The sequence below is a fragment of the Lycium barbarum genome, chromosome 9, assembly GCF_019175385.1.
Source record: "Lycium barbarum isolate Lr01 chromosome 9, ASM1917538v2, whole genome shotgun sequence".
Taxonomy (NCBI): domain Eukaryota; kingdom Viridiplantae; phylum Streptophyta; class Magnoliopsida; order Solanales; family Solanaceae; genus Lycium; species Lycium barbarum.
The window spans coordinates 27,580,453-27,649,424 of record NC_083345.1 but is presented as its reverse complement, the minus strand read 5'-3'; the positions used below and the strand labels follow the sequence as shown (position 1 = coordinate 27,649,424).

Here is a 68,972-nt window from a genome sequence, read left to right as displayed (position 1 = left end):
TTCCTTGTACGTTCGGGGACAAACGGTGTTTTAATTGATAGCTGATGTAATGACCCTCCCGGTTATTATGGAAAATCTAGGATCACCCTACCAAATAGAACCTCTCCAAGGGTAGAACAAGCTAATAGAAACTCGAATGTATAAGTCTAAGAACTGAAAACTTGACTTATGCGGGATTATTGTTTGATTTTGTTGAGTCTATTGGGAGGTGACGTCGGAAATTAGACCTCCATTGGAAATTTCGAGGTCACGGGTGAGTCTGCATGATGTTTTTACATTAATGTGCATGTTTGGTTTTTTTTTTGTAAGGGCTCGGATGAAATGTTGCATGGTAGAGTGAAAAACTGTGAAAATTAGCAAGTCTACTGGCTCAGTGGTACCGCTGCGGTAGGGCCACTGTAGCGGCGGCCCCTCTTGCCACCGCGGTCATCAAGGAAATAGGATGTCCACTATGGCGGGCAGAGGCCGTTGCAGCGGGACCAGGCTCGCCACAGCGGAGGGACAGTTTTGGTGTAGTCCTCTATGGCAGCCACTTACCCGCTATAGCGGGACTGCTGCAGCGACGGTTGGACTGCCACAGTGGTCGGTGGGGACAGAATCTCAGTTTATAAACACTTAGCTCCGAATTATTTATTCATAAAACTCCAAAACAGTTCCCAACAAGTACCTATGGCGAAATTCTAAGCTAGGGTAAGAATATCCGTGAGAGGTAAGTTTCAACCATTCCATCCATCGGTACACTTTCATCTCTATGATTATCATCCCCTTTATGGGTCTACAATAGCGAATTGGGAATAGTAACCCTAGAACTTAATAGACTTTTAATAGTTGGTGGGTTATGATTGTTATTCTGTGTTTATCATCTAATGGCTTGGTTATCACTTTCTAATCAAGAATTGAACCATTAGAGACATGAACTAAGTGAATTGAGACTTAGGGCTTCATAAATATGGTAGTTTGACCATGTAAACTGCTTATAAGAGATAATTTGATTAAATAGCCTTGTTAACTGATAGTTAGTAGTTGTTAAGGCCAATGTTAGGTTGATTTACACCTACAAATCATTCACCCATTAGAATGGGGAAAAAGGGAAGGGTGTTCATTGAATTAATTTTGTGACTAGATTGATTGTGACTTATTTGACATCTTAATTGCTAGACTTTGAGCATTTCGAGGCATTACGGAAGGGAAAGGTTATGGCAGAGTAATCTGCATTGTTCCAGCTCTGCAGCTGAGGTAGGTTACGGCCTACTTGAGTTAGACTTTGATTAGTTGATTATATGCGTTGTGAAATTGATAGAAGAAAACATGTCTAGTCTTCAAGCATAATATGTGTGGTAGAAATTCCTATCTACTATTGATTGAGTGATTATGTGGGCTTAGTGCCACTATTTGGTATGTTGGGACCTACAGGTTGATGATGTCGTGGTGAGAAGTTAATATAATCTTCCTGGTGAAATTGAGGTACACAATGATAAATCATTTGACCGGGAGTGAGGATGTGGCCTAGTTGTGAGCTCGAGTCCGAGGAGTGAATCCGGAACGAGTAGTACATGGACACCATGGATCCCTGCAGGTCATCACTATTGGGCAATGACACCAATTAGCATGTGTGTACATGAGTGGTTAGTGATTGAGTATTGAGAATGTTGTAAGTGGACTTATTTCTGTTGTTTGCTTCCGTTGACTTGATTTTTGATATCATTAGGTGACTTGATTGTAAATATCATTGGTCGGGCTATCTGATTATGTGATGTTGACTGGTCTGTCTATTTTATTGATTTTATTATTCATGCCTGATACAAATCTTAGTCGGACTATGATATCTACCGGTACATAGTATTTGTACTGATACTACCTTGCTGCATTGTTTTGAGTGCAGATTGTGATTTAGAGACTGCTACCCGACCTCATATTTAGCGTTGAGGCCATTTGCTGGCAGATTAAGGGTGAGCTTTTATCCATGCCAGGCCGCTCGAAGATCTTTTTTTTTTCCTAATGTCTATTTCCATTCCAGACATTGATAGTTATTTATTTCAGACAGTATATATTCCTTAGACATGTTTTGGATTAGAGTCCTTGTGCGGTGACTTTCGGATTTTGGGGTTTATAATAGTTAGGACTTGCGATTTTACGTTATTATTTTATGGCATGACTATTTATTGCTTTATCTTATGTTTAACTGTTATGAATTGGTTAACTAAAAATGGATTGGAAGAGTAGATGGTTAGGTGTATTGGTTCGCCCACTAGGAGTTAGTGTGGATGTCAGTCATGGTAGGTTGGGTCGTGACAATATTGATTTTCTCAGTGGTTTGGAGGAATTTGGAACTGAAAGTGCTTGACCACTTCCGTTTGAAACTGGTTTTTAAATGGAATGGGATTTGATGATGTATTTTTAGAAGGTGAAGGAAGGAGTTTTATGATTGAGATAGCTTGAGAGGTGGACTCATTGTTAAACATGTTTAATCTTGGCCAAGTTTTTGAGAGGAAGAAGAGGCATTTGAATTTGTGAATGTTACGCTAACAAAGTGAACAGAGAAGAAAGGTTTAGAAAGAGAGAGTGACACAAACAGTAGCCTTAAATATTTGAGACAAGGAACCGACTCTGATTAGTTAATATCTGAGGTTTCTTACAAACCGGGTCGGTCCAGGAAAGATGTAATAATTGGGTTGGGCGAGAAGATTTTTAATGACAAGACATGTTAGCAGTTTAACACACAAATATAGGCATTGGAAAGACTACTAACCTGAGTGACAAGAACCAGGTTCCTTGACAGTTTTTTTTTAAAGCAGCAAGAAACTCGGAAGTATGCAATGTCTTCAATACTTATGCAGTCCTAAGAGTGGTATGACAGTATGTTGTTCTTTGGTCACTGTCATTTAGAATGTGAAAATCTTCTTCTGATCATGCTATCTTTTCTTGAGTAGCAGATAATTTCAATATCATACGAAGGCGCTTTTCATTTTTTTTTATAAACGACACACCCTTTCCTTAGAGTTCCTTGAGTGAGGTGACATTTTTCATTTTTCGAAAGGACTTTGAGCAAAGATACGACTATCCTTTCCACATTCAAGTCTTCTAGCTGACTTACTAACTCCGTTTGGGAACCCGCATTCGATTGGGTCCCTTAGAGTGAGAAGTAGTGTGAATTGAGCTTTCTTCTTTTTAATTTAGACAACTCTTCCTTTTCCTTCCACAGACCACATTCCTTCTCTCTTGACTTTTGTTTGGCAGTACCTTTCCCTCTACATGATGTATTCAACAGTTCTTTGATGTGGTTATTTAGAAAAGGATTTTCTTTAGTAACTTCCTCAACTTGCTCTTGTAGATCTATAATACCAACGACCATATCATCCCTTTCTTGATCTCGAGTGGTCTTACTACCCTTCATTTTGAGAAGATCAAGCTTTTTACTAATTTTGTCGACTCCATCATGTGCACCTTTGAAAGCATCCTAGATCTCCTTTGCTATTTCACAAGAGGAAACCTGATTGTACTCTCTTGATCCAGTAACTTTGAAGAACAATCTTGTTGGTTTCTTGATCTTTTTGCAGAGTAAAGACATTCAGCTCGAGGAGATGAGAACCCTAATAGATCATGTCCCACAGATCTGTATCTTTACCAGTGATGAAGTCTTGCATTCTAACTTTCCACCATTCATAATGTTCAGCGCTGAAGCTCAGTGGTCTTGAGTTAGATTCTCTCTTCTTTTGGTTTAGTGAGCTAGCCATGAAGAGATCCTTTCTAGATGCTAACCTTTTAGAAAGAATCTGCTCTTATACCAATTGTTGTTGGCTATACGTCCACAAAATAATGTATGAGGGACCAGGTTGTGTAGTAGTTTCCTTATACTGTGCAGTAAGTAAAGAAGACACGATTTTACCGTGGAAAACTCCTTGCTTAAGGAATTAAAAACCAGGACCTACCCCAGTAGGATTTCAACTCCACTATACCAAGCAACTTCAGGTTACAACTCTATCGTAAGCTAGGAACTAATTCCCATAATCCCTCATTCTTACAATAATGCTTATGTGACCTAGGAACTAACTCCCGTAGTCCCTCAACCTTTGCAACACACTGATTGCAAACACCTCCACTTGACTAACTCTAGCCAAGGAAACTAATACACCTAGAATAACTCTAGCTTAGTGTACCACTCAAAGTTCTTGTGAAGACACTATTCCAACAAGTAACCTTTGAGAATTCAACTAATACAACTAAGCTAACTCGAGCCTAGTGTACCACTCAAGAGCTTGTGGAAGCAACCTTGAGAATTTAGAACACCTACAAACAACTTCCTTTTTGGGAAGAGCAGGTTTACAGTTTAAGCACAAGTAAACAAAGACTCACAACAACCTAAAGGGTATAGATAATATCTTATGTCTGGATTAGGTGTTACAGTTCGCTTTTACTCTAGATAAGGCATAAAAGTTACTAGGAGATTGTTGGTGCTCTAATTGGATTCTAGTATGTTTAGAGTCGCCACCTAATTTATTTATGGAAAACTAGGAAAACCAGGATAACCGAGTTTAAAGAATTTTTTCAAAATAAGAGGAAAAAAGTCTTTGGACTAAAGTTCGAGGTAAGGGTTCTGGTGATCCCCTAGGGAAGGTTTTACGCACCCTAGTATTAAAGATCCATAAAATACGGTTGACCTACGAGTTTCAATGTGTGATTAACTGTACTTATTTGCTTAAAAGTATTTCATCTTCCCCAAAAAATATCATTTTTCGTTCATATCATAATTTCAAGAACAAATTCGGCAAAAAGTCCCCTTATAAAAAAGGGCTTTGGTTTAGAAAATCCGCGTAAGTGTTCAACTTACTTTGTTGCCGAACTAGGACACACCCGGGATTTCTCCCCAGTAAAGTCGCTACTATTATAGTCCTAACAATATGAGTTTAGTTCTTACAGATTTTTATAAGAAAATATGGAGTATCCTCCTATATATACATATAATTATATATAAGTAAATACAACTTTGCTCAAGTCCAATTCCTTTTATTTGAAGCTCGTAATGTCATCCATATTCTAAGTCCAAACCATCTCAATCTTAAATTGGCCCAACAAGTTTATCTCCTTTTTTGTCCAAAATCAGTACTGGGCTTTCAGGCCCTAAACTAACCTTTATTTTTTTTCTCAGAAATCCGTTAAGGTCCAGATCCAGTTCTCAAAATTGGCCCGATTAGTTCAAGTAACAAAAACTGGTTTTTGATACACGACCAATTACACATTTTTATCAAACCATTCCTTTAAACCAACTCTGAAAAAACGTACTTATCCAGTGATAAATCACAGGCTTGAGGCCCAAAAATCTATTGCTTAACTCTTAAAGAAAGATTCCGCCTTGCTCAATTTTATACTTAACCCAAATCCCGCTTTTCATTCTTGTGCTTAACCTTATCTTTAAAACGGTTTTTTAGACCCAAAACTTATTGTTAAATTCCCAGTTTTATGAAAAATGATTATCATCCGAGTTTTCTTAAAAAAAAAAATCATTTGGAAGCCTTCCTAAATAGTACGTGTTTTTCCTAGTCCTACATGCATAAGGATTTCAATATTTTACATGAGTATTTATACACACATGATATACAACTGGATTTAAAAAGAAAGGAACCCACCAACCTCCATTTTTACCCATGGATGGCCTTCATTGTACTTGCTTCCCTTATTATTTCTTAGACTCGATCAATCAATGAGAGTTGGGCCTCAGGCCCAACAGGTTTCAAATGGAAGAAAGTGCCCCAAGTGGCCTTGGTATGTTTTTTTTTCACATGCAACACAACAAGGAAAAAGGAGAAAGGAGAAAGGAGCGGTTAGTATGTCTCTATACTTGCTCATTAAATTAAAGGATAAATCCTTATGATTTTCATAAATAAATAAATAAATAAAAAAGCTAAGCACAGATGTATTCACATGAGAAAATGAGTAAACAAGAAGGAAAGAAGAAATATAAAAGTGTCAAGCAATTAGATGACATAGATAAAACTCAAGAAAGACCAAATATAACCCCTTAAAAATAAAGCCTATGTGGGCAGTGATGTAGTTTTCAAGTAACCAAAGACTAGCCCAATTTAGTGAAAATACACAAGACAAAGGCAAGCCCAAATGTAGCATAAAGAACATAGAACAAGCCCAAATGGATGTGACACTCGTTTGTACAAAACTTAACAAATTCTAAACCTTATACCAGTGGTATACCATATTTATACTGAATATACAAGTTCTTATACACTAAAGATGTATAGGGACTATATAAACATGGTCTACTTTAGGTATAACCCTGGTATATTTAACCATAAAGACCCAACAATTAAACTTAAAAAAAAAAAAAAACCTTGTTCCATTTAGTCTTTCCTACACCTTTTTTTAACACTTTCCATTAAGGACATAGGGACATATTGGAAAGAAGCCAGAGAAAAGGAAAAAGAAAATGCAGTGTATATAAGCAGTTTAAGGAGTTCAATAGACAAAAAAAACACAGTGAAGTATTATTTCAGAAGAAAAACCAAACATCTCTGTGCCATTTTAAGAACTTCAAAATGTTTTATCATGAATTCTACACATGGACCTACTTGTTTAAACATCTAAAGGGTCCCATGAGGTGTGTTTTTGCATAGAGGAACCCCCAGTGGACTGAAAAAAGGATGACTAAGCTGAGTTTGACTGGAAACTCTAAGCCTCGTCCACTCTCTTTCTGTCCCTGGGTAAGTCACACCTATGGGCCAAACACACCCTAAGTGACAACCTCTTTTCCAACAACATTCATACCTACATAAGACCTTAAACTAGTTAAGTAAGGTGATTAAATGCAAGAGGAAGTAGACAAGTTCTAAACAAGTATCCAGTGTACAAAGAGAGTAGCAAAACATAGACAGTTTGACACAGGGCAGTCAAATATTTAGGTGTACAAAACTAGCAAAGAAGTGTGTCTAAAACCATAGCTGAAAAACCTGCACCAAAAGCTTGAAGCTCACAAGACAGTCTCAATAGAGTCAAGAGACAAACATAAGAGTGGACATGGTTTCACTCAAGGGTTCAATCAAACAGACTAAGCATATTTTTTTTTAGCAACTGATCAATTTTCATCAGACCATTATCACACTAAACAGAACTAGATTAATAAGTCTTGAACCTAAATCAAACCAAACCAACACTTAGTCATACTTATATCAAGTTAACTAAACATGACCTGTAAGGATTATAGAGGATTAGTGATTCATTAACTATCCTTAATGCCACATTGACCTGAACTCAACTAATACACATATTTTATTTAGATCACTGGTTGCTTAGTGCACAACTAAGCTTAAATAGGACCAATAATGCTTAAGTACGATCTCAACTTGCATTAACAACAAAGTAAACTAATCTAACATGATAAGAAAAATAATCCAGCCACTAAGCATCCATCAAACCAGACCAGAAGCTAAACAACGAACATAGATGGACATGTTTTAAGAATACTTAAATATCCCTAAACTAAGCAAACTTAAGCAACTAGTAATTAAGCAAAGATCAGCAATTAACACTTAAAGTAATGATTTAAACTAACCATTATACATAAGCAGTAAGATAAACAAGAATAAATAAAAAGGAAGGAAAATTACCTTTTGCGAGTGCAGCCCTTGTCGAGGTTTGAACTTGGAAGATTTGCTTCCTCAACCTCCCAAATGCTCAAGTCACACCAACAAGAATAAAGAAAAATAAATTTAAAAGTTTGAACTTAACTCGAAAATTTAAAGTTTCAAAGCAAAATGTGCCAAAACTTAAGTATTTCGAGCTTTTTTGGGTGAATCTCCTATTGTTCGCCTCTTTCAATCTATCAATTTAGGTCCATTTATATAGAACCCTAAAACAAACCCCAAACCCTAGTTTTCGGTATGGGATAAATCTAAAAAAATGGGATTTCCTTCTCACATATCCATGTTGTAGGGTCGAGATTAAATCAAAATAAACATCAATGGTCAGATTTCACCCAACAAAACCCTATTCCAAAAGTTCTTCAAGAACCAATCATAATACGGTACTCAAAATCGAAAACAAACAAGAGTAATTAAAGAAAATATAGTGTTGACCGTTAATTCATAGAAAAGTAAAGAAAAAAGTAAAACACAGAGGTTTATACCGTGTTTGGAGGTGGAGTTAGGTGAGAAGGAGTGAAAAAATTAATGCTTGCTCGATCTGGTTATACCAGACCCTGAAAAAGCATCATGCTCCTGAAACTTTGCCAAAAATGGAAATGGTGACGAGGAGAGAGGAAGGGAAAGGGGTGGCAGCACCTAGGGTTTCATATGAAACCCCTGGGTTGAAAACAAATAACCCCTAAAGGGGTCTGTTTGGCTGAAGACTCGCCCCTATATACTTGTATTACAATGGGCCGGGTCTAGCCTTGTATTGGGCTGGACTCGGCCAAATTAAAATGAAAATAAAGGGGCAGCCCATTTGATATACATGTATACCTGATATACACATGTGTTTATGTATACACATGTGTATATCTGCGTATGTATGTATATAGAGGGTCACATATGCAACAAGTAGCTAGATTTAAATAATGTCCCTCAGTTGGATATTTAAATTAGGACTATATTTAAAATAATTGGCCAAATTAAAAACTAATTTTGTAAAAGTGACCCTAATTGGCTAACAATTGATTATTTCAATAACAACTATTTAATGGGCATTTTTTAGAATTAATCACAATTAAAAACTTAATTAATTATGATAAAACTCTAATTAATTGATTAAACAAGAATATAAGGGGTAAAAATGGTTAATTTATGTAATTAACCAGATTCCTTGCTTTAAACAGAGTAAAATATTTTGCAAATTGACATTTTAACAATTTAGACAATTAAGTGAATAATTGTGGTAAATTATTTCTCTCTTGGTTAAATTTAGCAAAAGTATTATAATTGTGAAAATAGGTAAATTAATTCCCAAACGATTTATAATATTATACAAAGTATTTTATCAAACAAGATTGGTAAAATATTATGTAAATAATTTTATAAAATTACTACATACTGTCACACCCCATTTTTACCCGAAGGTTAGTTAAAGTTAGAAGTATGACGTATTGGAGATTCCCGTTTTTATTTGTTTTAAGGAGTCGCCACCTAATTATTTATGGTGAATTAGGACACCTAAAGTTTATTAAAATTATGTTTAAAGTTTAACTCTGTTTAAGGTCTGCGAAACTTAAGATTTTAGGTAAGGGTTCAATTAGTCTAAAGGGAAGGTATTAGGCATCCTTTAAGACCCATTAACAATGATTAACCGACCGGACTTGCAACTAATTAGGCTAAGTGTAAATAATAGTATTATAAAATATTTAAGAAAATATCTTTAAAGTATTGCTAAAGTTTTAGATAGAAGTAAAATGTTATTTAAAGTAAGAAAGCTTGTAGAAAAAATAATGATTTAATAAAAAAGAGTTTAATTATAAATAAACCAAAAGAAACAGAATGGGTGATGTTCATACGTATTCTGAATATGAATTACGCCAACTAGCAAATTAAAATGTATTTTTTAAAGTTATGGGAAGATTAATATTAACGTTTTAGCAAATATGTATTTCAAGTGTTCTAAGATAAAAAGAGTAAATCTTGATTCTTTTAGCTTGATGTGATCGTGCTAATTTGAAAAATCGGTCATTCAAATAAATGTTATGGATACTATAAATAGTTTGGAACATAAATAGAAGTGAATATAGTTTGTGGAATTAACTACCCATTATTAAGCTTCACTAATTTGCTAACGTTCATCTAAGTCAGGAAAATAAAGTAATATAAAATGTTAGTCACGCCAAACATATAAACAAAATGTCGAAAAAATGAAAATGAGATGACAAAGATGGTATAAAAGGTGAAAAAGCCATTTTGACTTTCACGAGAGATCGAGATTTTCCGTGATTTTCGGCTCAAGTAAGATTGGGCGTAGATATGCAAACTCCATAAGCGGTATCGTTGAGTTTCGAAGCGAAACTCTTCGGCTCCGGTTGTACATGCGAAACAAAGAAAATAATAGAAGATTAGAGTAACGATATGATTCCTTTCATAAAAAAGGATAAGTAAACAAAGTAGAGTAGCACTATCATTCAATTCACAACCCATAAATTCAAGAAAGTCACTACAAACATACATGAATAAGGACCTTAAAGACCTGAACGATTAATCAAATTTCGTACTAAAATCTACATGTGAATAAATAAAGCAACACGCTCAAAACAGGAACTCTTAACAACGAAGCAGTTAATTATTTCTAACAAAAGAAAACTTAGCCTGCAGGACCAGTAACTATTTTTTTAAACCAGAAGTTCTTAGCTGTCGCATGGCGTGTAGTAGTTGGGGAGGTTACTTTGGTAACCAAACCTGTTGCTGATGCATTGGCTGCTGGTAGAGGATGTAGTTGACATGGGAATCACGGAGTTATGTAAGGAGAAAGGGTGGAAGTACATCCTGGTCACTTTATATAATTAACATGGGGCGTCATAGGCTTATGGTTTATAGTTATGGCTCATCTGTATTAACTTAAGATTGATAGATAGTCAGTAGTTTCATATGCCCGCTTTATCTAATTCCTAGAAGTTACATTGTATTTAATTACAACATATAATTAGTAGTTGTTCATAGTTGCAGGATTATTTGAAAGGAAAAGTCATCAAAAAAAGATGGGCAGCTAACTACTTGAAAATAACACAAGTCCAAGGTTCCATTCTTTGAAGAAAAATGACTGAAATTCAATTGTTCTTTAGAGTTTTGATGCTAAAAACGATACGAGGAAACCAAAGGCAGACATTTTAGCTTCTACTCTGTGCTGGTCCAAAACCCAAGCACTTGACCTTGTGTTTAGTGCATGTAAATAAGCAAGATTATAGTACTAATATATTTATTCGGTACTCATGCTCTAAAGGCTGAAATAGATTCAAATACAACTAAAGGCAGCTAATTATCTCAGAGATTTCAAAATAATGAGGCTGTGCTAGAAATAGAGGCCAACGTAAAATTAAACTATCCCATCTCCATACTTTGAACATGACTTTATCCTAGCTATTATAACTCAAACAAGAAGTTGTATAACTACAGCCATATATATACTATAGTTGAAAGAAAATTCGACTTATTCATGCTTTTTTCATAACTTAAGCAAGGAACGAAAATGGCAGGGAACAACTGTGTGATATATGCATCCTATGGAGATAAAATGGAACTAGAAACTACAGCGCGAATCCATGAGATACGTTAACATTCGGTCACAACCAAAAATCCAGTAGCATGGTTTATATACTAACATCATATACTTTGTTGTAAAATAGTCTTGACTCTCATTTGCATTTGAACATGTTCAGAAATTAAGTTTTAACGGACTACAAGACTTAAAAGATACTCCTTTTAAAGTGACCGTAAGGAAAGAACATGCATTCTTAGTATTATGCAGACAACAATACTGGGTAAAATTATGAAAGCCACAAACAGAACTTCACACGTATGCCTAAAAGAAAAATAGGAAAAGAAAGTCTAACTCACTGTAAAGGTTTTAGTGTCTCAAGTAATGCATAAAGACTGACTTCCGGACTACATTAAACTGTCGTGATCTTCGACAAATATTACTATGATTAAAGGAATACCCGAAATAGGAATTTTAATACAAATATTTATAGTCACACTTCAATAAAAACATGATTTCCATATCAGCCAAACAATAACTTTAAAGAGACTAAAAAGAAACAACAACATCAACTGAGGCACAGATTTAAATCACAAAATGGAAATAGCAGGACATTAGGCCATGATTTTTCCAAACGAACAAGATCTTGACAGAACCATAAATCAAAATAGCATCGAATTTTTACCTGTTCGTGGTGCAGTGAAATGGGACGTCGAGGTCTCGAATCTTCTCTCGTATTGACAAATTCGAAACTCGAGTTAAAATTAAAGTACCTCCCGTAGTTAAAATTCTTGCCGAGCAACGACGGAAGTAAATCGAATCGTCAAGAATTTAACTCTTCGCCACAAATCTCATAATTCAATAAAGAGTATTTTTCTGACTTTAAAGGTTCAAGATCAGATTTAAAAAAAAGGGAACTCAAGACTTCGATAGAAATTCTTATGTATCACCAATCCGTGTCCCTTTTAAGGTGTAAACTTATGTTCTTGTAAGGAGATTTTTCTTGGGTTTTTCAATCTGTTTTTTTTTTTCGTGCTCTTTTCTAAAGCCAAGTTGATTTTGACTCCCCAAAAATCCCTAAAAAAACTGAATCCCCCCGTTTTTGTTCATCCCCCATCCCCTTTTTATAGAACAAATATGAGGACAAATAGGAGTGGGAGAGATAGGAGTGAGAGACATGGAGAAGTGGAAGGAGCGTGGGTGAGTGGAGAGGAACGTGAGGCGTGGGGGACAAGGGGAAGTGGAGAGGAGCGGGTAACGTGGGTGAGGATGAAAGAGAGAGGGGGGCGGCTAGGGTTGAGGATAAGAGAGAGAGATGAAGGAAAGAGGCGGAAGAAGATAGAAGAAAAGGGTTAGGGGATTAGGGTTAAGATAAGGGGGTTGGGCCGGGTAGGAGTTAATTGGGCTGGTCCGTTTTGGGCTGGCCTATTAATTTAAATATGGGCTGATAATGTGGGTTGAGTATTAAAGATGTGGGCTAATTATTTGGTTGAAAATTGTTGATCCTTTATTCCTCTATTAATGTGTAGAAGAATAAAGATTTTGCAAAATGTTGTCTTGTAATAATTTTAACGAGTCCAGACCCGAAAAATGAAACAATGATAAACTGTTTAAAATTTATGATAAAGTAATGCTCATAATGTTGAAAAATAAAAGTAGCAAAAATAATAGTAGTGAAAATAAAGTGTTTAGCTCGTCAATAAATTTAGACGCTCGAGTGAATAAAATGAAATAAAGGAGGGACAAAATTGGGTGTCAACACATACTTCACTCTGTTTAAAATTCAAGGACCATGGGTAATTAAAACAAATTATGAGAGGTCAAAAATTAGGTTCTTCGGTTTGTAGATGACTTTGTTCTTAAGAGCACTTGAGAAACTTATGTCGGCAAATTCTGCACGATTTAGATTAGGTTTTTCAAGTCTACTTAATATTATATATATATATATATATATATATATATATATATATATATATATATATATATATATATAGTGGGAGCATATGGGATGGATAGAGACTACTTATTCATTTTGACCTAAAGCATGGGCCAACTCACAGCTGCACTTGTGTGCAGCAAGTGGCTGGGCTTTACAGCTGTTCTCTACTAACGATGCAAGGTGCAAGGTGCACAAAGAGCAAATTACAGACCAGGTCTCTATCTGGTTCTGAAACAATTTGATAATCATCAAAACACGAATGCACTTAGAACTATCAATGCTTAAGATTGGTTTTTCTGTGGAGTAGGTCTAACAGATCATGAGGATGGCTGACACAATGTCGTACCGGATATCTCATGCGGGCAGGGAGTTTGGAAATATTATTCCATCGCAAGGCCTCCATTAAGGTGACACTCTATCACCTTATTTATTTATTTATTTATTTATTTATTATTGTGGCTGAGGGTCTTTCGGCATTATTGAGATTTTATACACAACGTGGTAGTTTGCGTGGTGTAAAGGTTGCATCGTATTGCCCTCTTATTTCTCATCTCTTTTTCTCAAATGATGCATTTTTTTTTTTTTAAGGTAGTTGATAATGAAGCAAATACTAATAAGCACTGCCTTATGATCTATCAGCAAGCATTGGGCCAGTAGGTGAATTTTCATAAATTGGAGTTTTTTTTAGTAGAAACACTGATGGTGTAGTAAAGGATTCAATTGCTTCTATTCTAAATGTACCGATGGTAGATCATCCTAGTTAATATCTTGGGCTGCCAGTTATTGTGGGTCGTAACAAGAAACATTTTTTCAGTTATGTAGTGGTTAAGGTTCGCTCGAAGCTTCAGAGTTGGAAATAAGCAATCCAGTCAAGAGCAGGGAAAGAAATTTTACTGAAAACAGTTGTACAAGCAATCCCAAACTATCGTATGTCCCTTTTTGCATTGCCTATTGATATATTGTTATTGAACGCGCTATGAATGACTTTTGGTGGTGCAGTGGAGGTAGTGAGGGATCTGGAATTAAATGGATTTCATGGGAGTGTCCCAATAAGCATAAAAATGAACGTGGTCTGGGATTTAGAAGTCTTCAACATACAAATACGGCATTGCTAGCCAAAACAGGCTGGATGATTTTGACACAACCATCTTCTTTTGTAAGTAGCGTCCTTAGAGCTAAGTATTGTTGCAGCTTAAACTTTCTTAATGCGGTGAGGGATCAAATCCTAGCTTTATCTGGCGGTCTCTCTATGCGGCAAAATATCTTATTCAGGACGGATGTGTATTGAAAATGGGCTTGATACACGGATTTACTATGACCCACGGCTACTAACAGGCCAATCTATGTTTATTCAAAGTGCTCCAGATGATGAGTCCATGAATCTTTGTGTTGCAGACTTGATAGATAATGATATAAGAAAATGGAAGCTATATCTTTTGGAAACCCTCTTTACTATACTAAATTGTATCAAAGCCATTCCCCTGGGATTTACGTCTCGGAATGATCGTTAGAAGTGGAGGCTAAATAGACAAGGAACGATGTGGAGGCTAGATAGACAAGGAAGATATACCGTTAAGAGCGGGTATTTGGTGCTACAAGAAAATAATATCCCTTGTTCAGATGGCGATATTTGGAAGAAAATCTGGAAGCTAAAAATGCCACCAAAGATCTTAAATTTTGCATAGCGGGCATCGAAAGGAGTATTACCGACAGGTTATAACTTACTTGCTCAAAAGGTCCTTTAGCAAAATGTTTGCCCTGCATGCCTTCATGAAGCCGAAACCATCTTTCATTGTCTAGTAAAGTGTAATAAAGCAAAGCAGGTCTAGCTTAAGTCTTCTTTGGGCTGACAACCCGTGGGAAACTCATTAATGAACTGGTTTACGACACTAGTACATGATGTGAAACGTGATCAGCTTCATGAGGCTATCATGCTCCTCTGAGAGATATGGAATGCTCGCAACAACCTGATCTGGAATGATAAAAATACATGGCCAGACACTGTCATACATAGAGCCAGTCGCTTCCGGCAAGAAGGGACTGTGACACGTATTAGTGGTAATATTTACTCTGTATCTGAACCTGATTTTATTGTAAAATGGTTTCATCCTGATTCGGGTATTCTGAAATGCAACATTGATGCTTCGTGTGATAAACTCTGGAAGGGCAGGGGCCGGTATGTTAATCCGTGATACTCATGGAAATTTTGTTAGAGGATTTAGCTTATCATTGGAAGCTTCATATGATGCGCTAATGCCTGAAATCCTAACAGTCCGTGAAGCTTTGAGCTAGTTGAAGAACAACTACTGCACATCTCCGATTGCTGTTGAGATGGATTGTCTCTTGGCGAAGCAAGCATTGGAAAAACCTGAGAGCGACAATTCTTATTTTGATATTATTGTGCAAGATTGTAAAGCACTCATGTGTGACTTTACATCTATATCTTTGTCTTTTAATTTGTTAAACAATCCGCGAATCAGTGTGCCCATATGTTAGCCCGGGCTGCAGGTTCTATGTTTGATGCTATGGAGTGGATTGTGCATCCCCATCTTTGATTCATGAGGTACTCATTTACGATTTGAGTAACGATTGAGCTTATTGCTTCTTCTCAAAAAAAAAAAAAAAAAAAGGACTATTAATTGTTAACTCTAAAAAATTTACTCAACAAGATCACTTTTAAGGTAATTAGATATAGATTTTATAATATACTTTAATTGATAACTTGATAAAAAGAGTAAAATGGAGTGACGGTGTAGAAAAAATCTTTACATTGGTTATGCATATAATTTAAGTCTTTTGGTTAAAATAAGAAGTTCTTGTGATATTACCTTTCCCATTTTGCGCAGATAGAACTTTTTGGAAGTAATTTTTTTTTCTTTTTCCATTTGAGTAAGAATATCCTTAACTTCAAAGGTTTCTCTTACAAACGTAATTTTTCCTCTAATTGAAAACCAATTGGTAAATATGCTAACAATAAAATTTGAAATTTGATACACTTTACCGAATACTGAATTATTGGTAACAAATAAAACGGACAAAATAACAAATTTAAAACCACGAAAAATGAAATGTTGCCAACATACGAGAAAGATGTTATTGGACATCACTGTAGAATAGGACCAGAAATCATTTTTTTATTTTTTATTTTGAAAAATAAGTAGGATCAACTTGACTTTTCGAAATGCAACTAATTAAAGAGGTGAGCAAAATTTTGTTCGGTGAAAGGAAGTATATAGAAGATCTTCAATTTCCTCTCGGTCACTCCTTGAAAGGCTAGTCACTATTTAAAAGTAATTGTGCTTACCTTTTACGACTCGATTTTGTTAAATTACTAAGTTTATATCCAGTATATATCTTTTTTCTATATCGAGAAATCAACCATTATCATTGTCCTTTAGGGCAAAGTGAGCCGAGTAACCCAATTACGTACCAAAATTATTAAGGGCAAAGGTTCAAGTATATCCCTTAACTTTGCAATTTAAAGTAGATATATCTTCATTAAAAAAGTAATGCCTATATACTCTTGCCCTTATACAAATTGTGCAAATATACCGTTTTCGTTGACAGTTTTTTTTTTAAATTATTTAGCTTATTTTTTAATTAAAAAATATCACGTGACTTTAGAAAAATAAGCCTATCCATTCTTTTTTGGTAGACTTATATTTTTAAAGCCACGCGGTAATTTATTTTCTAGTTAGTGGATTGTCTGGTTCGTTTAAAAAAATATTTCTCTGCTGTAGTAAAATAAGTCTACCCATTTTTTAAAACGAACCAGACTGACATCAAAAGAAAATTATCACGTTACTTTAAGATAATAAGTCTACTAAAAAAATAGACTTATTTTTATAAAGCCACGTGATATTTCTTTAACTAAAAAACTATTAAATGATTAAAAAAGAAAAATCCACCTGTGAAAATGTATATTTGTGTCATTTGTGTAATGACAGGAGTATATATGCATCATTTTTTTTAATAATAGGTATATCTGCTCTAAATTGAGTAGTAATATTTGCATCTTTTCCCTATTATTAATTATCTAACATTTATCTGTACTGTTAGTCTATTATTGAGAAGGTAGCCTATTCCTTTAGGAGCAATTTTCATTTCTAACACCGTGGAGTAAATAAAAGATTTCTAACAAAACTTACATTAAATACCGTAGAAAAAACTATAGTTTGACTCTAGCTTAAGGAGGAAAGCAGTTTTTTTTTTTTTTTAATATTTGATGATAAGGCTTCTAAAAAAAACTGTCTCTGTTACTTTTCGATGGTGTTATAAGAACCTATATTATCAGTTAATGTTGTAAGCTATCAATAAAAGAAGAGATGCTAACAGTACTGTTCAAGATATTAGTTTATGAGGATAACTATGGAGGGCAGTTGAATACTGAGATATTAAAGGGCTTAATTGCTTTCCAGCAACTCAATAGTGAGTTTAACGTGAACAACAGTGTCGTTCACACCATGATATATACACACCTAGTCTTCTAGTTGAATCATTCGTGTTAATTCATAGTCATTCACCAAACATTGTCATCACTTTAGCATAAAGTAAAAAGAAAAGAAAAAACCCACAACATGCAGTGATGTTAATTGACCTGACCACCCGGAGTTAAAATTTACAGTTTATGCGTTTTGCAACCAAATTCATAATCATCATAGTTATTAGGTTCACAATTCAATATTTATATATATGTAATGAATTTTCTAATCCCAATAAAAAAATTAAATATAAATTATTTAATTTATGTGAACCCGTATCTAATATTCTCCATCCGCCCCTAATTTAGGTAGGGTTTCGTGTTGTGGAAAACTTGGATTAGATCTCAATTTTTAGGTCAATCTCTACTAGTTAATGGACCATGTCAACTTATACGACGTCGGCTTTGATTTTGACTTCTCCAATATGGCGGTTTGATTTTTTGAAATCTTAAGAGGAGCTAAAGGACTAAAGTATTAAAAAATTGGCAATGACAAAATATGGAATAAGACTTACAGGCTCGGTTTTGTTCCTAATGGCTAGTGCTTAATATCTACTACTAGTAGTATAAAATAAAAATAAGACTAGTGGCACTTGATCAGTTGATCCCTTCCACAATTTGTTAATTTCCCCTGTGATACTATTATTAACTCTGTTAATAACATGAATGTAGTTACTAATGGACAAGTCTACACGCGATTCCTGTTTTTTTGGTAAGTCATCTACACGGTTACTAATCGTTATGAATTCATCTCGGGAGATTAGGAACCCAGAGATAAATTCATGATTTGAAGTTTATTATTTTTTATTTTTTTTTGAGTTACTGAGTTTCGAATTAATAATATACATTTATTAAATGATTTTTTTAAGATAAATAAAAAATTTGAACTAAATCTACTGAATTATGTCAAACCCGTACCTTTTACTGTACCTCCGCCTCCATACGGACCCATGAACCCATAATCTAGTGATCTTGAAATTCAATTCATTTTGTTCGAGATGTTTTAATTAAGTACCTGAATCCAATTCTCTTAGTCCGATCCAGGCACATGTCAAATTGAAATAACTAATACGAATTCACATTAAATTCCTTTAACATGCAATTTTTTCCTATCATGAAGGTGCATGAACGCTAAAAACAATTAAAAAAAAGGTACCATAATGCAAACAATTCAGATAGGCCTTCTAAAATTGCTATAAAAAATCTTGTCTAAATAGGGTATTTTTCTTTTCCTTTAACAGGTACTGTGTACATAATTTCCTTTTTCGTTCTTGATAGGTGACTAGACAAAATCATTTAGTAGTAGTATTTACTATCTTCAATTTCCTCTGAAAAAAGGTCGTGATGCGTATGCACTCAATAGCCGTATAAGTAGATCGAGATGCAAAAAAAATAAAATATATATATATATAAAATGAAGCAGACATGCCCTATACAACAAATTCAGACATTCCCTATACAACAAATTAACTCTCGCTCATGAGTAACTGAATAAGGATAAAGAAAATTTAGTTTTGAGTTTTTGAATTAAACAATTCATTGAAGTAGGTTGTACGATTACTAAAGGTATTGTTTCAAAGACACAACGACAACACATACATGAATATTGATAATTGTGCATTGAATCTGTCATTGATATAGTGAGAATAATTAGGCAATCTTAGCAGTTAATTAGGGTTGCAAGTACATGGGCATGACCCATCCATAAAATTATTTAAAATTAATTAGCATTAGTCCATAGACAATAATCAACCTTTTTGCTAGTTCCTTCTTCTTGAAGCATCAACGAAGACCAAAAAAGGCTAAACATACGAAGATGCAGGAACAAACCTATTTGCCAAAAGACGGAAAGAAAAGAAAAGAAATGAGTTTTCTGCTTTTAATATCTTTTAAACCTTTTTCAGAACCATTTGGTGACAAAAATAAGAACCATATCAAAAATATGATTTTTAATCAATCGATTATGATCATTTAATTCCAAATGAATCGAAATCTAACAATACGAACCATGTGAATTCTTTTCCGTTATTTTAGACTATTTCATCCGAATAACTTTATTCACATTTTATGTGACACTATATATATTCTTGGAGTTAATTATTTTTTATCTTGAATAATAATTTTTTCAATATTAGGTGCCATATTTTCTTTCCATATGTTAAGAGTTCACATCGGATATGAGATATGTAATTGCTCTCCTTACTTGAATTTGAACAATCCTCACCCTAAAAGCTAGCTTTGGGATTGAGTTAGGTCCAATATTTATTTTTTGATTTGTTGCATTTGAGTAGGTCTCACATCGATGCTACTATGTGCTGATGTGGGTTTATTTCCCATCTCAGTAGCTAGCTTTTGGTGTGGTTCTCTCTGGGTTACAATGGCGGAGCTAGAAATTTTGTCAAGGTTGTTCGAATTCATATAATCTATATATTAAGGGTGTTCAATATGTAATATATGTCTGTAATACGTAATAATTATATGTCTACACGGTATATTTTTTCGGCGAAGAGTGTTTGGTTGAACACCCTTACCGGACTGTGGCTCTGCCACAGCCACTGCTGGGTTATAACTTATAATGATGAATATATTACTATTGTTGTTATTAATGGTTGTTTCAATTTTAAGCATAAACGAATTAATAATTTATCGCCAAAATCAAAATCCCAAGAATTAGATGTCTTAATACTCGTACCCCAATACCCTTCAAATAAAAAAGGTATACTTCTTATATGCTTTAATATTCAAAATTTAAATTTAAAATGGAGGGGTGAGAGCGAGGCCGTCACGTTGGGGGTTAATCATCGCATGAGTCCACGTGGAGAACTAATAATCGTGGATCCCACCGCTGACGTGGTTAAAAAAAAAAAAGAAGAGATTTATGGTATAGAGGGTTTTGTATTAGATAATTAGGGAGAGCAATTAACGTTTGATAAAGAGAGAAAGAAAGAAAGAGCGGAGCAGAAAGAAAGAAGACTTATAATAACGCGAGAAACAAGGCGCGGAGTGGCCGTCCAAAATCAAGCACGCCCCTGAGACACAACAAGAAAGAGAAAGAAAAACTTTGCCATTTTTTTCCTTCTTCTTCTTCTTTCCTTCTTCGTCTTCCCCCTTTAGGGCACAAAAATATCAAATATTTGTAAAACTTCATACATATATATATATATATATGTTCAAAGCAGCAAACAAGGTAGATCACTATAATTACAATTTAGTTCGTCTACTAAACTATCATTTAATTAAATAGATCCATCCCTGCTGCTTTGAATCAATCAATCACCGATCACATTTTCTGTATGTTATCCGGTTGAGCTAAGGAGATCTATCAATCTAGAAGGTTCTTCCTGGATCTGTGGAACGACGACGTATTGGTATTGGTATGATAGAGGTATTACAGGTTTAAGGGAAATCTGTTAAGGGAAAAGAAGGATGAAATGGACAACATTGTTTAAAGACTTCAAAGAAAAAGTCGGGTTCCCAGCACAGTCACCTTCTTCAGCTACAACATCATCACCTTCATCACCAACCTCTTCTCCTTTTCGTGATAGCAATAATGCTTCTTTTCCCATCCATGACTTCACCTACTCCCCTTCCAGGTATTCCTTTTATCATTCTTTTTTTTTCTTTACTCATATTTTTTGCCTACTTCTCATTTTCCATGTGCTCAATTGGACGACTTCAAGATCTTTGTTTACTTAGATGCTCCTACTTTTAAATGCACTCCGTTGAAATGAGCTTGTTAATCTTAACCTGTCAATGACCTTACCCCAAAAATAAAAAAAAATGAAAAAAAAATAAGAAAGATAAACTCTAGCCTTGGTGGATAGAGTTACCTGGTACATGTTGGCGCCAGAGGCCCAGCCAGTATTCGAAGCTTGTGGGTTCGGGGTTCTAATTCTTTAAAGTTGCTGGCTTCTAAATTACTAATTTGTACATATTTGGCAAAAAATTTAATACAAATATATGGTTCGGACAAAAGCTACGGCCGAACCCAGTAGCTCAAAGGGCTAGCTCTGCCCCTGGTTGTTGCTGGTCGGAGGTGACAGGTATCCCGTAGAATTAGTCAAGGTGCATGCAAGCTTGGCCTGAACACCATAGTTATCAAAAATTAAAGTTAAATATGTACTTTCTGCATTTTATTTTATGAGTACTTTCTGTGTTTGACTAGGCACAAAATTCAATAATACAGTCAGGCTTCTCTAGAACAGTCATTCTATAATAACATTTCACTACTTAACTGGTCAATGATCAGAACTATTTTCCATTGCATTTCATTTGTAATGAGGATGGTAACAGTTTGTCTTTATAGCCGAGCCCCACTAGTTTGGATTGAGGCTTAGTTTTTGTTAAACAGTAAGCCTTTTATTCGAGCGAAGGGTTCCAAGTGCCAAATGAAGCTGCTGCTTGAAAGTTGGCTGGCTTGTTTGTAGTTAACTTATCTAATCCACTTTATCGTCCTGCCTATCCATAGGACACTAATGCGATTCGATGAAGGAGTTTTAACTTGAATTTATTGATGAGCGATAAATAAGAACAGACAACATTTTTTTTTCTTCCCCCAAATCAAGCAAAACTACATCAAGTGCATGCACTCTTCAATGATTTTTGTTCCATCAAAATCGTTGAAAAAATTGTTCTATGGTTACTGATAAAAAAGGCTTGATGACTGTTCAGGAGTCAATCTTTAATGGTCTCTACCTTCTCTTTGCCTTTGAAATCATTTAAATCTGCAAGAGTGGGGGAAAATATTAGAGAACTGCCTACCAGAGAGTGGAAATTAAGATGAAATTGGTGTATGCCTTTTCTCTTCATTCGTAAGGAAACGGTGTATGATTGATGAGTTTACATGGTATTAGTTGTGCTGTTGGCTTTACCTTTATTAATAGATTTCCCTGGCAGCATTTGTCACTGTTGCTTACCAATAATTGAAAGAGTCTTAATTTACTAATAGGAAACCAATGTGGTAAAATACCAGAGCTTGATGTCAAACTAAAGTGAAATTGGGAGTTATCATCCTTACAACTTGAATTTGTAGGTGTCACTGGATTTCTAACTCTTTGTACGTGTCGGTGAATCAAATGATAGTACGGAACCAAGTGGATCTATAAAATTAAATTATTGACATTACGACCAGATGTATGGGTATGATTATATGGTGCATTTTTGAAACCCGCAAGGGCGGCTCAGTTGGTTGAGCATGTGGCTTCCATAATGGAGGTCTCAGGTTCGAAACCCCCTGCCTACAACAACAGGGCATTTGCCTTCTGGGTCGAGCTTGTCACACGGGTCTTGCCTTGTGCGGGTTATCTCTTCTGTGTGGTTTGCGCTGCGGGTTCCCTTGTCATCAAAAAATATATGGTGCATTATTAAGAACATTTGCTAAGTTTCAAGGGTTTTGTAGTTGAATGGTTCCGCCATCATGTCTGTCCTTGAATATTATTTTGTATATGAAGTAGTAAATTGGACATTTGTTGAGCGTTTGCCTGTTCCTAGTTGCACTACTTAGTGAAAAGAAGTGGTATAATTACTATCACAGAGAGTAACCCTCAGGGGTTGGCCTGGTGACAATTGACTTGAGCCTTGGGGTGCTCCCTTTCAAGGTCTCAAGTTCGAAACCCACTGGGTGCAAACAATTTTTGAGGGCCATCGGACTGGGTAAAACCTGAATTAACCGTGGTGCACTTGCGGGAAACTCCTTGCCGAGGGCCTGTGCACCCCCGGGATTAGTCGGGGCTCTAAGAGACCCGGACACCCGGTGCTTAATCAAAAAAAAAAATTACTATCACAGAGAGTAAATTTTGCAAATAACAAAGTACGTTAGTACTATATTACTTCTATCTCCTTAGAGGTGGATTGATCTTTGCTGTAACTATCTTGTCACTACACCAATGACTTCTTTCAGCTAATATGTTTAACCTGTTGTAAGTGACTCCAATCATGTGGACTTTTTTTTTTTTCAATATTGTACTATGATTTTGCAGGTCAACTTTACGTGAATTTTTCATATGAAATAAGCTCCTGTTGAATAATGTTTAAGGAGTTTAAGATCTAACCTTCCATTACCCCCTTTTTTTTCCTGTTATTAAAAACAGTGACAAACATGAACTGGAGTTGGACTTTAAGAGATATTGGGAAGAGTTCCGCTCCTCAAGCTCGGAAAAGGTTAATTTCATATATATATGAAACAAAGTAATGCCTGCTCTATTCGTCAAAGTTGTTAATGGGTCGTTTCTTTTCTTTGTTTCAGGAGAAGGAAAAGGCCTTGAACTTGACTGTTGATGTTTTCTGTAGATTAGTGAAGCAACAGGCTAATGTAGCACAGTTGATTACTATGTATGGAAGCTGTCGTTATAGCTGTTTGTGCAAATTGTTTTTGACTTTCTTTTTCCACTCTATGCACCTCAATCTGCACTGCTGTTAACGCCTCTCTTTCTCTCACACTAAAAAAAAAAAATGAAATTTAAAGCTGCCCATGGTTAAGTAATTATTTAGTCTACCCCGTCAAATGCACTGAGACACTGATGATATTTTTTTATGCTTTATTCTGTTGTCAGCATATAGTTGTTAACCTGTACTTTGTTCCCTTTTACAGGTTAGTAGAGACACACATATTTTCCTTTGTTGTTGGAAGAGCTTTTGTAACAGATATTGAAAAGTTGAAACTTAGTAGCAAAATAAGATCTTTGGAAGTTGAAAGAGTGTTAAACTTTTTCTCTGAAGTTACCAAGGTTGTTTACTTTTCCGTTTATATCCGAAATTCATGTTTCCTTTTGAGCTTATTCCTAGTTTGATTTATTTATCTATGGATGTATGTTTTGATTATATTAAGCAGGATGGCATCCGGCCTGGAGCAAATCTGTTGTATGCGATTGAGGTCCTTGTCTCTGGTGTATGTCTCTTGAGTTCTTAATATTTTGATTACTCTCTTAGTTCATGCTATTGAATTTTCATAGTATTTAGACTTTAGCTAATTTGTTTCTTTAAATGTCATTGGAGTATGTTAATATCTTCATCAAATTGGCAAATATTAAATATAGATATACTTTTATCAAAGATAGTAAAGTTGTGACTCGGCATTGCAGTCTAAATTTCAGTCTTATATGGATTATGTTGCTCGGGACTCTTCAAAATCCTTGCCACACCCGTGTCGACACGACATGGGTGTGGTGTGGGTGTGGGTGTGAGATCCACACCGGATTTGGTCAACGTCTCTTGAGTGCTTTGACTACATATATGACCGAGAAGTATAGATTGATTGGGTATGTGGTTTGCTTTTGGATTTGTCATATATATAGTATGAGAATGTTTTGCTATTACACAAGATGTCCTATGAATAAAATATTAGGTGTTTATAAGAAATTAAATTTTATTAGTTTTAGTTCAGAAGCTTTAATTAATTGAGATATATACTTTATATGCCGTAATATAGCGTATCCAAACACCTGTATTTGCACTCGGATCCATACCCTCAAATCCTAAAATTTATTTGATGAAGAATCCAACCTTTAGATCCGCACCCGAGTCCTAGCAACTTAGGGATGAAGTGTTGCTTAAGGTTCATGAGAGGATAGAGAAGAAACCTAGTTCTTTGATGTAAATCAAACTTTCCCAATTGTAACAAGTATATATGTATCTACAGCTCGTCGACAAACAATCTCTCCTTGATTCTGGAATCTTGTGCTGTCTCATTCATATTCTCAACTCTCTTCTGGGTCCTAATGAGGGATATCTGAGACAAAAAGTTAGTAATGATGAGGAGCTGGTACTGACAGAGGAAAATCAGGATAACGTGGAATCGAGCCGCCGGCTTGAGGTACCTTCTTTGGATTTTCTTTCTTCATTATAAGTTTTTGAATTTTTCCGGTCTGTGCTGTTCAACACAATTAGTTCAGAGACTCAGAGCTTTTCTGTATGGTACATTTGTATTATGTTGTCAGGAGTTTTGATTTGTTTGAGGATAATCAAAGCTTCTTGAAACCAAATTTCAATATAGTCACTTAATTTGCTTAATTATATGAAATTTTTAGAGGTTAGATATTATCATCCATGCAGGTTGAGGGAAGTGTGGTACATATTATGAAGGCATTGGCCGCCCACCCTTCTGCTGCACAAAGTCTGATAGAAGACAACTCCCTCATGTTACTTTTTCAAATGGTTGCGGATGGTTCTTTAGTTGCTTTTTCTCAGTATAAGGAAGGCCTCGTGCCACTGCATACCATTCAGCTGCACAGACATGCTATGCAGGTAAAGCTTATCTTTGCAGCTGTACAAGAGATTCACAATGCCGAAGCAGTGGGAGTAATTCCTTCTCAATTATATGATGAAATGAAATTTCAGCTATTAACCCTCTTTCTGTTCTGTATTGTTTTCTCTCCAGATACTTGGTCTTCTTCTGGGTAATGACAACGGTAGCACTGCCAAGTATATTCGGAAGCATCATTTGGTATGCCTTTCTAACTTGTTCTCTAGCTAATAATGTGTTTAAATAGATCACTGTAATCTTGTAGAGTTCTTTTTATTACCTTTTGGTCCTTTCCAAAAGTGGACAGTTTTTTTTTTTTTTTTTGCTTAGGCTTAAAGCAACTTCTGTGTCCTGCTTTCCAGAGCATAAGATCATCTAATTGATCTATACTATCTCTGAAGGTGGTATGCAGATTTCAAGAGCATTTACAAGTTTTTGCCAGACTCTAGGAAAGCTGTTTTATAATTGATGAAATGATGTTTAATTGATTTGTTGTTCAAAATTTGAGGCGTACATGAAATATGGAAAGACATATCCAAAGTGAACCTCAGCGTGTTGCTAAAAATCTCTTGTTGTGAATTTGGTGTTTGTTCTCTGTTGAAAGGTTAATGCGGACCATTTTCTCAGTATGATGGATAAGAGTTTGGTTCAACCTTTTTATATCTTTACATTGATGAGTATGTTGTGTTTCTCCGCAAGGGTTTTTCCTCTCTTACGTGCGGATAAATTCTAGTCTCTCCTCAAGATGCCTGGGCCCCGTGCAACAAATTTTCATACGGAGAAGTCCTTATTAGGAATTCTTTACCCTTAGGTGCTTGGCTTAATCAGCATATGTAACCATCACATTTGGGAATCTTTTCTCTACTTATGTTCTTGAACGAAAAAATGCTTGTAGTGATAGCTTCTTAAGAAACTACTTTGGGCATCCTTTACTGAAGTCCTTTCTTGAGTGCTTTTGAGATTCAAGAAAAGCTAACCCAGCATTATACTGAAGGCTATATAACTGATAACAAGTGGGTTAAAATTCAGAAGTTCTTGTATCGTCTGCATTTCCTTCAGGAAGCTTTGAGATACTCTTGTTTAACTTGTCAAGAGATCTAAAGCCTTTGCACGCTTAAACTTTCTGTGGGGTTTATGTCAGAGGGTAACATGCACAATGTTGGTTGATGATGCTTTTATTTGAAACATTGTTGTCCAGGGCCTGTTGGGTGCACTAACTTGGATATCTTATTACCATTATTCAGTGTGAAGTCTCTTTTTCTTTTGTTTTTTCTGAATTTAGTAATTAAGGAGTCACTTTGAGCTTGTTCAGCACTCGAAATACTCTAAATAACTTACTTGAGCAGTGTGCCTCCTTTACATTCTTTTTGATTCAGGAATTAGTTTCTTTTTTCCTGGTAACTTGTTGAACGTATTTTACCATTTGTAAAATGGATGTTGGAATATTATGGAGAAGTTGGTGTATACATCATTATCTGTTTCGTTGTTTAAAGGGCTATTAGAATTTAGCACTGCACTGTTTGTACTTAGAAATTTGATACTTTTTGCTCTTCTTTGCTGATGCTCATCATCTTTGGTGCCCCAGATAAAAGTTCTACTCTTGGCTGTTAAGGATTTTAACCCTGATTGTGGAGATTCTGCCTATACGATGAGCATTGTGGACTTGCTTCTTGAGTGTGTTGAATTGTCGTATAGGCCAGGTAACTCTCTTGCTTTCTTCTTGTAGGCAATGTCCTCGTGTGATTATTGAGGGCTTGAAACTTCCACTTAGACTGTTGGGCCACCGTTCTGTGATTCTGTAGACTGTTGCAGACTATACTTTCGGAAAATAATCCGTTGTGATACTTATCCGTTTATAGCCTTATTTTTTGCCCCTGTTTGTTGCTGATTCTAGAAAACTTTGACTTGTAGAGGCTGGTGGTATCAGACTTAGGGAGGATATCCATAATGCTCACGGTTATCAGTTCTTGGTTCAATTTGCTTTAATTCTTGCAAAGGGTCAAGATGGTCACAATTCCCATTTTAAGTTCCTAGCTGATCAAGGAGTTACTTCAGATTCTCCGCATTTGGCTAATCATGTGGGTAAAAGCGATTTGGAGGAAAAAGGAGGGGAAGCTTCATCACAAGATGTGTCCCCTACACTTTCTAGGTTACTTGATGTACTTGTTAATCTTGCTCAAACTGGCCCTTCTGCCGCATCTGGCTTAAAAGCTTCAAAAGTTTCTCATGTTAAGCCTAGTGGGCATGGCAGAAGTCGTACGTCATCATCTGACAGGATCGTTGATGATGTCTGGGATAAGGATAATGACAAAGTTAAAGACCTGGAAGCTGTTCAGATGTTGCAAGACATTTTTCTGAAGGCTGATAGCAGGATGCTGCAGGGTGAAGTACTCAACAGGATGTTTAAAATATTCTCAAGCCATCTTGACAATTACAAGCTTTGTCAGCAGTTACGGACTGTGCCTCTATTGATCCTTAACATGGCTGGCTTTCCACCATCCTTGCGGGAGATAATTTTGAAGATACTTGAATATGCAGTGACTGTTGTAAATTGCATACCTGAGCAAGAGTTGCTTTCACTTTGTTGTTTGTTGCAGCAACCAATAACACCCGATTTGAAGCATACAATTTTGTCTTTCTTTGTAAAGCTCTTATCCTTCGATCGACAATACAAGAAAGTTCTAAGGGAAGTTGGTGTATTGGAGGTTCTGCTGGAGGATCTGAAACAGCACAAGTTTCTTTGTGGTTCGGAGCAGCATGCCAATGACCCCAATCATTTAGAGAGGAAATCGAGTTCGAGTTCAAGCAGCTTTAAGAAACACTTAGACAGTAAGAATGCTATACTTTCTTCACCGAAGCTAGCGGAATCCGATTCAGGGACGTTCCGTCTTTTTGAAGTTGAAGACACAGTAGGAGTTGCCTGGGACTGTATGGTCTCATTGTTGAAGAAAGCAGAAGTAAATCAAGCATCATTCCGATCAGCTAGTGGGTTGACTATTATACTCCCTCTCTTGGCATCTGACATTCATCGTCCAGGTGTCCTTAGGGTGCTGTCATGCTTAATTATTGAGGATGTTGCACAGGTGAATGCTTAAATTTTTATGTTATAAATTAATCACCAAAAGTGCTCTTATATGGCATTTATGAAATACTAATATAAAATCCTTATAATTACTTTTCTTAAAAATCCTAGTTCCACAAATTACTATTCTAAAAGGTGCCAAACTTTTAAGTGCCCCGTAAAAATTGATTGATCTTCCTTCCTTTGATGCATATTGTTTGTATTATTTCTGAATACTTGTTGCTCTTCCCTAGTTGATGGAGCGAACCATACCATTAGTGAAATTTCAGATCAAGTTGCTTAGCATGAAGTCTTTTGAAATATAATTTTTCTGCTGATATAACCATGTTTCTTTATTGTCGATATGCTTTTGCAAGTGTAAAGAGGCTGCAGACTGAGCTGAAATTTACTTAGGAACATAAAAGATTGTTGAGCTGTTATAATAACCTACAAATAGCTATGGTATTCTTGGAAGAATATGGTGCCTTCTAAAATAGCTGCTGTCTCTTTAAGTTGTAGTTTCTGGCAATCTACCTCTTCAGCTGTTAGTTGCTAGAATAGTCCTCTTAGCCTATAAGTTCCTCCCTTGTACTGTAATATTAGATTACAATTCATATTGACAATATCTGTTTTTGTCAGGCCCATCCGGAGGAGTTAGGAGCACTGGTTGACATTTCAAAAAGTGGGATGATTACAAGTGCTTTGGGAACTCATTACACACTTCATAATGATGCTAAATGTGACACTTTTGGTGCTTTATGGCGCATCCTAGGAGTTAATAGTTCAGCTCAGAGGGTCTTTGGTGAAGCGACTGGGTTCTCTCTTTTATTGACCACACTTCATGGTTTCCAAAGTGATGGAGAACCTGCACATCAGTCAGATTTGACAATTTACTTTAAAGTGTTCACATACTTGTTGCGTCTAATGACAGCAGCTGTTTGTGATAACACTATTAACAGGACAAAGTTGCATGCAGTCATATCTTCTCAGACATTCTATGATCTTCTGTCTGAATCTGGTTTGATAAGTGTTGATTGTGAACGGCAAGTTGTACAGTTATTGTTGGAGCTTGCTCTTGAGATAGTGCTTCCTCCCTTCATGATGTCAGAGGGTGCCACGTTAGCTAATGCCTCCGACGAGGAAACAACTGGATTTATTCTGGTTACCCCATCTGGTACTTTTGTTCCTGAAATGGAACGTGTCTATAATGCTGGTGCTGTTAGGGTGCTCTTGCGTGCTTTGTTGCTGTTTACTCCGAAGCTGCAATTAGAGGTACTAAACCTTGTTGATAAGCTCGCTCGTGCTAGCGCCTATAACCAGGAAAACCTTACATCTGTAGGTAAGAAGAGAATTTACTATTCGTCAATCTTTCAGTTTTAATCCCATATTAATAGTTGATGCTCGTCAGGTTGCGTGGAACTTCTACTTGAAACAATCTACCCCTTCCTGTCGGGGTCATCGCTATTACTTTCTCACGCTTTGAAAATCATCGAAGTTCTTGGGGCATACAGGTAATGACACTCGACTGCCATTGACCAAGTCATAAAGATGTAAATTTTTCTTGTGTTGGACACTGAGACAAGTTTTGGATAAGTGCAAAATTAGTGTTAATATTAAAAGAGTTATTTTGCATATGTAATTTCTAAAACAGTTTCAACTTAACATGAACTACTAAAGTTATGACTGTCAAACCAATGGTGGAAGAACACACTCCATACATTTAATGTTTTTCAACAGAAATTTTAATGATTATCACATTAAAGGTTAATTAACGTAGTCCATATTTCATGTATGTGTACAGATAGTGGTAGTGGTCTCATTCCTCTTGAATACGAAGACCAGAAAATATTCAAAGTGGTACTATCAATAAAACTTAAATATAATCCTTATGGCCAAGTCTAACCTAGTGTTATGCAGTATGAAAGACTCAATGGTCGAAATTTCTACTATGCTATGTCTGCACCATTACCATTGTTGGATCGACCCACATCGGTGGGATGTGTATTTATTGGTCCCCTTATATGGTCTTAGGCAATCCTCAGCTCATGCGCTAGCTTTTGAGGTTGAGTTAGATCCAACATCCATTTCTTATTATGGTTTCTGGGCCAGACTCATCCTAATGCTTGGTTTTCGATGTTGGGCCCTCAAGTTGTCCACGCTCTACTTTACAGGCCTGGGTGTGCCGGGGGGTGTTGAATTGTCGCACATCCATGGGATATGGATTTCTTGGTCTTCTTATATGGTCTTGGGCAATCCTCACCTCATAAGCTAGCTTTTGGAGTTGGGTTAGGTCAAAGGTCCATTTCTTATCGATCACTATAACCATCCCTTTTCTCTAGCTTTCCATACTTAAGTAAATTAAAAGGGCATGACCAATCAGATTGTGTACCACAACAATGAATGAAGCTGAGAAAACGGCAACGAACTGAGTGTAGGGAGTTGGTGCCTGTTTTCTATCTAGCAGAAAGACGAGAGTGTTGTGAGCTGAGGTTCTGACTTTAAAAGCATTTCAGGAAAGGACATGCCTATTTTGTTGTCTGACAGTTTCTTTGTTTGTCCTTGAATATGTAATTTCTTTGCTACCTGAAATGTTGTCCATGCTTCCTACATTGCTGGCAATTGTTGTTTGCTTTAGTGTGCAGATACCTAAACTAACAATATTCATGATGACAGGTTATCTGCATCTGAACTTCGAGTGCTTGTTAGATACATTCTGCAGATGCGACTGGCCACTTCTGGTCGTTATCTAGTTGATATGATGGAAAGGTTGATTCTTACAGAGGATATGGCCTCAGAAGATGTGTCCCTAGCACCTTTTGTTGAGATGAACATGAGCAAGGTTGGGAGTGCTTCAATCCAAGTGCCCTTGGGAGAAAGATCTTGGCCACCTGCTGCTGGTTATTCTTTTGTTTGTTGGTTTCAATTCCGAAATTTATTCAAATCACAGGCAAAGGAGAATGATACTTCAAAAACTGGATACACTAAGGGGCAAGGTGTAGGTGGGCAGCATCATGGGCCACATGTCCTGAGGATATTTTCTGTTGGAGCAGTAGACAGTTCAAGCACTTTCTATGCTGAACTTCGTCTTCAGGAGGATGGTGTTCTCACCCTTGCAACTAGCAATTCTTCCTCTTTGTCATTTTCAGGGTTAGAAATGGAGGAAGGGAGGTGGCATCACCTCGCTGTAGTGCATAGCAAACCAAATGCGCTGGCTGGCCTCTTTCAGTCTAGCTTTGCTTATGTCTACCTCAATGGAAAGTTAAGACACACGGGTAGGTTAGGATATTCTCCTTCTCCAGCTGGCAAGTCTTTGCAGGTGATTGTTGGTACCCCGGTTGCTTGCGCACGGATTAGTGAATTGTCATGGAAGCTTAGGTCTTGCTATCTTTTTGAAGAAGTTCTATCCCCTGGTTCAATCTGCTTTATGTATATTCTTGGACGAGGGTATAGGGGTCTCTTCCAGGACACAGATTTGCTGCAATTTGTTCCTAATCAGGCCTGTGGTGGTGGCAGCATGGCAATTCTAGATACTTTGGATGCTGACTTCCCTCTGTCTTCCAACCCACAAAAGTCAGATAATGCAGGAAAGCCAGGGAGTGTTCAGTGTGACCGGAGTGGATTTGTTTGGGATTTGGACAAATTAGGGAACCTCTCCCTTCAACTTTCTGGTAAGAAGCTTATTTTTGCATTTGATGGGACAAGTACAGAGTTACTTCGAGCTTCTGGAACATTTTCTGTCCTCAATCTGGTTGATCCAATGTCAGCTGCTGCTTCTCCAATTGGAGGTGAGTAGATTAATTTAATCTTTATTTTGCTTTGTAAATTTGACAAACCAAAGTGAGAATTACAATTTATTTCACCAGTTATCTCTCTCTGATGTCCTAAATCCTGATTATCCACAGGTATACCACGCTTTGGGCGACTCATTGGGGATATCTATATTTGCAAGCATTGTGTTATCGGCGAGACAATCCGCCCTATTGGTGGCATGGCTGTTATTCTAGCTCTTGTAGAAGCAGCTGAAACGAGGGACATGCTGCACATGGCTCTGACATTACTTGCCTGTGCTCTTCATCAAAATCCACAGAATGTTAGAGACATGCAGAACTATAGGGGATACCATTTGCTTGCTCTCTTTTTGCACCGGCGAATGCCATTATTTGACATGCAATCGCTTGAAATCTTTTTCCAGATTGCCGCATGTGAGGCCTCTTTCTCTGAACCAAAGAAGTTATATAGTTCCCAGAAGACACTGCCACCTGCCACGCCTGTCAATGAGGGAAGCATTGAAGACCTTACTTTGTCCAAATTCCGGGAAGAATTTTCTTCAGTTGGATCTCATGGAGACATGGATGATTTTTCTGCACCTAAAGATTCCTTGAGTCATATTTCTGAGCTTGAAAATACTGAAATGCCAACTGAAACATCTAATTGCATTGTTCTTTCAAACGCTGATATGGTTGAGCATGTTTTGTTGGACTGGACTGTTTGGGTAACGGCCCCAATTCCAATACAGATTGCTTTATTGGGATTCCTTGAGCATCTGGTTTCAATGCATTGGTATAGGAATCATAATCTGACAATTCTGCGCAGAATTAACCTTGTTCAACATTTACTTGTAACTTTACAAAGAGGTGATGTGGAAGTACCGGTGCTAGAAAAACTAGTTGTATTGTTAGGTGTCATATTGGAAGATGGATTCTTACCCTCTGAACTGGAGCAAGTGGTTAGATTTGTGATCATGACATTTGATCCACCAGAGTTAGCATCACGCCATCAAATTATGAGAGAATCTATGGGGAAGCATGTTATTGTAAGGAACATGTTGCTTGAGATGCTGATTGATCTGCAAGTGACAATAAGAGCAGAGGATTTGCTTGAGCAGTGGCACAAAATTGTTTCATCAAAATTAATAACTTATTTTCTTGACGAAGCTGTACATCCTACAAGTATGAGGTGGGTCATGACTCTTCTTGGCGTGTGCCTTGTGTCTTCTCCAACATTTGCACTTAAATTTCGCTCGAGTGGAGGCTATCAAGGTTTGGCAAGAGTTCTTCCAAGTTTCTATGACTCCCCTGATATATACTATATCCTGTTTTGTCTTATTTTTGGCAAGCCTGTATACCCAAGACTGCCTGAAGTTCGGATGCTGGACTTTCATGCCCTAATGCCAAGTGATGGCGTTTATGGAGATTTGAAATTTACTGAGCTGTTGGAATCTGTGATTGCTATGGCAAAGGCTACTTTTGATAGGTTGTCTATGCAGTCAATGCTTGCCCATCAAACTGGCAACCTTTCCCAGATCAGTGCTGGATTTGTAGCAGAGCTGGCAGACGACAATACTGATATAGCTGGAGAGCTTCAGGGTGAAGCTCTTATGCACAAAACTTATGCGGCACGCCTGATGGGTGGCGAGGCTTCAGCGCCTGCTGCTGCTACCTCTGTTCTTAGGTTCATGGTTGATCTTGCGAAAATGTGTCTTTCTTTCTCAGCTGTTTGCCGAAGAGCAGAATTTCTTGAAAGTTGCATCGACCTTTATTTTTCGTGTGTCAGGTTCATTCGAAATTTCCTTCCTGTATGCTTATAGTTAGTTTATATTTGACCACATTGAAGGAATTTTTTTTCTTGCTTTTCATTTTTCTGGTTTCGGACATGTAGGGCTGCACAAGCTGTGAAAATGGCTAAAAACCTATCTGTAACAGTGGAAGAGAAGAACTTAAATGATGGGGATGAAACCAGCAGCTCCCAAAATACTTTCTCTAGTTTGCCTCATGAACAGGAACAGTCAGCCAAGACTTCTATAAGTATGGGAAGCTTCCCTCAGGGACAGAATAGTACAAGTTCTGAAGATATGCTGGTGATGCCGAACAATGTAGGTACGACAGATATTGATGTTACTCCATCCCAGCCAGGTTTTCACAAAGCAGTACAGGAAGAAGCACAAGCTGTTGCAACAAAAAACAATGACGTCGTTGACCATGTGTCTGCTGTAACATCCAGCAGCAATCATTTAAGCTTCCACGATATGAAAAGCACAGTAGATCCTGTCCAGCAAGCTGATTCACTGAGTTCAGCGTCCTTTAATATGTTTGAATCTCCTATATTGTCGGAGAGATCCTACTCTCGAACTCCGCATACCTCAACACCCCTGTTGGAGTCTGTTGCATCTATCAGTGAATTAGATTCCTCTCCTGAGATGAAATCTGCTTCTCAAGGACAATCTGCTGCAAACACAATGTTTATGATTGGTTCAAATTTGCTTCTTGAGGTGGACGACTGTGGGTATGGTGGAGGGCCATGCTCCGCTGGAGCTACAGCTGTTCTTGATTTTATGGCGGAAGTTCTGTCTGGTTTGGTAACTGAACAAGTGAAGGCGGTACCTGTCATCGAGGGTATTTTGGAGAGTGCTCCTTTGTATGTTGATGCTGAATCTGTTTTGGTATTTCAAGGACTATGCCTCAGTAGACTACTGAACTTCCTCGAAAGGCGTCTTTTGAGGGATGATGAGGAAGATGAGAAAAAGTTGGATAAGGGTCGTTGGTCCCTTAACTTGGAAGCACTATGCTGGCTGATAGTGGACAGAGTTTATATGGGTGCTTTTCCTCGGCCTGCTGATGTATTGAAGACTCTGGAGTTTTTGTTATCTATGCTACAGTTGGCAAATAAGGATGGGCGTGTTGAAGAAGCTGCTCCAACTGGGAAAGGGATCCTGTCCATTGGTAGAGGAAGTAGGCAACTCGATGCTTATGTACATGCGATTCTGAAGAACACCAACAGAATGATTTTGTTCTCCTTCCTCCCCTTGTTCTTGACAACCATCGGAGAAGATGAACTACTTTCTTCTTTAGGTTTGCAAGTGGAGCCAAAGAAAAGAGTGCCCTTGAACCTATCCTCGGAGGATAGCGGAATTGATGTTTGCACGGTGTTACAGTTGCTAGTCGCTAATAGAAGGATAATATTTTGTCCCAGCAACATGGACACAGATTTAAATTGCTGTCTTTGCATAAATCTAATTTCTCTTCTTCGCGATCATAGACGTCAGGCACAGAACATGGCTATTGATATTCTCAAGTATCTCCTGGTACACCGAAGGGCCGCATTTGAAGACTTTCTTGTCTCTAAACCGAATCAAGGACCTCCTTTGGATGTTCTTCATGGTGGTTTTGACAAGCTCCTAACGGGAAACTTGCCTGCATTTTTTGAGTGGCTTCATAGTTCTGAACATGAAGTCAGTAAAGTGTTGGAACAGTGTGCTGCCATTATGTGGGTTCAGTATATTACTGGGTCAGCTAAGTTTCCTGGGGTGAGGATTAAAGGCATGGATGGTCGACGTAAGAGAGAAATGGGGAGGAAACTGAAGGAGATTTCAAAGTTGGATGCAAGACACTGGGAGCAGATAAATGAACGAAGAATTGCTCTTGAGGTGGTTCGCGATTCAGTGGCTACTGAACTAAGAGTTATTCGCCAGGATAAGTATGGCTGGGTGCTTCATGCAGAGAGTGAGTGGCAGACTCATTTACAACAACTTGTCCATGAGCGAGGAATCTTCCCATTGACCAAGTCCTCTCATAGTGAAGAACCTGAGTGGCAGCTTTGTCCCATTGAAGGTCCATATAGGATGCGGAAGAAGCTTGAGCGTTGCAAATTAACAATTGACACTATCCAAAATGTTCTGACTGGACAATTTGAGTTAGGAAGACTAGAACTTTCAAAGGAGAGGACTGAGAATGAAAATAATGCCTCTGATGGTGAGTCTGATATTTTTTTCAATCTCATGAATGACAATCCTCAACAAGACTCTTTCAGTAGTGAACTTTATGATGGATCAATTTTCAAAGACTCGGATGATGTGAGAGATGCAGCTTCTAGTAGAACTGGATGGAACGATGACCATGATAGTAGCATTAATGAAACAAGTCTCAGCTCTGCTCTTGAACTTGGACCCAAGTCCAGTAGTGCTTCCATTCAAAAAGCCGAGAGTGTTCAACGGAAGTCGGATCTGGGATCTCCCAGGCAATCTTCTTCTCTGAAAGCTGATGAAACAAGAATGGCGGAGGACAAACCGGAGAAGGAGCTGAGTGATAATGGTGAATACTTGATTAGACCCCATTTGGAACCTTCTGAGAGAATAAAGTACAAATACAACTGCGAGAGAGTGGTTGGTCTTGATAAACATGATGGCATATTTCTGATTGGAGAACTATCGTTGTACATCATTGAGAATTTTTACATTGATGACTCTGGGCGCATATGTGAAAAAGAATGTGAAGATGATCTATCTATCATTGATCAGGCTTTAGGTGTAAAAAAAGACTTCTCTTGTAGCATGGACTCCCACTCAAAGTCAAGTTCATCCTGGGTTGCAACAACAAAGGCCTATGTTGGGGGACGGGCATGGGCATATAATGGTGGCGCATGGGGAAAGGAAAAGGTTTGTACTAGTGGTAATGTGCCCCATCTTTGGCATATGTGGAAGCTTGACAGTGTTCATGAGATTTTAAAACGTGATTATCAACTTCGGCCTGTTGCCATTGAGATCTTTAGCATGGATGGCTGCAATGATCTTCTGGTTTTCCACAAAAAGGAGAGAGAAGAGGTTTTCAAGAATTTGGTGGCCATGAATCTTCCCAGAAACTCCTTGTATGTTTTACTCTAATTTGCTCAAATTTTTTGCTTCTCTCACCTTACAATTGAATTGCTGGTTCCACACTTATTTTGATAACTCGTCAATAAGGTCACCAAAGATTAATTATACATAGCTGCAAACTAACATGTCTCCTTCCTGGAATGCTATCATGGTATTTATTATAATGTTGTAGCTGGTTTCCTACGGATTTGGTGTACTGGTTTATCGGTTGTTTTTGTGATTAAAGAACACAGGGTTAAATCAATTTACTTTGTGCTTAATTGAGTAATCCTTTTCTTTAATCATTCTTCGTAGATGCTTGCCTTTTGTTGTCTTTTAAGTTTGACAAGTGCTTGAGCTTCAAGGAAATCATTGCCTATTTTACAGGTTGGACACGACAATATCAGGGTCTGTAAAACCAGATAGCAATGAAGGGAGCCGTCTTTTCAAGGTTATGGCAAACTCATTTTCTAAGAGATGGCAAAATGGTGAAATTAGCAATTTCCAGTACCTCATGCACCTCAACACGCTCGCAGGGCGTGGTTATAGTGACCTCACCCAGTATCCTGTGTTCCCCTGGATTTTAGCAGATTATGAGAGCGAGAATCTGAACTTCTCAGATCCCCAAACTTTCCGAAAGCTTGATAAACCAATGGGCTGTCAAACAGCGGAAGGTGAAGAGGAGTTCCGAAAAAGGTTGGTGCTTTTACCACTCAATTAGAAATTCTGTTGAGTGCATGTTGGAGTCATATACCTTTCTTGATCATTTAACTTTTTCTGTGATTGTTATATTTTATATTTGCCCATGTTTCAGATATGAGAGCTGGGATGATCCTGAGGTTCCCAAATTCCATTATGGTTCGCACTACTCTAGCGCTGGAATTGTCCTATTCTACCTCATACGTCTTCCCCCTTTCAGCGTTGAAAATCAGAAGCTGCAGGGTGGCCAATTTGATCATGCTGATCGTCTGTTCAATAATATAAAGGACACATGGCTGAGTGCTGCAGGGAAAGGCAATACTTCAGATGTTAAAGAATTAATTCCGGAGTTCTTTTATATACCAGAGTTCTTGGAGAATATGTTTAATCTTGACCTGGGTGAGAAACAGTCAGGAGAGAAGGTTCGTCTTGCTTCTCTGTATTCTTTTAAATATTCCTCCTTTTGTGAGAAGTAACTTGTCTAAATAGAAGAACAGCTTCCATGTTAATCCAGATAAGTCTCCTAATAGTGTATGGTTCTTCACCAGGTTGGCGATGTTGTATTGCCTCCATGGGCTAAAGGCAGTGTTAGAGAGTTTATTAAAAAGCATAGAGAAGCACTGGAGTCTGATTATGTTTCAGAGAATCTGCATCACTGGATAGACCTAATCTTTGGTTACAAACAGAGAGGGAAAGTAAGTGTGTAGATGTTCTCTCCTTCTGTCATCGCATCTCGACCTCATCATATGTGAAAATGAAGATCTTTTTACTTTTTTAATCTAGTAGTAAGTTTTTATTAATGAAGGGCAACAAAATGCCCGTGTACAAGAAGTTTACCAAAACGTAGAAAACCTTTTAAAAACATATGATTCTCTACAAACGACATCCAATCTTGTGCACACATAGGAACCTCATGGGTGCACCAAAAAGAAATAAGGATTAAGAGGTTATTCCTCAAATGTGTAAGATCATTTTCTATTCCATCAAAAGCTTTCCTATTTCTCTCTCAATACAGTCCACATAAGCTCCTTCTATGCATTTCTTGTTAGATCTGAATTTTGGATAGCTTTGTGTTCTATGCAATCACTAAACAACATATTGCTGGAGTACTGATCAATTTTCACCGTTAGTTTATTCGTCTTTCTGTTTCATTTCATTGCTTTTCCTGGATAAATTACTACATTCTTTTTACCATTTCTCACATGATTTATAAGATTTTGAAAGTCGACTAGTATTTACCCCTATTGATATGGCATTCTCTCTTCTTGAATAGAAAACTAACCGTAAATGTTTTGTTGTTGTCAGGCAGCTGAGGAAGCAGTTAATGTGTTCTATCACTACACTTATGAAGGCAGTGTTGACATCGACTCAGTTAGTGATCCAGCAATGAAAGCTTCAATTCTTGCTCAAATTAATCACTTTGGGCAAACACCAAAACAACTATTCCTCAAACCCCATGTCAAGAGGCGAACTAATAGGAAGCTTCCTCCTCACCCTTTGAAGCACTCTCAGCATCTTGTTCCGCATGAGATTCGTAAAACCTCGTCTTCTATATCTCAGATTGTCACTTCCGGTGACAAAATTCTTGTGGCAGGAGCAAATACCTTGCTGAAGCCTAGAACATTCACTAAATATGTTGCCTGGGGTTTTCCTGACCGCAGTTTGAGATTTATGAGCTATGATCAAGATAGGCTTCTCTCCACTCATGAGAATCTTCATGGAGGGAGCCAGATACAGTGTGCCAGTGCTAGCCATGATGGACACATTCTAGTTACAGGAGCTGACGAGGGATTGGTCTGTGTTTGGAGGATTGGTAAAGAGGCACCCCGTTCTGTAAGGCGCTTGCAGTTGGAGAAGGCACTCTGTGCTCATACCGGCAAAATCACATGCCTACAAGTTAGCCAGCCATACACGATGATTGTGAGTGGATCGGATGACTGCACCGTTATCTTGTGGGACCTTAGCTCCATGGTTTTTGTTAGGCAGCTTCCTGAGTTACCCGCTCCTGTTTCAGCAATTTACGTGAATGACCTGACGGGGGAAATTATTACTGCTGCCGGTGTAATGCTTGCTGTTTGGAGCATCAATGGGGAGTGTCTTGCTGTCATCAACACATCACAACTTCCGTCTGACTTCATCCTTTCACTTGCTGGTTGTACATTCTCTGATTGGCTGGAAACTAACTGGTATATCTCAGGCCACCAGAGTGGAGCCATTAAAATTTGGAAAATGGTACATTGCTCCAGCGAGGACAGTGCCCAAAGCAAATCAAGTGGGAATCCTACTGGAGGGTTAGGACTCAGGGATAGAGTACCAGAGTATAGGTTGATTCTTCACAAGGTACTAAAGTTTCACAAGCATCCTGTAACTGCCCTCCACCTTACTAGTGATCTGAAACAGTTGTTGAGTGGAGATTCTGGAGGACATTTGCTTTCGTGGACAATCTCTGAAGAGAGCTTGAAAGCCACGATTAGTCGAGGGTGATTGTGGGATTAGCATGGTGTGTTTTGTATTCTAAAAATATACTTGGCTTCTTAGGGGCAATTAAAGGACAGCCTCAACGGTTTCACTCCGCTCGGGGAGCAGCATGGATTCGTGATATTCCACGTCGCACAGTAACCACTGATAAGATTGCTGTCTTGGAACAGATCCAAGGAAACAGAAGATCTGTGTATTCGGCACCTCCTGGAAGATATGAAGCATATGATCTTTCGTGTGCAAGTGCCTAATGGCTCCAGAGGTAGGACTCGGGAACAGGTTGGTTGCATATGTTGTCGGTCATTGTAGAGGGATTTTGGCTTTTGGGATGGGAGATTGGTCGGTCTCTTCAAGCTGTTGTACATAGGACGGTAATTGACTGTGTATAATGAGGTTGTAAATGTGCAAGTTTTTGCCAGAAACAGCATGTTGGCTGAAATTTGGTCCAGCTAACTTTTAGGGGCAGATGAGTGACAGATGTAGCAGTTCGTTTTAGCTTCACTTCATTTAAATGATTGCAAGGGGAAGTTGCAGGCTTGCTTTTGCTTTGTAAAAAAAAAAAAATTCTCCCAAGTTATTTATAAAGATTGTTTGGGGTCATGTGCTCCTTGATTTTCCTGTTAGAAAGAGAGTTGCTGCTCTCTCTCTTCTTTTTTTTTCCTTCCTTTTTTGCCCTTTTATTAGTCTTGGTTGCTAGCATTCGTCAAAATCTGCATGTTTCAAGAGCTTCGGTTGGTTATGGTAGTTCAAATGACACAAAAGTCATTTTGAACTTATAAATGCTTGTACAGTTATTTCTGCATCAAATTAAGTCCAATACTAAATTCTGATGAAAGTAAATTTTACACCGATAAACTCATGGATAATGATAGAGTTTGTCATTACCGCCCCATATCTTTTCATTTTTTTTTTTAATGTTTCTCGTATGCTATATTAAGAAGTTGCGCGGACTCTTCGTTTTTTATGACAAACCCGTCTCGACACGAGACTGGGATGGATGCGGGTGCGGGATACGTCTCGGATTCGATCAACCAACTTCGAATACTTTGACTGGAGTCCGTGGACAAATTTGGGGGGAAAATTGATTTTGATTTCTCTAGATGAAAGATAAAACAGATTTAAGACATGAGAAATGACATTCTTTCAATATTATAGTCCTTTTGACACAATATACATGCAAGCTTTTCACAAAATTCTACAATTTACATGAATTCTACAATACATATAATGTAAGTCTCTCTGAATTTAGAGTATCTCTATAGCTCTACAAACAACAACAAACCCAGTATAATCCCACCATGTGGGGTCTGGGGAGGGTAGAGTGTACGCAGACCTAACCCCACCTTGAAAGGTAGGGCGGCTGTTTCCGAAAAACCCTCGACTCAAGAGAGGAAAACAAGATAAAAGGTCAGATAAGGATAAGCATATCGAAAACAAGATGAAAATAAGGAATAACAAAAGAGAGAAAGTCATGGTAGAACAGTACGGAAAGAAAGAAGCATTAACTACTATAAACAAATAAGATAATCAAAGTACAACGACCCCACAAATATAAGCAGCAATAAAATGCAGAAATCAAATGGCAATAAACAAATGAGCAGAACTACAACTACTATGGTGGAAGGATAAGTCACCTAGCCTTCTATCCTAATCTGAGTCCTCCACAACCTCCTAACTAAGGTCATGTCCTCGGTGAGCTGAAACTGTGCCATATCCTGTCTAATCACCTCTCCCCAATAATTCTTCGGCCTCCCTTTGCCTCTCCTGAAACCGTCTATAGCCAGCCTCTCACACCTCCGCACTGGGGCATCTGTGTCTCTCTTCACATGCCCAAACCACCTCAGCCTCGCTTCCCGCATCTTGTCCTCCACCGATGCCACTCCCACCTTGTTTCGGATATCTTCATTTCTAATTCTATCCCTCCTAGTATGCCCACACATCCACCGCAACATTCGCATTTCCGCGACTTTCATCTTCTGAACATGAGATTTTTTGACTGGCCAACACTCCGCCCCGTACAATAAAGTCGGTCTAACCACCACTTTGTAAAACTTGCCTTTAAGTTTTAGTGGCACTTTCTTATCACACAGCACTCCGGAAGCGAGCCTCCATTTCATCCACCCTGCACCAATACGATGTGAAACATCGTCGTCGATATCCCCATCTCCCTGTATAATAGACCCAAGATACTTAAAACTTCCTTTCTTTTGAATGGCCTGGGTACCAAGCCTCACTTCCTCGTCAGACTCACGCGGTAGGACACTGAACCTGCATTCCAAGTATTCTGTCTTGGTCCTACTCAATTTAAATCCTTTAGACTCCAACGTCTTTCTCCAGCCCTCCAGCTTATCGTTAACTCCATTGCGAGTCTCGTCAATCAGGACTATGTCATCCGCGAACAACATACACCAAGGCACCTCACCTTGTATTTGTCGCGTCAATTCATCCATCACCAAGGCGAATAGAAACGTGCTAAGAGCTGATCCCTGATGCAACCTCATCATAACAGGGAAGTGCTCCGAGTCTCCTCCTACCGTCCTTACCCTGGTCTTAGCTCCATCATACATGTCCTTTATCGCTCTAATGTACACCACAGGCACACCTTTAGCCTCCAAGCATCTCCATAGGACCTCTCTTGGCACTTTGTCGTAGGACCTTTTCTAGGTCAATGAATACCATGTGCAAGTCCCTCTTCCGCTCCCTATACTGCTCCACCAAGCTCCTTACAATATGAATCGCTTCTGTAGTCGAGCGCCCCGGCATGAATCCAAACTGGTTCTCTGAAATAGACACACCTCTCCTCACCCTCATTTCCACCACTCTTTCCCACACTTTCATAGTGTGACTTAGCAGCTTGATACCCTTATAGTTGTTGCAGCTTTGAATGTCTCCCTTGTTCTTGTACACGGGAATCATTGTACTCCACCTCCATTCTTCCGGCATCTTCGCTGTCTTGAGAATGACATTAAACAACCCAGTCAGCCACTCCAATCCTACCCTGCCTGCATTCTTCCAAAATTCCCCAGGGATCTCGTCAGGTCCGGTCGCTCTTCCCCTGCGCATCTTACGAACAGCTCCCTTAACCTCCTCAACCTTTATACTCCTACAATATCCAAAGTCGCGACGCCTATCCGAGTGCTCCAAGTCTCCTAACACAATGTCTCTGTCCCATCCTTCGTTCAAGAGTTCATGAAAGTATGACTGCCATCTCTGTCTAATACGGGTTTCCTGTACCAACACTTGGCCATCCTCGTCCTTGATGCACTTCACTTGATCCAAGTCGCGTGTCTTCCTCTCTCTCGCCTTGGCAAGCTTAAATAGCTTCTTATTCCCACCTCTGTCCTCTAGTTCTTCATAAAGGCGTTCAAAAGCTGCCGTTTTAGCCACCGAAACTGCCAACTTCGCCTCCTTTTTCGCCATCTTGTACTTTTCCTTGTTCGTCCGCTTCTCTTCATCATCCTTGCTATCTATCAAATTCACATATGCCTGCTTCTTTGCCTCTACCTTCTCTTGGACTTCTCTATTCCACCACCAATCCCCTCGGTGCCCACCATGGCGACCTTGTGAAACCCCCAATACTTCTCTGGTGCTTCCCTAATGCAACTGGCCGTCCTATCCCACATACTGCTCGCATCCCCACTACTAACCCACGCTCCCATAGCCATCAACTTCTCCCCCATATTTAGGGCACTAGACAGAGTCAAACTCCCCCACCTAATCCTCAGTCGGTCATCCACGACCCTCTGCTTCTTCTTCCTTCTTATCTCCAAATCCATCACTAATAGTCTATGTTGGGTCGTAAGATTCTCACTCGGTATGACCTTGCAGTCCTTACAGAGGCCTTTATCATCTTTTCTAAGAAGCAAAAAGTCTATTTGTGTCGCAGCCACCGAGCTACGAAAGGTTACTAAGTGCTCCTCCTTCTTTGGAAAACTCGAGTTGGCTATCACCAATCCAAAAGCTTTTGTGAAATCCAGGAGTGAGACTCCTCCACCATTCCTGTCCCCGAAGCCAAATCCTCCATGCACCTCGTATAACCCCTCGAAACAAACCCAATGTGCCCATTCAAATCTCCTCCTATGAATAACTTCTCAGTAGGCGGTATACTTATCACCACTTCGTCCAAGTCCTCCCAAAAACGCCTTTTTACCTCCTCGTCCAAACCCACTTGTGGCGCGTAGGCACTAATAATGTTCAGGGTGAATCCTCCAACAACTAACTTAATCGTCATCATCCTGTCATTGATCCTCCTAACCTCTACCACCTGATCTCTAAGCTCACTATCTACTATGATCCCTACCCCATTCCTATACCTCGACTTGCCCGAGAACCAAAGCTTGTACTCATCCACCTCATTAGCTTTAGCTCCTACCCATTTAGTCTCTTGGACGCAAGCTATACTAATCCTCCTCTTCTTAAGAATCTTAACTAATTCTATGGACTTACCCGATAAAGTCCCAATATTCCAAGACCCTACTCTCAACCTAGAAGCTCCCTCAACCCCCTTATCCCCCCCAACCCTAGCCCCCGAACCCAACCGAGAACATGGCCCTAGTCTACCATCCCTCACCAAAGCCAGTAAGGCAAATATACGCTAGTGAAAGGTTAACCTAAGACAAATGAAGGATCACTACTAAAGCACAAGTTAGCAATAATCTATAAGCAGTGCAATAGGTATTTAATTAGACGGAGCAAATAAAATTTATAAGGCTAAAAGACAGGAAATGGGCTATTGGAGGTACCAACTCCAAGTAAATAAAACCTGTTCACCACCAAGAAATCTCTGTTCGCCGCCGGAAAATACTGTTCAACGTCCGAGTTACTGTTCACTGTTGAGTTACTGTTCACTGCCGGAATTCTACTCACAAAGACCTGAAACAGGAGAAGAGAAGAGGGGGGGGGGGGGGGGGGGGGGAAGAAAAAAGGAACAAGAAAAGAAAAAGAAAAAAAGGAGAGAGAGAGAGGGCTGGCCGGAAAATGGTGCCGGAAAAAGTCTCCGGCGATGGTGCAGCTGTGATCTGGCAGCGCCAGAAGCAGCGAAAAAAAGGGGAAAATGGAGAAGAGAAGAAGAAGAGGAGAAGGAGAAAAGGGAAGAGAGAAAAGAAGTAGATCTGACCGGAAAAGTGGCCGGCGTTACCTGGTCGTCGGACTTACCTGAGCAGTGATGCGGTCTGGTCGCCGGATAAAGTGACAGGTGGGGTGAGGGGGAGGGGAGGAGGAGATCAGCAGAGGAGAGAGAACATTTAGGAAATTTGACATTTTTAACTGCACTTAGCAACCTAATCTCTATAGCTCTATTTTTATAATTTTTAAATTTTCTTGGCCGAATTCCCGCATCCGTATCTATACCTGGATTCGCACCGTGAAATTTTAAAATTTAGATTTTGTCAAATTTGACACTCAAATCCGTACCCGTAAGGGATACACGCACCCCAGTCCGAACAACTTAGATGCTATATGACATTGCTATTTGTTTCCAATTATTGAAGTGTGTTGCTCACAAGTGCACATACAAATATACGCAGTCAACAAGTAATAAAAATTGACTATCATCTTGACTATCAACCAAGCTAGATTAAAACTAATTATTTATCCAGACGATTCTCCGTAAGTTTGATTTGATTACTACGACTACTACAAGAATTGTAAAGGAACTAATCAAGACAAGAAATTGAGCACAACAAATAGGCAAACTTTGGTTGTACTCAGTTAGAGAAAATATTTCAAGGGATATGGTTGAATTCAATGAGAGAAAATATTTCCCGAAGCCAGGGTTCAAGAACATGCACTATTCAATCCTATTGTAATCAAGAACTCTCTTTTCCAAGTTCAATTCAAGATTCATGAGTAATATTCCACAGTTAGCTAGGCAGTAAAATAATTATGCACGTGATATGAGTAAATAGACCAATATGATAATAAATAAACGTCAATTCAAGTTTCAAACTACAATAAATCTTATAACGGTAGAACTAAGAAAATTAACTATTCCCAAGTGCTCTAGCCATGTGGCTTTGCCTTCCAAAAATAGAACCCTTTTTAAAACTATGTTGGAGTCTTTTTATAAGTTGTAGAAAGAGTCTACGACAAAAATATCCCTTCCTATTCACGTTGGAGTTACGTAATCCTATTATTCAATTTTTTTGCCTAACATCAATGTCCAAGGGACAAGGCTTCAATGTGAATATTCCTATTTCGCATTAACAGTAGACTTGCTCTGCAATAGTAAAGCTACCATTTAGATCAATCTTTGGCAATACATTGTTCTCATTGTTGAGCATTGATTAAAGAGAGTCGAAACTTGGAGTTGTTTTGTACAAGTCAAGCTGCACATTATGTCATGCTTTGAAAAAATTGACAAACTTTTGGTAACATACCTCTGCCTGCTGCCCATAAATTTTGTCTTGAAGTGATTTATAATGCATCTTAAATGGTACATGAACAGATTTTGATGAATTTTCAATTGATGTCTCACAAAAAAATCCTTCAAGTCTCGTCTTTATGAAGTAGTACGTATTCTTTTTGGACTTAAGAGATGATGCTTGCGTCATTTGTTATATATTGATTCTTGCGAGTAAGTTATGGACGACTCAAGGTGGCAGATAATAGATTAGCTCTGCTCCACTTCAATATTATAAGCAATAAAAGTTCATTGTGAAGATGAATTTAACCTTTTATTTTATACAAAGTATGACGTTTTTTTTAACCGATACGTACTGTTAGATAAAAACTCAAAAGAAAGGCACTAGATATCTTTCTTCATAGTTTTTGATTTACCTGGCTTGTTTGAGAAAGACGAGCCATCAATCGTTGGTTGGATTAACAATTTAAAAGTAGGTGTCCATTACTGTCATAGGCGGACCCACGTTATGCCGAGGGGTGTCATCCGACACTGCTTTGTTCGGAATTTAAAAAAATATGTATATATGCGAAAAAGGGCTATGAAGAATATAAGTGACATCACTTGACACAATTAGCTTGCTGGTCTAGCACCTTGCTTGTCTACATTGAAGTCCTAATTAGTTCGATCTTGGGTTGCATATTTGTTCGAGCTCGAGATGTTAGAAGGTGCAAAATCAATGGGAGTAGCAGAAGCAATAGCATGATAGGAATAGCAGGTTTAATAGAGATGACATCACAATAGGATGAAGACGAGACTTCTTATCCGATTTTAATTTTTTATTTAATTGCTTCACTATTGTATATTAAACAGTGCAAGGCTTGATCACTCCTTACTTTAGGTTTTTTTTTTTTTTTTTTTTTGAAGTTCTTTTCTTATGTGAGTTACGTTTTATTAATACAATTTAAATATTTTTTTACATGACATTATAATAATCTATTTATTTGTTATGACACCACTGGTAGAAAATTCCGCGTACGCCACTAAATTTATTTTACTGTTTTGAGCCCGGAGTGAGTAGCTTTAATGATAAGTTTTAAGGTGAAGAAGAATGGGATGGTGAACAATAATTGTGGCGAAATAATATATAAAAAAATGAGAGATGAGTCAAATAATAGCTTTTTACATTGATAACTATTTTTAAAAAATGGTTACAAAGAAAATACTATGAGGAATATAAGTATGATATCATAAATCACAACAGAGGATATCATTATGAAACAAAACCTGAAGGGAGTTTCAGAAATTTATCCGATATATTAAGAGTTGAACTAGGCCTACTTGTTTGTACTTAATGAAATTTCAGTCATTAAGTGTGTTTGATCATAGGTCTAAATCTTAATTACTCAAATCTCATTCATTAAGTATATTTTGGTAAAAAAAAAGTTTTCAACCACTTAGTGCTTCTGAATGATTAAGATCTACATAACAAAGTCTTAACATCATTCAAATGCTATTCATTTAAGAATTTCCGTAAAAATGGAATTTCACTACTACTATATTTACTTTCACCACTAGCCGTTTATCAACTACCACCATCCACTACCCACAACAACCATCCTTAGCTACACTCACCACTGTCACCGATCACCAGATGTCATCACTACTAGCTACCGTTAGTTATCACACCATGAACCTTCATCCCACCAATCAATATTACTGAGAATTATCACCATCAGTCACCAGTATATATTGCCAAGCGCTCCTATCATTCATCACCATTAGCTAACCGCTATAATCCATAACAATTATTAGTTGTCACCACCAATCGCCACCATCAACCATCACCATTAACCATTATTGTCAGCTACCATCACCACTAGCTACTACATACCCACAACCACCAATACCATCAACACCACCATGCTTAATTGGCATCCACAACCATCATGGTTAGTTATCACCATATATATATATATATATATATATATATATATATATATATATATATATATATATATATATATATATATATATATATATATATATATATATATGTGTGTGTGTGTGTGTGTAAAATTAAATAAATTATTATTTTATATGAATTTTATATTATTAAGTTATACTTAAAAAAATATTCATTCAGATATTGAGACAACAAATAGTCTTAATTACTATTTGTTATTCAGATGTGCATTCATATTTCAGACATAGGAAATTACACCAAATTATTTTGAAAAAGAGTGGTCTTGCACTTTTGGCCAATGGTTGCCTCATGGACAAATCTTCAAAGTAAAAAATGGAAATTTCTTAGATTTGAAGTTTTGCAATAAGGCAAGTGGAGTCCAAAGTTCAAGACCCCCCACTTATAAAGTCATTCTTGTCAATCACCCTTTCAAACGCTTTAATCTTAATAAAAATAAATTATCTAATCTATCTCCAATTTAAGATTGAAAATCACTTGGAGCATGTTTGAAAAGCCACCATGTGCTTGAATTTGGGTCTAATTATACAGTTTTGACATGTTTGTCTGACCAGGTAATTAATTGATCAGCATATAATTTGGTGTGATTGAGGGAGGTAATACACTCTTTAATTCTTGCCCGGGGGGTGGGGGGGTGGGTGGGTGTTGAGAATTGCTAGTTACATGGTGTAATTACAAGGTTACTTTTTTTATTTTTTTTTATTTTTTAATTTCTATTATTTTAATTTCTTTTCTTGTTTTAAATTTTTAAATTGTTTTTAAAATATACTTTCTTTTAAATTATTTATCTTTCGTTTCCTTTCTTCTCATTTCCCGACCTTTACTTCTTGTAATTGCTCCCATTTTTTAGTTTTTATTTTTCTTTATTTTCATTACCGGATGGCTCTCCAGACCGAGCCTTAAAATTGACAATATTAAATATTGCGTGTTGATTCAAAACTAAAAAGGCCCAGTCAAACTGACACCATTAAAATAGTGAAACAAGGCTATTAAGATTAAGACATCTAAATCTGAATGATTAAGATGTTGTTTCTAGATCTGAGCAATAAATGATTAATATGTTGTCTCTAGATCTGAATACTGAATGATTAAACATATTAATATACAACTTAAATAAAGATTAGATATTAGAAAAAATATAAATTTAATAAAATAAAATCATTATTTGATAAAAAATCAAAACGTGTACATTCGTTAGTGTTGGTAGAGATGATTTGTAGTGGTGGTGATAGTTGGTGCTACAACAACAACAATATACCTAATGTAATTCACAAGTGGGGTCTAGAAAGGGTAGGACGACCGAAGAATTGTGATGGTTGGTGCAAGTGGCTAGTAATGATGATGGTGATACTTGTGATGAGTGAAATATGATTTTTGTTGTGGTGACTGACGCGATGGTGGCAGTTGGTAGTGGTGGTTGTGATGGTAGAGTTGGTCGATGTTAGTAGTTGGCGGTGTTGGTAGTGGTGATTGAAGAATGTGAGGTGGTTGATGATGGTGTTGGTGGCAATTGGAGGCGGTGCTAGTTGTTATGGTGGAGGTAATTGGTTGTAAGGGTTGACCGCAATTGTGGCAGTAGCTGATAGTGATGTGAGAATTGGTGGTGGTGGTGGTGGCAATGAATATAATTATAATGATGGAGGTGGTAGGCGTCGTAACGACTAATAGTTGTGGTGATTGTGATGACATAGGTGGTTGGCGGTGGTGGCTAGTGGTTGGCGGTGATGGTAATTGTGATGGTAGAGGTGGTCAATGGTGGTAGTAGCAGATTCAGGATTTTCGCTCAGGGGGTTCGGAAAAAATAACAAAAGCTAAATATAACAAATAATGTTGTCATTGGGAATTGAAACTAGGACGTTAGAGACAATTTTGAACACCCGGACTGCTTGAACTAACGTTTTGCAAATGTTCAGGGTATTCAAAAGTTAATATATGACATAAATACAAAACAATATACCCTATATGTTCAATGTAATTTTTTGCCAAGAATGTTCGGGTGAACACCCTTCCTACCCTCTAAATCCGCCCCTGAATAGTGATGGACACAGTGACGGAGCCAGGATTTTCACTAAAGGGGTTCAAAATATGAAAAAGTAAACACACAAAGAAGCCAAAAGGGGTTCAATGTCTACTATATATATACATAAAAAATAAGTTTAACCATGCATAAACAGTGTAATTTTCCGCCGAAGGGGGTTCGGATCCCGAAGGGGATTCGGATCCGAACCCCCTTGGTCCTTCCTCCTTCACCCCTGGGTGGACAGAGTGATGATGAAAAGTATCCACACAAAAGTATCTTTTAGTGATATTAAGACTTTATTCAAAATCTCTTAATGTAAATAAATGCACTTAATAGTCTTTCTGAACCATTTAGATTCAGACAAATGGATCTTTATTCCGAGGTATCTTGAGTGCCATCCAAAATAAATACTACTCTTTCCGTCTCAAATTATCTGTCGTGGTTAATTACTAAAAATAATTGTCTCAAATTATTTTCGTTTTTAGAAGTTCAAGACACAGTTAACTATTTTTTTCCTCATTTTATTCTTAGTAAAATTTTGTCATTAATAGAGATAACACATAAGTAGAGTAAACATTAATGGAAAGAGATTATAACTTAAACATAAATAAGGGTAAAATAGCCAAATACCTCTTCTAATTAATACTCCCTCCGATTCTAAAGAGTGTCCACTTAGCCTTTAATTTTTTGTTCAAAAAAGTGTCCAATCACCAAATCAAGAAAGAATTAACCTTACTTTTTCAGATTTGCCCTTATTAAGTGTTAAGTGACTAAATCCCAATACCTTTTTAATTAGAGTCATTTTAATCAAATTACTTATTTTTGCCTAGGAGTTAGTATTTTCTTAAAGGTGTGCAAATGGCTAAATGCATACTCGTTTTTGAACCGGATGTAGCATTTCTCAAGGGGTGTGTAAAATAAAAAAACGACATATAATTTGAGACGATGGAGTAAAAAAATTCTGTTACCGGGAATTGAACCCTGGTCTCTCCTGGGTGAAAGCCAGATATCCTAACCGCCGGACGATAACCGAGATGTTGTTCGGAAACCTCACGTCTGTTTCTAGACATTCTCGAAGCTGAAATGATTACATTGGACTGCAGAAAATGCGTAATTAAAACCTTTTTCAAGGACCTAAAATGTAAATAAACTAAACTTTTATGTACACTACCATTATTTAATATATGGAAAAGGGCCTAAAATACCCTCCAACTATTAGAATTGGTGCAAAAATACCCTTCATCCACCTTTGAGCCCCCAAATACCCCTGTCATTCACCTTTGAGCTCCCAAATACCCCTGACATCCACCTATGAGGTCTAATATACCCTTATTTCTAACAGTCCCATGTTGATGCCCAATTTTATCCAATTTACATCGTTAAGCTTCTATTTTAATATTAATTATATTTTTTTTATCACAACCTATAGTTAAATTTCTTGAAGATCTCTATTATTATTATTATTATTATTATTATTATTATTATTATTATTATTATTACTACTACTATTATTATTATTAGTATTACTATTATTAGTTAAATTTCTTGAAGATCTCTATTACTAATATTATTATTAGTATTACTATTATTACTATTATTATTATTATTAGTATTATTAGTATTAGTATTAGTATTACTATTACTATTACTTTCCTCTACTTTTATTATCATTATGAAAATCGAGAAAATCTATTTGAAATTACTATATTCCCCAAATAAACCAAATATTTTTTTTTCACTCATTTCCTAAAGTTTCTACCCAGCCCATAATCCCTTTCCAACTAAAAATCCCCAAAGGCATGAGGTTACCCTCAAAACCAAATATCCATAACTCATTGTTATTTATTCAAAATTTCTAAGACCCCGTCATCTCTAAATTTCCTTAAAATCAAACATTCCCCGATTCTCATCAAAATTTCCCGGCTACAAAATCCCTTTCTTTGTGCCTTTTATATTCTTTCATTTATTCTAGTTTGATTTTCTCTTCTCTTCTCTTTTCAATTCCACTTTCTTTCCTTAATTCATTCACCTTAATTTCTTACTAGTAATCATAAAAATCATAGCTTAATATCCTCCTTAATTGCGAAATCGAAACTTTCCTCTTTTCATCTAATATGCCAAGAACAAAATGACAGAAGTTTGGACCCGAATCTATTCGAAAAATCCGTCCAAGTTCAAGATTATTAATAATAATAATAATAATAATAATAATAATAGTAGTAATAATAAAAGTAATAATAGTAATAGAGATCATCAAGAAATTTGACTACAAGTTGTGATAAAAAAAATATAATTAATAATCTAATAAAATAGAAGCTTAACGATGTAAATTGGACGAAAGGATGGACAAAATTGGGTGTCAACATGGGGCTGTTAGAAAATAAAGGTATATTAGACCCCATAAGTGGATGACAGGAGTATTTGGGGGCTCAAAGGTGCATGACAGGGGTCTTTGAGGGCTCAAAGGTGGATGAAGGGTATTTTTGCACCAATTGTGATAGTTGAAGGGTATTTAGGCCCCTGTCCGTTTAATATATATTCCATTTCCCAAGCACGGATTCTTGAAATTTTCTTTGCAAAACAAAATGGCTACCATTACCAATTCGATATTCCAAAACGTGTCTTTGTTTTCCTCATTAGCAACGAATAACCACAAAGTTCCACCATTCAAAATCTGCCACGTGTCTCAAAAACCCGCCATAATCAAACAAATTTGCCCGCAAAGCAACTTCAAAGAATCATTTTTAAGTCTCACTAATTTAATTACTCATAAAAACTACTCATCTCAAAAATGTATATACGAGGCTTATTCACTGTTATTAGAGCTTTGTGCAACCCAAAAAGCTCTAAAACAAGGCAAACAAATCCATACCCATGTTCTTAAATTGTGTTTAAAGCATAATGATTCAGTTTTCTTGAACACCAAGATTCTTTTTATGTATGGAAAATGTGGGTCAATTTGTGATGCACATAAGGTGTTTGATAAAATGCCTGAAAGAACTGTTTTTACTTGGAATGCAATGATTGGTGCTTGTGTTTTAAATGGGGTACCTTTTAAAGCACTTGAGTTGTATAGAGATATGAGGTTTTTGGGTGTTTGTTTAGATGCACATACACTTTCTAGTACATTGAAAGCAATTAGTCAGGTTGAATGTTTGTATTATGGAAGTGAAATACATGGTTTTGCAATAAAAGTTGGGCTTATTTCTAATATTTTTGTGGTGAATTCACTGGTGAGTATGTATACTAAGTGTAATGATATTGGGGCAGCTACATTGTTGTTTGATGGAATGAGTGAAAGAGAGGATGTTGTTTCTTGGAATTCTATGATTTCTGCTTATGTGGTAAATGGGATGAATCAAGAAGCTTTAAGTCTATTTATAGAAATGTTGAGTGCTAGTGTTGAACCGACGACTTATACTTTTGTTTCGGCTATTCAAGCATGTGATGAGACAAAATTTGGGGCTGAGATTCATGGTGTTGTTGTGAAACTTGGTTATTCTGTTGCTATGTATGTTGTGAATGCGTTGTTAATGATGTACGTTAAGAACAATAGAGTCAATGAAGCTGCTAAAATATTCTTCCATATGCAAGAAAAGGACAACATTTCTTGGAATTCCATGATATCAGGGTACGTGCAAAATGGACTTTATGATGAAGCGATTAATTTGTTTCATGAGATGAAGAATGCGGGTCAGAAACCTGACCATGTCTCGCTTATGAGTATGCTAGTTGCATCTGGAAGACAAGGAAATTTGTTAAATGGTATGGAAATTCATGCCTTTTCGCTGCGAAATGGTTTGGATAGTGATTTGCAGGTTGGCAATACTCTTGTAGATATGTATGCCAAGTGTGGTAAGTTAGATTACATGGACTCTGTCTTTGATAGGATGCTGCATAGAGATAATGTCTCTTGGACAACAATTATTGCTGCTTATGCTCAGAATAATTTTCCCCAGAAGGCCGTGCAATTATTTCGTGAGGTACAGGCAGAAGGAAGCTATGTTGATGCCCTTATGATTGGAAGTGTCCTCCTTGCTTGTACCGAGTTGAGGTGCAACTTACTTGCAAAAGAAATTCACTGTTATGTGATCAAAAGAGGACTGTATGATCCTGTCATACAGAAAACGCTTGTGAGTGTTTATGGAGATTGTGGGAATGTGGACTATGCAAATAGTATTTTTAGGTTGAGTGAAGTTAAAGATGTCATATCCTTTACAAGCATGATGTGCAGTTATGTTGAAAATGGTCTTGCAAATGAGGCTCTTGGTCTCATGCTCTATATGAATGAAATGGAAATTGAGGCAGATTTCGTTGCAGTCCTAAGCATGCTCAATGCTGCTGCTGATTTATCTTCCTTAAGGAAAGGAAAAGAGATTCATGGATTTTTAGTTAGAAAAGGATTCCTTCTGCAAGATTCCTTTAGAAGCTCTCTAATAGATATGTATGCCAGCTGTGGGACTCTGGAGAACTCATATAAGGTGTTTAATTATTTAAAGAGCAAAGATCCGTTTTGTTGGACGAGCATGATAAATGCTTGTGGATTACATGGATGTGGTAGGGAAGCCATTGATATATTCACAGGGATGGAGAAGGAAAATATCCACCCAGATCACATAACCTTCTTGGCTGTTCTTCGTGCATGTAGCCATACGGCACTAATAGAAGATGGCAAAAGGATTTTCAAAATAATGCAAAGCAAGTACGGATTGGAGCCTTGGCCGGAACACTATGCTTGTTTAGTTGATTTGCTTGGACGTGCAAATCACTTGGAAGAGGCATTCCAAATTGTGAAAACAATGAACTTGGAGGATATACCTGCCGTCTGGTGTGCTCTCCTTGGTGCTTGTCAGGTATACTCTAATAAAGAGTTAGGAGAAATTGCTGCAAAGAAGCTTCTTGAATTAGAGCCCAAGAATCCAGGAAATTATGTTCTTGTATCTAATGTGTATGCTGCGACAAATAGATGGGACGATGTAGAAGAAGTCAGAGTAACAATTAAAGAAAAAGGGCTGAAGAAAGATCCTGCATGTAGTTGGATAGAGGTAGGAGATAAGGTTCATACATTTGTTGCTCACGACAAGTCCCACCCTGAGTGTAATAAGATTTATGAAAAATTAGCTCATCTCACTGAGAAATTGGAGGAGGAAGCAGGTTATGTGGCTCAAACCAAATATGTTTTGCACAATGTGGAGGAAAAAGAAAAAGTCAAGTTGCTTAAAGGACACAGTGAAAGACTGGCTATTGCATATGGTTTACTTGCTAGTACTGATAGAAACCCCATTCGAATCACAAAAAATCTTCGTGTCTGTAGTGATTGCCATACTTTCAGCAAGCTAGCTTCAAAGTTCCTAGAGCGAGATATCATAGTTAGAGATGCCAAAAGATTTCACCATTTCAGGAATGGGATATGTTCCTGTGGAGATTTCTGGTGAAACCGGTAATTGGTTATCCTATCAAGCAGATCTTTCTGATCATAACTAACTTTACTGCTCGGTAACATCCACTTTAAGACACGCTCAGTGTATTTTTCAATAAGAGATGGAGCTAGCTGACATGTCCTCTTGTAGTGAACCAACGGCAATATTAGTTCCGTTGCCTTGACCTGATGTTCAGAGAATTTGGAGGTGGTTCGAGTCTTTGGCAACTTGGAGGAGCTCATGAGCTCTACAACAATCAAGACTCCTCTTTCTAAATAAAGGTGTGTTTTTCATATGAATATTCCACGTCAGTCTGTTGGAATGAAATTTTTTAATTGCTGAGAATTAAGAGATTGGCAAAATTTGCCATGGAAATTTAGATGTATGTCCTGCTTGTGCTTCCAGTTTGAACTTGCTTCAGATCGCATACAGCAAAACATCCTCTTTATTGCTGCTTTTGGTACTTTATAGCATCCAAATCAGAGTCAGGTTGTAAAGGTGAGAATGAAGTCAAAAACAATTGGAAACTATAAATAACTGTTGTTTGAATGTAAGAGCTTTCCAACTTTTCCTCTCATTAGACTATCCACATTGGAATCTAGTACTGATGGCATGAAAAATATAATCCAAGTTCTACCAAGAGCCAACTACATGAAAAAGCTAAGGAAATGGGGGATGGAAAAGAAAAGAAAAGGCATATAATTAAATGTTAAATTACATTAAAGATTAACTTATTAACTAAAGCAACTGATGCAGAATATGGTGTACTTGGATCAAGTTGATCTCATATCAAGGCGTTATTATGTGAAATTCTGTAAAAGAAAAATTAGTTTTCCACGTTATTAGAAATGATAGAAGAATACAGTTTAATCTAAAGAAATTTCATGTGTTACATGTTAAAGGTTCCGGAGATTAGGAAATATAGTTTATAAGTTGTACACATATGAACTGCTAAGCTAACGATGTGAATACTAGTAATTCTTTTATTTGTGTTGATGCAAGTTTAGACGTTTAGGATTAAAAATCCTGATCTTGTTATGTGAGGTCAAACTCCCCTTTAGAAAATTGTTATTGGTGTCCCATTGCTCTTATTCCGCAAATTTCTGTGACTAGACTTCTTGGACCACTCACCATTGTATGATTGTCGGTAAGCCAATGTTTTCTATTTGCATCGGCATGTTTTATTAATTCAGTATGATAAGATCAATATGTTATCTGGTTTTGAGATACATCTCTTGTTACCGTATTGTTTTTTCTTGTTGGACGGATTGTTTCTAATCTTCAATTCCTGCATCAGAATTTGATATTATAACCTGCTTTAACTTATATATATGTCAAATGGTAATAACAGAAATGCTGGCGCTGAGATGGAATAATTACCAAATTGCTTAATGTGATTTCAGTTTGCAGGTCAGCGCTTTTGTTAAAGTGCATATCAGCAACCAAGCATGTACCTGGATTTGGTTCCTTCCTTTGCCTAAGGAAGAGGGCAGTCATTTCCCTGATGTTCGTCTGTCGTTAAGTCCGGCTTGCAGAACCGTCTTTCGGATGACTTTTAGTCTTGGTTGGTTAGCCCCTTTTTTCCGTTGCTGTAGTTGGTAGTAGCGAGAAAGACTCACAAGGAAGTTGGCCCCTATCTTCTTAAGTGGCTCATCACTTTGTCTACCTTCTTGGCTTTAGTGAACAGTTCAATGCTGATAGATTGGGTGGATTTTGTTGTAATCATTTACTTTTGTATATTCTTTACCCTTTGGTATACCCCTCGTATACGGCCAGTCTTTTGGCCATGTTTATGATTAAAAGTACATCTACGTGATCACATAAAAAATAAAAATAAAAAGCACAGGGAGTTGGTGAAGTTTGTCCAAGGTGAGTCAATTGACACTCCTCCGGAAAAAAATAGGTCATATTTTTATTTTATTTCATGTATATATACTAGTATTAGTATATGTTGAATCCTTTGAAAGGTGTAAATTGGAGTATATTTTGACTCTTTTTAGTGACTTGGCTCCACAACTGGTTGTCAAAGTGTTCGTAATTGTATCTTACGCTATTTGAGAAATATACTCCGTCTATCCCAATTTAAGAGATGTGATATCTTTCTATATTACTAAAAATAACTTAACTGTGAATTTCGCATTTACTTTTAATGTAAGGATTTATAACCACTCAAATATCTATAATTTATTTTTTTGCTTGTTCAAAAGTCTTTCTTTCTTACATTTCATGTTAGGTCAAACAACATCACATAAAATGGGACGGAGGGACTAGCTTATTGGAGAGGACATTTGATGTTCTTGCACTCGTAAACTGAACAGGAGATTGGTACATGTTTGTGTTAGAACTGTTTTTAGTTTTTGGTTATATTTGAAGTGTTTGGCTCAACTTTTTTACTTCTGATTTGATGTATAATATGTCTTCCTATGGATATTTGCTAAAAATAATATTTAAAAAAAATGTAAATACATGTTTCAAATTGTTGCATATTGTTCAATTAAATGTTATTTTTATGCGTTTTAAGTCAAATGAAAGCATGCATGTCTGAGGAGAAAAGACTCGAAAGGTCTGAATTGATATTGGCTTTCCCTCATGGAACAGTGAACATCATCATAAAACGTTACTGAAGTATGACGATATCAGCTTAATGCCGCTCCCTCTATCCCAATTTATGTATTACACTAGTGAATTTACCCGCACTTCGTGCGGTTGTAGGCACTTATATTTTTGGGTATAGAAATATTTAATGCATATACATGTACAAAAAATAATTTTATAAATTGATTAAAACGAAAAATATGCGTTTCGCGAGTTAAATTTATATATGAAGTATTATTCTCTAACATCCGCATTTTATAAATATCTTAAAGTTTTTTTCTAGTCTTTGAATCCGAATAAAGAAACATTGACTTTTTTATGTGCCTATGTTTAATAAAATTTACAACATGAACTTATATTTTAAAATATGCTTAGATAAGTATCTGTTAATCTATTTTATTAAAGAGATGTATTTTGCTGCTTTCATATTTTTCTCTTTGATTAAATCGGCAAGAGAACCAACGACAACAAATTAAAGCCAATTGAAATTTATGAAATACATCTCTTTTACCACTTCTTCCAACCGTAACAAATGATTAATTGAATGCATTCACAAATATCAAAATGTTCTTTAAATTGAAAAATATGTCCTTGAAATTCCGTAGACATAAATTTCCACCACTTCTCTGTCCAGTGCATATTGATGTACTTTAAGCATAACTTAAGATTTTTTGAAGTAGAGCGGAAAGATTGAAATTCATCCCGAGATATGGTGTAAATCACATTACCTATAGCTTCTATTTTATTTAAAAGAACCATAAAACACATACTGACACAAAAGTACGTATTAGCAACAAACGAAAATTCATAAAAATAGTTGATATGCTGGCTAACTTTAGTTCCTTAATCTACTTCCCCAAACTGGCAAGAGAGTTACCTAAACATACTAACTAAACAAACACAAAAAATGAGATGTTAATAAACCTAACAAATAAGAAATTATAGGGGAAGGAGAAAGAAACAGTGAAAATTTATTGATAAATTTTGAAGCGACAGTTTCTTACCCTGCACTTGCACATAATGCTTCGACATTAGATCAAGTGTCCAAAGGATGTCGTTGTAGCACAATTGAAGCACATGAGCTGGATTATGACCTGCTGAATTAAAAAGACACCAACAAAAACTACATTCATATTTGCACCTATAAGAAAAGAAACAAAAAATTACCATTAGTTCTAATGGAAAAAAAAATACATGTAATAAGCATAGCTGGAAGAAAAAAACATGAAATCCACTTCACATATCACAGCAAACTATAAGATTGTGTGTATATAGAGGAGGTCAAGGATTCATGGTGACCTTTCAAATTCCATAATTGAGTGGTGTCTTTCCATTCTCTAAATTAATGAGAAGAATGTGTAACTTCATTCTAGGCGGTCTTTCCCTGGAAACGGCTGCTTAATTTGAGCTTTAAAGATGTCGTGGCTTTAATTTTTTATTGCTCCATTTAGTTGGTACAATATAGTTATTATTATTGGATTTTTAATAGATTGAATGAGAAGAATAAAAGCAAAAATGTCAAAAAAAAAAAAGATAAATAGGATCTTTGGCCATAGATAGGTGTCACCTTACCTTATCTATGCCTAGCTTTATATTATATATAGATTTCACTTTTCGAGATTCAAACTGCATGAACTGTTATCAACATTTTTATTGGGATCGAAAATAACAAGGTATCATGCGGAAGCTAATAATTGCACACCTCTAGAGTCGATAAATCAGACTGCAAAGAAAATATACAAAAGACAGCACAATATTTTGATATTATTTGGTTAATTGACCTACATAAAAACTAATATAAATGAAAGTGTTATAAATATTATTTATTATTATGGATGTCTATCTTTAGGAGAAATATTAGGATTAGTGACTTTGGGATCAAGTCACTTTTCCCTATAAATATAAAAGTTTTCCTTCATTTTTAATGAATCCCTAACAAGAAAAATAAGATATCTTCTCTCTTTCTCTGCAATATTCTTTTTGTAGCTTTATTATTTTATAATACGTTATCAGCACGAGTCTCTAATCTTTTATTGGAGTTTAATCCATATTACACTTATCGTGTTTGAGAGCTTGACGGTACTGAAAATAAAGTGAACGATTCATAGTGAATGCAGTCAAGCATGCTTACAATTTTTCATGTGCTTTATATGTTATATTTTGTGGTAATAATTCATACAAGTGTTTGGCTGTTTTATTAACACGGAAACCCAGTAATATTGTTTTAACTTCTTGCTCTTTTGTCACATACGGAGGTGCTCAGGTAAGTGATGCCTTAAACTAATAGGCTAGTCAATCCCTTCTGGACTTGATTGGATTCTTTATCGGTCCATTTACTCTGTATCGTTTAATCATATGTACATACACCATACATTTTATTTTATATTAAAAGAAGAATTGAAATTTTGGTAGAGTTTATAAATATATATGACCATCAGCAGTGGTAAATATTTTGGAGGCTTACTGTGACTATAATGGACAATATGTTAGAAATTCTCTAAATTATATATATATGTTTCGATTTGCTCCTGAAGTAGCAATATCTTAAAAGAGTACTAAGCTATCATTATTTGATATGCTTGAGACACGTTCAGATATGCTCCATTTCTGAAGAATGAGAACTTTTGATAGGTATCACAAATACAGATCTAATCTTGAATGTGACAATATTTAGTAAAGCTTATAATTACGAACATATACTTGGTTGTTAATATCAAGCCTCACCTCCAGAAGAGGTAGAATAATTGAGAAAAAATATTCTATGTTTTACTCCCGAAGCAGTAAATTCAGAAATCTGCTCCTCAAGTAATAAATTCAGAAATCTGCTCCTGAAGTAGCAAATTTGAACTCTACTCCAGAAGTACTAGAACTCTTAAATTTACTTCCGAATTAGTAGAATTTTAAAATTTATTCCAGAAATAGTAAAACTTTGAAATTTACTCTTGAAATAGTAAACCTTTGAACTTTAATCCTAGAATAATAAAATAGATAGGAACTGTTTCTCCTTTACAAAAATAATGACGTGATTAACTGAATACTTTTAAGTCCTTTTTATTTTTGTTTAAATCAGCAGTCATGTTCATATATAATGCAATTACCATGGTTTCTATAGCTACAAGGATAAATATGTGACGATTATATTAAACTACTATGGTTTGGCTTTTTGAATTACTTCTTTCTTTAACGAAAGTACTTAAAGGATTAGAGCCAGAGGCAGATTTAGAGCTACAGAACCTTATAACCGCATCCTCGAATGAGATTCCTAAAAGTCCCTCCGAATTTCTACAAGCATTTTATGTGGCTTCCAGATTTTTATATGAAGGTTAATATTCTATACGGGTCTATATATTAGACTGTTATTATCGCACTATTTTTTGAGTAACTTGTTTCAAGGTGTATTAATTCTATAATATGTGAATGTAGGTGCCTGATTCAACTAGAGGCAATTTCGTGTCATACTTAGCACCAAGTATTATGCCAAGAAATAATTACACAATAGCCATGGGATATATTAGATAACTGAATAAACTTAGTTTGATGTCTTTCTCTGCCCTTTCATATGACATTTCATCCGCATGTTACATTTGATAATAGAAATACATGTTATTAGTCAACGCATGCACCAATTTTCTTAAAATTGGATCTCTGTAAGATCACTTTGAAGATTTAAGATTGTGTTACTATAGGATTTTACTGCGATTTATACTAAAAATTATAAAGTGGACAATAATAGGTTCACTTAAGTTCCAACAGATTTATGCCTGAGAGAAATAATGAGCTATTGAAAATTATCATAATGCTCAGCTAAATGATCAAGTTTTATTCCCCGAAATGAATGAAGAAATATCACAACACACCTCCTGAAGAGATAAAATAACAAAGGATATAAATGTTATTTTGTGGTATGAAGGTCATTATTGCATGTACCTGTCGTACGTCAAATCATCTTGGATACTTTTATTATGTATCATTCTAAGGCAAAAGGATACAAAATTTTGTAGAATACTTTCTACCAGAACCACATTAATATATTATGTTTACTTACTGATTTTTCATAAGAAAATGACAAGTTCATACAAAAATTTCCTGAAGAAATAAATAATTATGTGGTTGCCGACAAAATATTCGGATGTTGGCCAGTATTCTCCCTGAAGGAGATATTTACCATAAAAGGATCAAAGACTGTATAACTTAATGTTTATTTTTTGTCATTTATGAATTTAAGAATGTCTTTATAATATTCATTTGGCCGCAATATTTTTTTTTGTCATGACACCAGCGACGTCAGGGTAATATTTGATAGTAAAAAATCAATTAAGTGCTCCAGAAGAGCTAACTATTTCTCTAGAAGATCATGACACTAGTAGTGTCCAAATAATATGTGATTACGGAGAATAAATTTAAGGTTCCAGAAGATCTTATATAGTATTATGTCATTCGTTCTAGATTGTAATATACGAAGGTATTATGATCGAAACACAAGTTGTAGTAAACCTGAAGTTTACTAAAGTAAATGGCTATCATATTGAAGATATAAATGATTGGAGGATTAAATATCTTCAAAATCATAGTAGGTAAGAAATATCTATGTGAAAGGTTATACGCCTTATTCTCCGATCCAAATTGTACTACAGATATAAGCATGATGAAATCACATGTCACGATAACTAGAAGTTTCTCGATGCGAAAAAGAATTCATGTCATAGTAAATCAGAAGTTTTACTAAAACAAATAGCACATGGTATGATAAACTTGAAGTTTACTAGTATAACTAATTTTATTAGTCAGCATGAGCGATTTGGCCATCCCGATTCAAATATGATGTGCAAATTGAGTATTTAACATATATTGAAGAACTGGAAGATTCTTCAAGAATTTATTTTTGTTTCTTATTCTCATGATAAGTTGATTATACTAGCTAATGTTAGGATTGAATTCCCTAAATTCTGAAAAATTATAAAAGGTGAATATGGGTCCGTTCACCTGTTATGTGATATCTTAAATAGATGCATTAATGAGATGGTCACATGTGCGTTTACTGTCAACCTGCAATTTGACGTTTACAAAATTACTTACTCAAAATAATTGAGTTAAGAGCATAATTTTCAGATTATGTAATCAAGACAATCCATCTTGATAACGCTGGTTTATATCCAAGCTGGTTTGGCATTAAATGCCTCTACTAAATAGCTAAACCATTGGTTATGAGAACAAAGCTTCATGTGCTGGTCTAATCAATGATATATGGTATATAACATCACTTATATGCTTCAGACCAATAAATTATGATAAATTCTCTCCTCACAATTGGTTCAGGGTTAGGAACCAGATATTTCTATCTAACAATTTTTTGTGTGTGGTATATGATTAATTAATCTACCATGATGCACAAAGATGGATTTCCCCGAAGAAGATGGGATATATGTTAGTTTTTCTAACATAAGGGGGAGAGAATAATCAACTGAGGAATATGTTATGAATTATCATTAGTATGATCCTCATTCAAAAGATAATTCAACTCAAATGCTAGAAGCATTTGCTGACCCAAAATTAATTTCTAATTTCAGTTGCAAAATGCTCCTATTAACATGTCCTTGAAGGACAGAGTCTACAACATGCATGAAGTGTGGTAAGATTAATCGGTTTCAAACGCAATAATCATTGAAAAGAAAGAGGAGTAAATGATCAATGATCATTATACGGAAGCAATGTCCTTTTCAAGAGCCTAAGACTGTAAGACATAACACTTCATGAAACCTCACGAGAGGTTTAGGTACCTAAAAATAATGAAAGTGATCAGATCTCAATAAGTTATGTCCTATTGCAAACCGATACAACATAATATATCGTCAACGATATCTTTGATACAATATAGCGCGCAATATTGTAAAAGATTGTGAGGATCTAAATTCTACGTCTATTAAAGCATGCTAACGTAGAAATTAATATCAAGTGAAATGACACATCTTGATAAGCATAAAGCTTATCGGACTTGCTGCCCAGACATCAGAAGATGTCACATGTTTAAATAGAAATGGGTGTTGTCACAACCTATATGAAATACTTGACAAAATTCATATGAAAATTCTTGAAGAATTTTAAATGCCTAAAGAATATACAAGTTCTAGAAATTTGTTTGTAATCTTATATGAATTAAATCAAGCAAGGTGAATGCAATTTAATTACCTTAATGAATATTCATTAACTAAGGGTCTATTTATCCTTACACCTTTATGGAAATCAAAATCTGTCATATTGCTGATGTAAGTTGATGACTTGAATATTATTGAAACTCCTAAAGAGTTCTCAAAAGCAGTATATTATCTGTTGAAAGAAGTTGAAATGAAAAACTTGCAGAATTCTTTGGTCCTGAAGTGCCATATTTTTTTGCAATTGATGCATTTATATATTTTGCTATGACTATGAGGGATTATAGTCATACGATGTTATTCTACATGACAGTCAAATCATATAAAGATAACATCTGTTTATAAAGCAAGTCAGGAATGCACTTGGAGTGATTTCAATAATATTATATACCAATGCAACTCTATCCAAAGACTGAAGATGCAGCAGCATACATAGCCAACTAAAGAGAGGATTCATAAAAGCACAAGACATGTTTCACCAAAGTTGTTCTTCACACACGAGCTCCAGAAGAATGGTGATATCAACGTGCAAGATATTTGTTCAAGTGTAATATGACTGATTTATTTACCAAGTCTCTACCAACTGCAACTTTCGAGAAGATGGTGCACAAGATTGAGATGTGAAGATTCAAGTTTTTTTATTGAAGTTCTCATCAGGGGGAGTTAATACTCGTTGAACTCTTTTTCCCTTTCAAGGTTTTTGTCCCACTGGGTTTTTCCTTATAAGGTTTTTAATGAGGCAACTAAATGTGTACTCTTTTTCCTTCACTAGAATTTTTCCCACTGGGTTTTTTCTAGTAAGTTTTAACGAGACAGATTATCTATCAAATAGACATCCAAGGGGGAGTGTTATAAATATTATTTATTATTGTGAATGTCTATCTTTAGGAGATATATTAGGGTTAGTGACTCTGGGATTCACTTTTTCCCTATAAATATAGAGGTTCTCCTTTATTATAAATGAATCCCTAACAAGAGAAATAAGATATCTCCTCTTTTCTCTCTTTCTTTGCAATATTCTTTTTGTAGATTTATTATTTTATAATAGAAAGCATAAAACTATTAAGAGAAAAATGTCCCCCTAAACAAGACTTCTTTATAGACTACATTGTGGATGCTACTGTGTTATGAATGAAAAGAATAAATCTCCTCCAAGAAAAAGGATAAATATGGTAGAGTCCTTTTCCACAAAGAAAATCTTTTCTACCAAGAAATCCGTTTGAAGTAAAACACAATTATGGTAAAATTCAAATAAAGTAGGAAATTCAGGGCAAACCCTAACAAATCTCCAACTTGGCCTGAATTTTCTGACAAAATAATCTTGATTTTTCTTCTTCACATCATTTTTATCACTGTTGCTTGCCATAGTTAAAAATAAGGTTAAAAATATTATGGGTTAAAAATTGGTTTAAGAATAATTTGCTTTATTTTTAAAGATGCAGTAGTAGGAATGTTAAAAATATGGTTGAAATTCATCTCCACGTATAGTACTTTGGACAAAATCTTCATTATTGGGAAATTGATTGCAGTTTGATTTGAACTGGCCGCCTTGAGCCTATCTTCAACCCATTGGTTGAATCATCGACTCTGATATAACTTGTTGGGATGAAAAATAACAGAGTGTCATGCTGAATCTAATAATTGTAAACCTCGAGCGTCGATAAATTAGACTGCAAAGAAAATATACTAAAGAAGACTTTATTATATGATATGACTTTGGTCAATTGACCTATACATGATAATAAAAATTCTAAAGCTATTGAGAGATTTAAATATCCCTTAAGTAAAACTATCTAAACGACTACATTGTGGATGCTATTGTGTTAGGAATGAAAATATAAATCTTCTATTTATAAAAGTCTAAAACTTCTCCCCCAAGAAAAATGATAAATATGATAGAGTCCTTTTCCACAAAGAAAATCCTTTCTACTAAGAAATTCTTTTTGAAGTAAAACATAATTATGTTAAAATTCAAATAAAGTAGGAAATTCAGGGCAAATCATAAAAATTTTAAAATGTATTTTTTTCACCAAATTGATATGAGAAAAATTGTAATTTATACTCCCTCCGTGTCATAATAAGTGTCATCTTAACCAAATGTTTTTGTTCCATAATAAGTGTCAGCTTATAAAACCAAAACATAAACTGACTAATTTTTTTCAATTCTACCCTTAGACAATAAAGTAACATCTAAGTGATGATTGAAAAAGCCACATGACAAAAGACATAGATTAACCCTCAAACTATACCCGAAATGTCGATATCACACTTAAACTTTCATGTCGTCCCATTACACACCTTATGTATCTAAATGTGATAATTTTTACCCCCTGAGAGCTGATGTGGCATAATATATAAAAATTATTAAAAAGGAGGCGCGTTTTGGTTATATGTTATTTATTTTTCTTTTTTTTTTAATCGTAAAATTCAATTTTTTGTAATCCCCGCCCCACCTCTCATTTTCTTCTTCACTTCCACCTTTGCCGGAGCTCCGACGAGCTCGCCTCCTGCAGCGACCCACCAACTTTCCCCACAGCGTCTCCGCTTTAATTTCATCATTATTAATCTTAGCTTCTTCTTCATCAACCCAATTCGGGTCCCAACTCGGTTTAGTCATAACCCAATTCATCATCTTCACTTTCCTCAATTTGCATCGGATACCCACTCTCTTTCTCCCCATATCTCTCTTTCTCTATCTCCATAGTCCATATCCACTCACAAATTTGCTTAATCTTGAGTTTCCTTTCTTTCAAATTTAGGATTTTGACTTGTCTGTTTCAGCCGATAGAGATATGAAATTGCACTTTTTTCACTCAATTTCTTATTTGACCACTTTATTGGCTGATCTGTAAAGTTTTGACTTTTAATTTTTCTTGATTTTGTAATTCATTGGTTCCGTTAGAGAGTAGAGAGTAGAGAGGAAGAAGATGACGCTAAGAAAAATATTAAAAATTAAAAGATTTCTGACGTGGTGTTGACATGATGCCGATGTGGCGAGAGAGTGTGTAACACCTCTCACCATGTGACTGGTTATATGTGCGTCAGGGAGTAAATAATATCACTTTTAAATATATTAGGTGTGTAATAGGTCACTAGTAAAGTTTAAGTGTGATATCGACTTTTGGGGACAAGTTCAATGGTCAATTTATGCCCTTTTATAGTAATTTGGTATTGATGGATTCCCAATATCAAAAGGTTTATTTCTTGTGCATGCTCTAATCAAAAGGAAAAAGTAATTTATTTTTATTATATAGGGGTAATTTGGTAAACTTCACATTGCATTATTAGTTTCTTAATATGCGTGTTTTTTATTAAGGCAACACTTATTATGGGATGAAGAGATTAATATTTTTCAAATATATAAATTTTAATCTTAAAATATTAAGTTAATCTAATCTAATTTAACTTTAAACTTTAATCAAATTAATTCTCGAAAAGCGAAAAGTATCACATAAATCGGGACCGAAGCTGTAATCAAATTAATCATAAGTATTTATAGTCAGATTCTAATTGGTGTCGAACCTTATGATGTCAATACAAGACACGTGAATACTTAACAGCCAATTGGTTGGATCAGACCGTGGGAAGGTACCCTTGCTTCGCATGATTTTAAAATCTTGAGACATGATATTCTTTTCCAAATGATAAGTTGTAGAGAAACTCTTAAATATTTGAGGATTATGTATATTCTTTTCAAAACTAAAAATAAAGCATGATAACCAGGGGCGGATCTATTAAGGGTCGGGGGGTGCCACGCCACCCGCAAG

At 36.4% G+C, this 68,972-nt stretch overlaps 2 protein-coding genes across 3 annotated transcripts; both read left to right on the top strand.

Moving 5' to 3' along the window:
- The first annotated feature begins 20,511 nt into the window (after nt 1-20,511).
- Nucleotides 20,512-41,309, top strand: LOC132610773 (protein SPIRRIG). The gene is made up of 19 exons (XM_060325142.1): nt 20,512-21,187; nt 23,684-23,753; nt 23,839-23,924; nt 24,184-24,319; nt 24,424-24,480; nt 25,231-25,404; nt 25,644-25,835; nt 25,969-26,034; nt 27,419-27,533; nt 27,745-28,916; nt 29,534-30,233; nt 30,303-30,405; nt 31,568-32,679; nt 32,797-34,447; nt 34,553-37,534; nt 37,908-38,216; nt 38,335-38,641; nt 38,768-38,914; nt 39,525-41,309. The coding sequence occupies exons 1-19, from the start codon at nt 21,021-21,023 to the stop codon at nt 40,701-40,703; spliced, it is 10,725 nt and encodes a 3,574-aa protein (XP_060181125.1). The 5' UTR covers nt 20,512-21,020; the 3' UTR covers nt 40,704-41,309.
- Nucleotides 41,310-53,595: 12,286 nt separating this feature from the next.
- LOC132610768 (pentatricopeptide repeat-containing protein At3g63370, chloroplastic) lies at nt 53,596-58,542 on the top strand. 2 transcript variants are annotated; one of them, XM_060325132.1, is made up of 2 exons: nt 53,596-56,742; nt 57,872-58,542. In XM_060325132.1, exon 1 carries the CDS (start codon nt 53,627-53,629, stop codon nt 56,474-56,476), a length of 2,850 nt encoding a protein of 949 aa, XP_060181115.1. In that variant the 5' UTR covers nt 53,596-53,626; the 3' UTR covers nt 56,477-56,742; nt 57,872-58,542. The 2 variants fall into 2 exon arrangements, with proteins under 2 accessions (XP_060181115.1, XP_060181116.1); XM_060325133.1 differs by having other exon boundaries at nt 57,865-58,542.
- The last annotated feature ends 10,430 nt before the right edge of the window (nt 58,543-68,972 follow it).

Bases quoted from the DNA above. Each gene is read 5' to 3' on its own strand.
- LOC132610773 (XM_060325142.1), top strand. From the start codon at position 21,021: ATGAAATGGACAACATTGTTTAAAGACTTCAAAGAAAAAGTCGGGTTC. The intron at 28,917-29,533 runs GTGAATGCTTAA...TGTTTTTGTCAG, and splicing joins TTATTGAGGATGTTGCACAG to GCCCATCCGGAGGAGTTAGG. The intron at 37,535-37,907 runs GTATGTTTTACT...CCTATTTTACAG, and splicing joins AATCTTCCCAGAAACTCCTT to GTTGGACACGACAATATCAG.
- LOC132610768 (XM_060325132.1), top strand. From the start codon at position 53,627: ATGGCTACCATTACCAATTCGATATTCCAAAACGTGTCTTTGTTTTCC.